This window comes from Macrobrachium rosenbergii, chromosome 21 (assembly GCF_040412425.1).
Source record: "Macrobrachium rosenbergii isolate ZJJX-2024 chromosome 21, ASM4041242v1, whole genome shotgun sequence".
Lineage (NCBI taxonomy): Eukaryota > Metazoa > Arthropoda > Malacostraca > Decapoda > Palaemonidae > Macrobrachium > Macrobrachium rosenbergii.
Window position 1 is genome coordinate 18,478,144 of NC_089761.1, and position 57,500 is coordinate 18,535,643.

At 37.0% G+C, this 57,500-nt stretch overlaps 2 protein-coding genes across 5 annotated transcripts in view; one reads left to right on the forward strand and one right to left on the reverse strand.

The window, feature by feature from the left end:
• Positions 1-9,211, forward strand: part of LOC136849743 (BTB/POZ domain-containing protein 6-B-like) — a 119,583-nt gene extending 110,372 nt beyond the window's left edge. For all 4 annotated transcript variants that reach the window (XM_067123132.1, XM_067123133.1, XM_067123134.1 and 1 more), the window contains 4 exons: positions 590-823; positions 1,296-1,391; positions 5,344-5,480; positions 7,197-9,211. In XM_067123132.1, the coding sequence (XP_066979233.1) occupies positions 590-823; positions 1,296-1,391; positions 5,344-5,480; positions 7,197-7,887 (1,158 nt within the window). In that variant the 3' untranslated portion in view covers positions 7,888-9,211. The remainder of the gene's footprint in view (positions 1-589; positions 824-1,295; positions 1,392-5,343; positions 5,481-7,196) is intronic.
• Positions 9,212-15,051: 5,840 nt separating this feature from the next.
• On the reverse strand, positions 15,052-38,732 carry LOC136849742 (uncharacterized). Its single transcript, XM_067123130.1, has 6 exons — positions 38,518-38,732; positions 22,580-22,650; positions 21,707-22,104; positions 19,786-19,951; positions 16,590-16,731; positions 15,052-16,245 (listed from the first exon to the last, which is right to left on the reverse strand). The coding sequence occupies exons 3-6, from the start codon at positions 21,939-21,941 to the stop codon at positions 15,193-15,195; spliced, it is 1,596 nt and encodes a 531-aa protein (XP_066979231.1). The 5' UTR covers positions 21,942-22,104; positions 22,580-22,650; positions 38,518-38,732; the 3' UTR covers positions 15,052-15,192.
• Positions 38,733-57,500: the final 18,768 nt, after the last annotated feature.

Here is a 57,500-nt window from a genome sequence, read left to right on the forward strand (position 1 = left end):
ATTTGAACAGGCATATAACAAAGAATATGTGACTGAGCTTTTCCAAATCCCCTAACCAGAAATTTTAGGTTGAAGGTGGTTTTGGTATGAAAGGTAATGTTATTGTAATGAATCTCAGGTAAACAAAATGCAATATCCATCGCTAATCTAACTGGACTTTCTGGATCCAAAGTATTCACCTTGGAAAATATCGGACTAGCTCGTCATTTGTGTTCTCATTTATGGCTATTTTATTTTTTTATTTTTTCATTCTTAATATGTCCTCTTTCCTCACACTTAAAAGTATTATTTTGTAGAGACTGCCTTCGAATATGAATTACATTCCTTGCTTGTTCCACAGGAGTAGATAGTAACAATAATAATGAAGGCTATGAAGAGCAATCACGTCCTTCAGGAGTAGATAATAATAATAATTATGGCTATGAAGAACGATCGTGTTCTTGAAAGATGAAGATGAAATGAGACCCTTTTCTGGAGGATATTTTAAACACTAGACCAAGATTTACACTCCAGAAAAGGCTCTTATTTTATCCTCCATAATAATAATAATAATAATAATAATAATAATAATCTCCCCCCCCTCCCACAGGCCCACCGGCTCGTCCTGGCCATGAGCTCGCCCGTCTTCGAGGCGATGCTTTTTGGCCCCCTGGCTGAAGGACCAGAGCTGTACCTTCACGAAGATCCCCCAGAGGCGTTCGAGTGGCTCCTTGAGTACGTATACAAGGGGCAAACTCAGCTCCCCGGCGTCAGGCAGGCGGTGCAGATATACCAGCTGGCTAGCAAGTACCAGATGGAACCTCTGATAAAACTGTGCTCTGACGTAATTGTCTCTCGTAATTTTTTTAATGATTATTATATAAAAACTGTAAATACGATCATGTTTTAATGTGCATTGTCGTGATATATTATTGATTATACAATATATTTTAGAAGTAATTCCAATTTATTGTTCAAGTAATTCCCCAAAAATGATTCAAATAACTATCAGTTCATTTGAAAGAGATTAATGTGTTACCTGTTTAATTGCACTTTTCATATGTTTTGATGTAATCTGTACGTTAAACTATTCATTTGATCCTAACTATTAAAAATAAAATTTTTTCCATGTCAGATGTCATATCATGTCATGTCAGATGAAACGAAATGTAATTTTTAACCGTGATTACACGAACGAAGTTTCTGCCGATACCTAGAGAAGCAGAAATAATATAAGAGTTTAATGGTCAGATAAAAACAAATGTAGTATCACTCTGCCTTGTATAACATCATCTATTATTGTGGGTTTCCTGCAGCACCTGCGAGCTTCGCTGACAGCCTCCAACCTCCCCGAAATGTACGACACAGCCGTTTTGCTCGAGGACAACCAGCTTCTTGAACGATGCACAGAGGTGCGTTCAGCTTTCGAGTTGATTGGTATCTACTAGTTTGTATCGTGTAGCCACGGTTACTTTTCTTGTTTCATTAATTTTAATACAGAAATATTAAAGTTTATTTTATCTCTCGATTCACGTAAACAAAGGTGGAGAGAATTTGTTCAGGTTATAGAATATCTTGTATAGTTTTCGCTTTAGATAAATACTGTAATTCGGATGGATATCACAGAGTAATAAAAATTACATGTTTGAACTGATATATAGCGTGCCGGACATAAAATTGGGTATTTTATGGCCGTACCCCTTCGTGAAGACATGAAAGAATAATCCATGATATGGACTACTGTATAATGTGTGGGATATATATACAGGGCGTCCATAGAATCTCTTTACAAATTTTAAAATATACTACAAAAGCAAAGGAATAGAGAAATATGTGGAAATTATTACAAAATGAGGAGTAAATATGGAAGTCTTTTGCCTCATTTAATACATCGCTATATGGGCACCATTAGTTGCACGAAGCCCATCAGGACGGCACGCGATTTATTGACATGTTCTCTGTAGCATAGCCTCATTAATGGTGGCAATGGCATCCGTGATCTTTTGCTTGAGATCAGTGATGTCCCGTACCTCTGTTCAATACACAATATCTTTAACATAACCCCACAGAAAGAAGTCCAGGGGAGTGATATCTGGTGAACGAGGTGGCCAGGGAATTGGGCCATCCCTTCTAATCCACCAGTCTGGAAATGTTTGATTTAGGAACACATGAACATCCAGTCCCCAATATGGTGGTGCACCATCTTGCTGGAAAATGATGGTTGGTTGTAGGTCATGTAGTTGTGGTGCCACATATTCAGTCAAAAGGTCTGCAGTAATTGATGTCTCGTTGAAGAAAAATGGACCAATGATTTGATTGCACATGACCCCACACCATACATTCACCTTTGGACTATCTCGATGAATTTCCCTAGTTACATGGGTATGTTCTGATCCCCGGATTCTCACATTATGTGTGTTCAGTTTCCCTGAAACATGAAAGGTTGCTTCATCGCTAAAACAAACTCGGTTGAGCAATGTCCCATCCTAATAAATTCGTTCCAGCATGTTAACTGCAAACTCTTTTTGTCTTGGTTTATCATTTGGCTCGAGTGCCTGTATGAGTTGCACTTTGTAAGCGTGCAAACGCGTGTTCTTGTGTAGGACTTTGTGCACTGTTGACTATGGTAGCTGTAAGCGTCTGGCAGCAGTACGGATGAACTTTGTACGAGAACGATTAAAGGCTCGTCTTACACAATCGATGTTTTCCTCAGATGTTCCTGGTCTTCCACTCCTCCCTTTATCCAATATTGTCCCTGTCTCCATAGATTTCTTGTGCCATGCACAAATACTTAGTTCTGTAGTTTTGCTGAGTCTGTGTGTCCGACTTTGTTTCAGTAAACCAAGACATACGGTACATTGTGCCTTTTCTTGAGGAGCAGCCATTTTTTAGGGATTCATGTAACAGTACCTTTTTCGTCAACAGGGTACCTGAAATACACAAATGCAATGTGATTGAAAACTTTGATAACTGCTGGGTACATAGAACAAATCTGATTAAGATATCTCATTAATGCCTTTTGTAATGTACTTTTTTTAATTTTGTAAAGAGACTTATGGACACCCTGTATATATATATATATATATATATATATATATATATATATATATATATATATATATATAATTATAGTTTTGTCACTGATTCGCACGTGATTTTTCAGTACTTTTAAATGGTATCGTCGAATTCACTCTACCTTGGGAATAACTTGCAACCAAGGGGATTGTATACGACCAGGCTTGGAACCAATGACTTTTGATAGCCGAATGGATAAGGCACTGCCATATCTGTATCAAACCCAACAGCCATAGGTTCGAATCCAGCCTTGGATAGATGCACTTATATATGATTCCTCTAGGTGTAAAATATTCCCAGGATAACGTGAATTCCATATCAAAAGGTATTGCTGGTTTAATATAGGAAATTATAAAGAAGTCACTTGTGATTAATGACCAAACTATGTTAACATATAACCAGCTTACCGTTCAGCTCACATTGGGGAAATGGATTGATTTCGATTATAAATACAGACCCTGAATTCATCAAGAATATGTGGAGCAGATTCGAAATGGATTAATATTTCGATTGACAGGCGAATGTAGTCACTGTTATCTTTGTACCAAATGTAGAACAGAGTCAAATTCAACTTGACTCTCTCTTGATAGTCATATGAATGAGTCGCTGCCAAGTCTGTATCAAACCCAAAAGGCACAGGTTCAAATCCTGGCCAGGGTAGATATACTTGCCATGTGTAATTCCTTTTCGGAGTAAGTTATTCGCAAAGTACAATGCTTTTTATATTTGGGGCATTTGTGAATAAGTGCATGGAGGAATAAAAAGCTTGTTGTGAGTTAACGACAACGCTAATATAACTATCTATATGTTACCAGTTAGGACTCAACTATCATGGTAGAAAGGGATTGGTTTTGATTGTATGTTCATAACCTGATTCGGCAGAAATTTGCATAGCGGAGTTGAAATCAGCCTATATCTCTACTGATTTGCCGAAAGGCATAGGTTCAGATTATGGCCAGTGTAGATGCTCTTATTATATATAATTCCCTTTAGGTGTAAGTCATTTCCTGGATAAAGGGAATTCGATGCTAAGGCGTTTTTGTGACCTTAATATTTGGATGTTGACACCGCAATTTTTTGACAGCTCGTTTGTTTCATTTTTACAACAGTTTCTGAAATGGACTTACGTTGTGTTGTGTACTGATGGTTTGACCATTTATTTTCTTCACCCAGTTTCTGTAGTCGCCGGATTGAAGAGCTGAGTTTACTATTATGTTTCCTTTCTCAGTTTTGAGGGTGGTGACCTTCCAGCAACTTAGGAGCCATTTGAATGATCTGGAACTTTTTTTTTTTTTTTTTTTTTTTTTTTTTTAGCTAGGTCTTACTTCACACTAAACATTCACTGAAGCTTCTTTTGCTAATTGTGAAGCAATGTCTTCATTTTGAAAACGGACTCGCCACTCATCTTATAATATAAATACAATTTCTGTATTCGTTTGTTGTTACTCAAGTTGACTTCCTTATGTTTTATCATCGATAAAACTTGTGTCTGTAATAAGGCTTCATCTAGTATATATATATATATATAATATATATATATATATATATATATATATATATGTGTGTGTGTGTGTGTGTGTGTGTGTGTGTGTGTGTGTGTGTAAGTAGATATACATTTAGAGAGAGAAAGGGAGACTGTGTGGATTAATAAGAGAAAAACAACTCACAAACGAGAAAACAATAACAGTGCCGATTGCGACGAACATGTGCTGATAGCTTGTGGAACAGAATCGACAATAGTGAATCGGAAACGGAAAAGAAACGTAAGAGCCTCAACTATTCCGCGGTCAGTATGTCACGTAGAGAATCCATGAGGCTGGTGACTTCGTATATTGAGTCACATGAGCAGGGAGTGCTCCTGAAGTAACTGGAAGACTTTCTGTAATACTAATCCATAAAGACAGTACAGTGATGAGGTTCTAAATTACTTTGGCCCGATGAGCTTTCTTACGGTTTCTAATATGCGTATCCCCTTTCCGTTCCTCGTCATCGTCGTGTTACTTATCTCATCCTCACCTGATAAGTGAGGATAAATTCAGTGTAAAGAAGTTATGGCCATTCATTTGCTTGGTCGTAGTTCAGTTTTCCCGTACTCTGACAGTGTAGCAGAAGAATCAAATGCTCACATGTATAGGGTTGACCCCAGTCACGTTGCAACGTTATTGTATTTTCTAACTTAAAGCGTTTTTTTTTTATTTCTTAGTACATGTATTACCTTTCATAAGTATTAATCTCTTAGTGTTTATTTGGTTACCTGGTCTTTATTAATCTACCTCTTAATTTTTTTAGGTCGTAAACCGTTCCCCGAGATCGGTGCTGACCTCTCCAAGCTTCGGTCGGCTGAGTCGGTCTGCCCTCAGCCATCTCCTGCAGAATCCTCTCCACATCTCGTCGGAAGTTATCCTCTTTGATGCACTGGTCACATGGTAAGCCTCTTGATCAAGAGTAAGACTTTCCTTCCTTTTGTAATGAGTCGTGCACCTGCGCTTATCTTGAAGATTTTCCATGTAGTCTCTTACAGGAAACTTTTGCTTGTTAATGGAACCCTCCCGCCGTCACCAGTATCCAACGCCTGACACTCACGCATGCATTTGGTGGCCAAAGGAAGCTCGCACTAGATAACCATTTCCTGAGCAGATCTTTAAAGCCAAGCACTTTGTCACCACCAACATGACAGTTGATTCTCATCCAGGTTTCCTTTAACCAACACCTTTTAGTTGTGCCCTCTCTGGCGCCGCCTTAACGGTCAAATGAAATTAAACGTTGGTCGGACTTAGAGCCTCTCTTATTTGCGTGCTTTTTGTAGTTGCCATTATGCACCAAGGCTTTTTCTCTAAGCTCTCTGCTTTAATGCCAGAATCTGCATTCACACCGAAATTACAGGCCCGGGATTTATTCCCGCAAATCTGTAAAGTTTTTACCATTGCAACAGAGATCTTAACCTGTAGATACGGTTGGATTGGCCTGCACCCTTCTGAGCATGCTATTGTTTCGTTGCTTGTGCATGTTCTTGTTCTAGCTTATTTTGAGGATTCAGCCTGACGACTAGCCATTAATAAGGCAACCACCAGTCATAATCTGAATTGCCATCCATGAAACCTTCCTTTCATTTTTAATAAGTCCCTGTTTTCTGCACGTGTAAAAGCTTGTCAGTTATTTGCTGTATATTGCCAGCAGTTAATATCAGATCCAAAATCCAGTTTACTTACTTTTCGGTTATATCTCCAGTGAGACCCAAAGTTGAGTTATTCGCGCATTGTACGACCTCGAGATCAAAGTTTTGGACAAAGTGCAAACAAAAATATGCATGTCCATGCAAATTAAATTAATCGTGAAATTTTTTCCCGCAAAGCTATTGTGATATTAACAATCTTTTGAAGGCTGCCACCTTTTGCAGAGTGGATGACACTTGTCAATCATCTGTTCAAAATCTACAGAGATAAAAATGATTGGGATTCTCTTTTTGCGGTAGCAGAAATAACAGTAAATTTTTGGTAGTTTCCTTTAAGGAAATCTTGAAATGTAAAATGAACATCTAAGTCTTGATGTTTCCTTCTAGTTACATTACCATTATCATTGCTGACATGGTTGAGATGTAATTGTTTACCAAGTTGATTTTCATGGAAATATTTTCCAGTATATTATTGTAATTCCAGGTTTTGCTTTGATGTACACTAACTTAGAATGTGTTCTCTATGCATGCTGTGATTGCATGTTGCTTCCGGATCCCAGTAATTGAAACTTGTTAAGATGATCACTGGCTGCGTTTGATAACGGTATGGATAACCCTGAATCTGTAAACAGTTGGCAATGTCCATTAGAGTGAGAAAATCACTGCTAAAATTTTATGCTAGTTCTAGATCTTTATCTTTTTAATTGTAAAATTTAGCTGAATTTTAGCGAGGTTAATTCAGCACGATACCCTCTAACTATAGCAGCAACCTTTCTTTGTTAATAGAAAATAAGATGTGCCCGTTTAAAATATCTAAAACCTGCTTTCCCATGCACTGAAGGTTGCTATTCCAAGTCTCCTGTGCTTGCATTTTGTTTGATTGGGCCACGGAAGATTATGAGTTCCTGACAATAAACTTATCGGATATTTGAAAGAACCCAAAATACCTAACTTCCTCGTCATTCCCCAGGGGAAAGTGCCAGCCCAACTCATCAAGTCTGCGGGAGGAGATCAAGGATTTCCTATCCAAAGTCAGGTTCTTGGTGATGACTACCGACGAATTCGTGGAACACGTGATGCCTACGGGCGTCCTAACGCTGGAGGAGATGAGTGACATCCTGATGAACATCAAGCTGCTGACCAACATCCCTTTGCCATCTCTCTGCAGCAGCATCAGGGAGAAACGGAAGCTCTACGTCGAGAACCTCATGAGGACTCTCACCCTGACCACCATCCACCGCTTCCCCAAGCAGAAGAGAGGAAGCTCTGGGTCCCGTCAGAGCATCCTCGTCCACAACACCCACGAACAGATCCTCCTGATGAACTTCAAGACGAATGTCAACATCCAGCTGGGAAGGATAACCTGCAAGGCTCTCAATCCGACCTCTGGCGGCTGTCTGGTCGCCGTCAAAGACGGTGACGGCGAGGTCATTGATAGTGGCACATCCGACGGCCACAAGTACGAGGTCTATTTCGACACCCCAATAACGATTGAAGCCAACATCCCCCACAGCGTCACGGTGTGCATGGAGGGTCACTGGCCCAGGGGGGAACTTGGAGAATTCAAAGCCGCCGACGACGACATTGAGGCGGAAGGGAACATCGCCTACACCGAAGGAAGATCTGGCACAGTTCTTCTTCATTATTGGTCTTTCAATTGAGTTACTCTCTTGGCAAAGCATTTCAGTGTTTTTTTCCCACATCTGTGATTTCGATACCAAAAATAGGTTAAGCTTATTTATTACTTTCTGGTATTATTTCGTTCTGTGAATAATTTGCTAGACTTGGAGAAAGGGTTCTTAAGGCTTAAGTAATGCAGCGAGCAGTACTCTTTTTCGGCCATAAGTTATACGGGCTTACAGCAGCCATCTTTGCTGTTCTTTATGAATTTTTGTTCCTGTGAGCTTCTGATTTTGTAAAACAATGACCTGTTTATATTACACGCTTAAAGTTTATCCCATTATTTATACTGTAGCACTTTTATGCAATAAGGAAAAGAATGACACTGTCGCACAATACTGACATTTACCTTGCCTTGCTCAGACACGAGAAACGGCTCAAGAAACCTGTACTCCATTGTAAGAAGGTTTCAGATTAATTTAATTTAGCCAATTTTGACAATCTAATTTGTTTTTATTAATATTACTATTATTACATATTTAGATGACGATGCAGTGGCTATGAAGCTTTGGAATTTTTTTTAAACTCCAATGAGAAGGTGAATATGACAATAAATGCTTGTTTTGCCATTTTCTGAAGCCATTCCCACTTAGTGAAAACGGCATATTGATGAAAATTATCATTATCATCACTACTCCTGAGAACTATGCACGTGTAGCATCTGTCGTTCTTATTCCTTTACACAGAGATGATGAGAATCATCATCCGCGAAGCTCAAACGATTGTCTAACATTAGAGTGATATCATATTTTATAACGAGATCAATAATTCAGTTTTAATTTCCGATATATAGAATCATGATAACCATTAATAGAAGTTGAGATTTGATGCTTCAGTAAACTCAGTAAACTCTCTCTCTCTCTCTCTCTCTCTTTCTCTCCTCTCTTCTTTTAAATATACCGAAGTTTTCAGTTGTAAACTTTAAGCTTAAAAAATATTTGTTTTAGTTCAGACTTTTAGAAATTCATTCAGCATATGAAAATAATTTTAACTGGAAACATTTATTACCTTATTATCTACCAAAATATTGATAATTACTTTGCCTCCTCTTTTGTATTACCAACATTAATTTTCTCTCTATACCAATGACGTCATTTTGAATATTTTCGAACCGAACGATCTGCAAATTGAAAATCTCCTGTTGATTATAATAACCGATGTTACATATAATCGCCCTTTTGGACTTTGTAATAAGGCTCAAATTCCAAACCAACATTCGGTCTCTAGTGGTCCAGTATTGACCTCATTACTAAATTTACCCAGCGTTATATCGTCCAAAAGTCAGGACCCCCAAAATAACCGAAATTATAAACACAGAAATTAAGTGAATCACTTAATTAAAAATGTACTGATAATAGGCAGCCACGTATTGCTACTGCGTCAGTTACTGGTAAATATTTATTGTTTGTGTTTTAACTGTATGCTTAAGATTTTCTACTGTATGATATAAAAACAAGAAAAGACTGATGGATCAATAGATACATCATCTAATCTGATGCATATATATATATATATATATATATATATATATATATATATATATATATATATATATATTATATATTATATATATATTATATATATACATATATATATGTATATCTATATATGTATGTATATATATATATATATATATATACATAAATAGATATACATTATATATATATATATATATATGTATATATATATATAAATTAATTATAATATATATATATATATATATATATATATATATATATATATATATATGCCCACATAGTGTAGGTATTGATTTTGATATGTAGATAATAAATAAACCTAATGAGAAAGTAGTGTTTTATGGAGCTGACGCCTTAAAAACACGACATATAAAAGGTGTATCATTTTGTAGGATTAAGTTTCATATATTTTACCTAATTTTATCTAACTTTGTTGTGTGTTTCTATTGATCATATTTTCTGTAATATACAAAATATTGATTATCCTTTTTTACGAATAAGGAGTGTAATTAGTTATAAGTTATCCGTTCATTTTTCAGTAATATACATTCCAGCAGACATTTTATGTATATTGTATAATATATACATATATGTATATCCAATTACATATTTCCCTTGGTGAGGGTAATGAAAAGAAATGACGTCCTTATACAGATGAATTTCTATTTTACACTTCCTTGCTTTGCTCATTTTGTATTTATATTTAATACTAAGTCCAATTTCAAAAGATTAAAATTTGCAAATCTTACTTTATGGGCACTGACAAGAAACGCATAAGATCGTTACCTCTGGACTCAAGAAAAATAATGAAAAGGAACTTGGTTAGTTACGTGGTGGAGATAATGTTGATGGTAAGGTCATAAAATGGCTTGATAACATGTTGAGGTTAATGTCCTCTCGGAAATGATCGAAGTACTTTACTCATGAAAAACTAACGGTAATATCCCGAAACTGGTCTGATAACAAAGTCAACTGCATCACCATCGTGTAATGTTCACAAGATAACCTAGAGTCATAAGGAGAGAAAAATATGGGAATACTTTGATCTTATTATTATTATTATTATTATTATTATTATTATTATTATTATTATTATTATTATTCAGAAGCTGGACTCTATTCAGGGGTTATTGACTTGAAATTCAAGCTTCCAAAGAATATGGTGTTCATTTGAACGAAGTAACAGAACGAAGAAGCGAAGGAGGAAACACAGATGAAGAGATCAGTTATTAGAAAAGAAAAATAATTTAACAAATGAATGAATAAATAGATAAAAATGCAATTGAATTATTAGAATACAGGGAGAATTGTTTTAGGGTAGTAATGCGTTGCATCTTCGCTTCAACTTTTGGGGTTCGAGTTGCGCAACATCCTCAGGGAGACTGTTGTTTGGTCCATATAGAATATGCAGTGAACTTGATGACTGATTTAATTGCAGTGCATAGTAGATTACTGCATGTTTTATGTATTAAACTCCTCAGTTATCGGAACTTATCGCAAGCGAGGAAAAGGGGCAGCTGAGTTACGCCCTGAAAGATAAAGAGTTCAGCGAGTAAACTTTTTTTTTTTTTTTTTTTTTTTTTTACAGATTAGATATACCACGTCACCTCCTTCGCACGTCGGAGGCTAAGGTTTACAGTGCCGGCAGTGCACCTCGCGTGGTGCACTTAGGCATTACATAAGGTTCTTTGCAGCGTCCCTTCGTCTCCAGCTGCAACCTCTCGCATTAGCTTTACTATACCTCCGTTCATTTTCTCTTTCTTCCATCTGACTTTCCACCCTCTCTAACAATTGCTTCATGGTGCAACTACGAGGTTTTCCTCCTGTTACACCTTTCAGACCTTACTGTCAGTTTCTGTTTCACCACTAAATGACCTCACTGGTCCCAACGCTTGGCCTTTGGCATAAATTCGAAATGCATTACAATCCAATGTCGATCTGCGTAATTAATATATAAATTGCAAATTCACGTTAAAATTTTAGCTTTTTTGAAGATTGCCCACAAATGGTGTGAAGAAATGTGACAGAAGGTAGATCTCAGTGTTTGATCTATTCAAGACTTTGGAATTCCTCTACAGTAGCTCTGTTTTCCGGATAATTTCCTGGAATTCCATACCTGTACCTGTGGTCCCTGGATTTTGAGATTTTTCTTTACATACGAATAAACGTCTGTTTAAATGCGGTTTGGCAGGTCCGGTAATATTTTTTATTACTTGATCCAGAAAATTTTATTACCTGATCCAGAAAATAAAAGGACCAGAACGGTCCTTTTATTTTCTTGAAATGTATTCATGACTTCCATTTGATTTTTATTAGCTCAAATGGCATCAACTGTGTATCCAGTGTCGATGACAGCAGTACGCCTGCCCTAGTTTACAGAAATCAGTCAGTTAGTCAACTACTTTTAGTTCGTCGAATTAAGAAATGAAAATCTAAGATTGATCTTCTGGCATTTCGGGTACAAAACTAACAAATCGAATTGTGATATTTCAGCATGTTAAACTGAGCCAAAGTTATACGCTGTTCTTATTCATGACGGTTTTATGTGCCAGAAAAATCTGATAATACCAGCATCTTGTATCGAAATTCAGAAAAACTACATTAAAGAACGTGTTATATATATATATATATATATATATATATATATATATATATATATATATATATATATATATATATATATATATATATATATAGAGATAGAGAGAGAGAGAGAGAGAGAGAGAGAGAGAGAGAGAGAGAGAGAGCGATACATACGTTCTGGAGGGCGGATATCCTGTGTGTATGTGCACTTCTGCACTCTTTCATGCAGTTGCTGTATTCTTGTATTAGTGCACACGGTACTGAAATACAGAATCTGCGAGAATGCAGACAGTCAGTAGCGTTCAAACAGCGTCCACAACGATACCGCTTGATCCCAAATGGTTGATCAGTTCCCTTTCAATAGTGCTAGTTTTAATCTTGAACCCTCCGTGGCAATTCTGCTACCAAGGCATTCGTTACGATAAGAAATTTCTTTCTGAGAAGAATCGGTGATAAGAAGTCGATGACGGAATGGAAAGATACGGTTATTTTTCCTAGAGTGAGCTCTTTCTCTCCTCAGCCATACCAACCCTTATCCCTGCCCGCCTCTCTCTCTCTCTCTCTCTCTCTCTCTCTCTCTCTCTCAGTACATCGATTTCAGTATCTATTCTTTGTCTGTTTCTATAACTTCAGTTGCTTTTACCCCTCACTGAAGTTTTCAGAGAACCACTCACCCCCTCAGCCATCTTCGAATCTGTAAACGTTTTCCTTTTTTTAACCTCCCAAGCATGGAAATAATTTTATACAACCACTATTCTGGTCACTCAGTTCCTTGATAATTCTGCTTTCATTCATGAGCTCTTCTGTTCTGTTACTTTTGGAAAGTAACGTTATCTTTGCAACAAAATATTAAATGGAAAGACGAGGCGTCAAAGCCCAATATTTCGAAAATTATGCGTTTCTGGAGTTTCTAGTGCCATTGAATGCACCACGAGAAAGCCTCTCTCGTAAAACCCCATCTATTTACTATCCATTGCAAAATAGACTTGATGTACCTCTCATCTTGTCTTCAGACATATGTGGTTTCAGCTGCCATAAGGTTCTTACCAACTCTGGAGTAGGCTATGCTCCACTCCCAAAAGATGCTATAGTCATAAGAGTGCTGTGTCACTTTTTTCAGTTGAAGCATTTTTTTTTTTTTTTTGCGTTCTACCTTATACTGAATACATTTCTGCTAGGATAAAACTCAAACCGGGTGTCTGAAATCAAAATAAGATTCAGTTTCTTAATATGACGGTAGAGAATATACAGGTCAACTTTATTCTCACATGAATTTTATTTTTGTGAATTATTGATCCATCGGTGGATTTTATAACATCGACTGAAGAATCGAAGATGAACTTCTTTATGGTCTTTTTTCATGGTGCTATTTTAAAGCGTATGGCGTTACATGTTGACGACGTTAGAAAAAAATAGGCTTCTACAGCAAAGGGCCGCTTTTCAGCCAAATTTTTGGCCGGCTTGCAAATGGCCGTATATTGCCATTTTGCCTGCCTGTTGGTTAGTTGCTTGGCAACAGAAGGAGAAGTCTGGGTAACCCTCGAAAAAAACCCAAGCTCTCTATAATCATTAAGTTTGTCGTCTGAACTTTCCCATTTAGTAATTATGTGCTAAATTGGCTCTTCTGCTGCAGCCAGAATAATAGGGTATTTTAAGCAACAACATTGACTTTTTTGCCAATGTGCACCAGTCTGGAAATTCACGTTCTCTGCAGTTCCTCTTTGCATGATCAAACCATTCATAGAGTTTCTCTTTGTAACAAACCATTAGCCAGTTAATGATCCATTCTGTACATAAACAAATAAACACACTAAGAGGCGCTTTCATTGCAAATGAGGGCTCGTTTCCTGTTTTGGGACCGAGGTTCGCGTGCGTTGAAGTTAACTACCGGTTCTCAGCATCATGAATCTGAGCCTCAGCGTGACTCCAGACCAGACATGGCGTGAATGCACACGCGACGTATTCAGTAAATGAGAAAACGTTTCTTTTTCATTTATGCCTGTTTAATCGTTTACCATTTTCCCTTTTTTATGTTGTCCTAATAGGAACGTTTGGGCTTACGTATTTACTTATCTGTGATTTTATTCATTTAACCATTTTCCTCTGTATGTGCTCAAATTGACATTTGTTTACGAATTTGTGTATTTCTTTATATATTTACGTTTCATTCCTTCACTGCCATGTTTTTCTCATATTTTCACAATAGACTGTCTAACAATTCTCCCTTTTGTGATCAAGTGTAAACACCTTGTTAATGCCCGCACAGATTACAGTTTGCTGTGTCGAAATTCTTTTCTCTTTCCCACGGTACTAAGGACAAAATAGACTACAGCATGAACGCCCAGCAATTAAGAACGTGAACACTTTGTCAGTCGGTGGTAATACCAAAGTACTGCGGAGACCCTGCTACAGCATGGAAGGTTATTACAGTTGTGTTACATGTTAGGCTTTACGGACTGCTCCAGGAGCAAGAGCCCGTGCTGGCACAAGGCCAACTTAACCAGCATCATCAACACTGCTGCTATATAAGACTAATGCGTGGGGGTATTGTAAACATTTACCGGACCCCCTGCTCCCCTCCACAAGCGGTGATTAGCAACCATGATTAGATGTGATAAGATAAAAGAGAGGGCAGTGAATTTTTATTGTGCTGTGATACTTCTTGTGTAAATGATGTATGGAGAGGAGTTTTGTAGGCGTGAAAGGAATTTTTTTATTGTCGTTTTTGTTCTGTTAAGATATTTTTCAGAAATGGTGGTAAGTTTTCCGCAAATTAATTTGACAACCTTGCACACAAAGATGCGATTTTTGTCTATGTTGAAAACTTTATATACAGTAGGGGAGAAATGCGTGTGTTGTGTGTGAATCAATTTGACAGTTATACCTGAAATGTGACAGAAGCTGAAATATATACAAACTCCCAAAGTAAGACGTATTCACTTAAGTACTCAGAGATATCACAGTCAAGCAATGCAGATGAAACACTACACAATACCAAAACACGTGTGATGCATTTTATGTTCAACCCTTAGAAAGGAGACACGAATGACTAGGAACATGATTGGTGAATAATAAAACTAACGACAAATTTAAAAAATTGTAGGAATAATTTCCTATACAAGTGGCTGCAACATATAAATAAAGCTTTAATGTCTGACATATGGTATCTTGATAGGATGTGACTGCCAGGAAGGCACCTGGCGTTGGCGTCGCCAACAGGTTTCCTCAGAGGAAAGGCGGATAACAACTGTTAGTATCATTCACCCACCGATCGCGGGTATCGCGCAAGTCTCTCAGCCCTGCTACTTTGTGCAAGGTGTTGCATAGGTTACAAGTCCATGGAAGTTCGTCCTTGACTTCCCAGAAGCGCCGCCACTGCAGGTAGCGCAGATAGGAAACGGGGTTATTACTCAGGTAAACCAAGTATTCTGCCAGTGCCGAAACGTTCTGAAAAGACTGGGAGTTGATGTAAGAACCTGGTGGTAAAATCTTGTCGTAGTCCCTTCCTCCATACACGATCGGCACCATCCCGTACTGCATCGGCCTCCACAGCTTCTCGGTGCTGTAGTCATCGCACAGAGAATTTTCCAGAGAAAGATAAAAGAGGTGAGAACCCGTAAGCCAGCGATAGCAGTATCTATCAAAATGGTTCCTGCCGCACTTCAGCTTGCCGCACCTTCCGATGGTCGTCACGTTCACATGTTTTTGCAGGGCTGCGACGAAATTCTCTCTTCTGGAGGCTGTTGGGCAGTGGCTTGCCATCCATGAGGCAATTCTGGGACGCAGTGCCCACCTCACTTCCTGCTCTGTAAAGTGGAACTTATTTGTGGTTTGCTCGTCCCCTTGTGCAGCGTGGCTGGTGCTCCCTGCCTTACTCCGAGAGGCATCGCCTGATGTCTGAGGTGTCTGCTGGAGTTCTCGCATTAGATTCTCACTGATGTTTAAAGATCCATTAACTAATTCGTATTTCAATAATATTTCCTGAAAGACCTTTTCCTTTTGACTCAAAATTATTTTGTTCTGCATAGATCTTTCCTTATTTATCATATCATCATAGATTTTTAGATGTTCAATATACTTCTGGTAGGTCCTGTTTGATATATCAATGTTGATTCCTTCGATTATGGGACATTCGACAGAATCGTCCAAAGGCCTCAGGGCGGTATTATCTGTTGATATGTTACTCAGATGATGATAGGACAGCGTCAGATTGAAGTGACTCCCTTTTTTTTCTGCTGCTGACCATGCTCCCAGGGTTTGTTGACCTAAAGGCGGTGCCTGGAAAGTCAGAGATGTAATAAATGAATAAACGGTTTTGTAATTTGACTAAAAGGTAAACATGATGACAGGCTTTCCAGCACTTTCAAGCTTTAGATAAGCACTTTGTTACATTAAGAATTTCTCTAGCTTCTAATATTCTAAATCATTAGGATTGTAGAGAGGGAAATGCACGCTTTTATGATCAGTTTCCATTTTAGAAATCATGCATTTTTGATGCATAATAATGCAGAGAAAAATAAGCATGAAAGACTCGTGCAATAAACTCGGCTCACCATACAGAAGAAATGTAGCGTATATTTTCAAGTAAATGCATAGGTAAATGAGTAAATGAATGGAGGTACCTCTAACTCTAGCCTGACCCAGAGTTGGTGTGGTTTTCGAGGAGGAAGATCTCCAGGGTTGAAATCAAAACTAAAAAACATCACAGCGTCAGCTTCATTGATTCGTTTCCTGGATTCCTGGTAAGTCCATACAAATTCGCACCTGTGTCAGTTAAGTGTAGGTAGTTAATGATAGTGATTTTTCTTGAATGTCTCTCGGACATGCTAATAGAAATGAAGAAGAGGCTGAATGTCCATTAGAATGTAAAATAAAATTTCACTCGTTTATATTCACTAGAATGTCAATGTAAATTTACACTTGGTAAGAGTAAAATCCTTACAGTGATCTCATAACTGAGAAAAGTTTTTGAGATTTTAAAGGACCCATTCCCTTTTGTCGAAGAGTAGCAGTGCAGATGTGTAATGAATTCAAGTCATTTACATACCGTTACTGGTTGCCATTTTATTACTCTCATATTTAGGACGGTTAGAGAATTTGAAAGCTATGTTGGTGGGCATGACCATGAGAAGTGTTTTGATATCTGGTAAATTACCAATGAAGTGCTTCACTTCTTACTAAAAATATTCTGTGCCCTTCCACTTCGAGTCTATATCTGCTATCTTTCCTAGTAGCGCCAGGTTATAGCAACCAGCCAGTGTCCCTTCTTCATGAAGCAATGATCCTTTCATGATTTAGGAAAATTGCCACATCGACCAGTCTCTCCTATTGGCCACAACTTCCTTTTGCGCATGAAATAACCTGCAAATGATCTAGTTTGCAATATATAGTGGACCCGCTCTATTCATGATTCCGGATTTGCGGCTTCACCTATTCGCGATTCCGATTTGCGGTTTCACCTATTCGCGGATTCCTCTATGGACATATATATACACATTATTGTTAGGAAATTGCCTATTCGCGAACGGCTTTTCATAGAGAAATATTCACACAAATTACTGTATTTTCATACTTATTTTGTGACTCAATGCCTTTGTGATAAACTATTAAAATATTCAGTATAAGGATTTTTAGAAGGTTTTTGAAAGTTTTGAACCATCAAAATAAGTTATAAGCATTTTTAGTGGGTTTTAAGTATTTGTAGATTTCAGCTATTCAATGGGGATATGGTATGCTTTCCTGGAATACTGGGGGTCGACGGTATTGTATTTATTTACACTCTGTTTTGACAGATTCTCTAGTTATTCTGCTTCTGAATATCTTTTTTTTATTTTGCATTTCTTGTATTCATATGAAAGAATAAAAATCAGAGTGGATAGGTTATCTTTGCTGAAACAGCAGAGAAAAAGAAAGGAAATGGTGAATAAAGGCAATTCAGAAGCACTCGCGCCACTTTTGAGAATTTGGAAACCAAAACTGGAAAAAGAACCCAGCAAATATTTATTCTATTTAACGGTTTCTGAGGAAGAAACAAAAAGTTGTAAATAATAATTATGTTATTGTTCTCATAAGTTGCGAGAAGTGAATGTAGAGAACAAGGCAAAAAATGAAGGGCTTGAGTGAAAAGAACAATGGAATAGAGGAAGCAAATGCAAAAGAAAGAGATAGCGAAAGGGGTTTGAAAGACGAAAGACACTTGGAGATGATTATGCGCGGGAGAAGATAAATGCAGTGAAGATGGAAATGAAAAGAGAGGGGGAGGAATGGGGATTAGTGTAGAAGACGTAAGTGAAGATTGAGGGAGAGATGAAGTCCAAGATGAAGAATTGAAAGCAGATTGTTGAGGATTATAACAAAGTCAAGCTTCGTAAACGAAACAAAAAAATTGTTGACTTGCAGCAATAAAATATAAAGAGGAAAGGTGATTCAGTAAACGGGCAAAAATAACAAAAGTTTTGAATTAAAACTCAATAAAGGTTCATAACTGCCTAATAGAAAATATTGCAGTAATAAGGGAGGATGTATACTACACTAATCAGATAAAAAGATATTACTAAGAAATTACTGTCGTAGATACAAGTAAAAGCAAATTAAAATAAACATAACCACATACCAACAATCTGACACCTGCACTACAGTTTATGTAATTAAGATCATGTATTTATAGCCTCATTAAATCTGTTGATTACTTCCTAGTCATTAGTTAAAACGCTTTTGCTGGTTTTCACAGTAATGGGCTGTAATGCATAATTGCAGGACAGTAAAATTATTTCTGGCTTTTAAAAAGGAATCGGTAATTATCAGTTTCAAAGGAGCTCCGTTTGTTTCAGATGATGGTATATGTATTCTTGGACGTGCTTTATACATTATGGGTTATTTATAAATCCAAATTCAGTGATAATACTTAATGTAACGTGAATTAGGTGATAATTTAAAAAAGTTCTTTTCACAGCATTGTGAGGACTTCAAGTGTTAACCTTTATTAACGGTCACAAAATTCCAGTCTAAAATTCCTGAATTTTAGTGAATTTCAGTTGTTCGAAAGACGTGTTAGTGAATGATCTACAGTAACATAAATAATATAATTTAAAGTAAGATAATGCTACTTGTTGACTATTATCTTTATTATTATGGAACTAATACAAAAATCTTTAAAATGAGTGTAGCATCTTGTTTTGCTGGGCCAGAGTGACAGAAAGGACTCTTCAAAGGATTCTTGTGTGTGCAGGCATAGGATGTATATTCGTATGTATCCTGCTCGTATGGAAGTTGACTGCAGGTGTTATATCAACTATGCTTTATCTAAAACAAAGAGCTCTCAGGATTTCTATTCTATCCCAGCGAGCTTGTGAAAGGATAACAGAATACTTTGATTTTTGATCTGGTCAGTATTCAAATGCCTAAATATCTAAGTGTTCGGATTATCACGAAATCATGGACACTACATTTGAATTAGTTCAGCGAAGTAGAATCCTTTCAGAGAATACTGCCAACAGTAGACCAATACGAGTTTTATTGTACTGTTTACTTTTTTTGGGGTCGACCGATTTGGTGTCCAGCCCTACAGTGCTTTCCGTCTTTTTCTTGTGGTATGTTCGCTTTGACCTTTTCCTCCCAAGATGGTGACCTTCTCTAACTGTATTTTGCTCATCTGAAAACAACTTGTTCTGGCCAGCCCAATGACTGTAGAGATTCGAGTTGTTGTTCCGTTTAGCTAAACTGCTTTTATAAAATCCCAGTAATCCAGACAGAATGAAAATAACGAGAAAAACATTATTATAAGAAAGATTTAAAAAGGGGGGGTATGAACTTCTATACCTCCAGAAAGCGCATCGATTTTCGCGAAGTTTTGAATAGTTTGCCATGAAATTCCAATATCCCCAACTCCCCCAGAAGGCCGTCCAAATGACGACCACCTTTGGGGCTACGGATGAATTTTGGTACTGTTGGACACATGGCTCCTCCTTCTCATCCTCTTTCTTTTCTGTCAGGAAAGTGAAGTTAATTTTCATTTTGCCTCAGTAAACGCTGTCTTTATTTATATATCAATGTCACTGGCAATCACAACACAGCGACATTCTGCCTCTTTTATTACTGCAAGGAAAAATAGAGAATTTAAATTTCTTTACCACTCAGTCATTGTTAGGTAACACTTGCGACCAATCATCCATTAGAGAATCTACGACAAGGGTTTCCTTTAACATTAAAACCAATTTTACATAAAGTATATTATCAGATGAACTTTAAACATTATAATTCGATTGACTCCTTCAGTGATTGTTGGTGCATTAGCTGATTGAGGAACCACATGAGCATGTTTTTACTTCAGTTAAGTTTCCTCATCACCCTTTAATTACATGGTACAATTAAAGTGTGTGACTGCATCAGGAAATTAACAGACTGACTAGTACTTGCATTGATTAACTACTTTGTTGATTACTGGCGCATCTTCTGAATGAGATCTTGTGTGTCTATTTCGACCTTAATTTTGAGATGCAACGGCACTCCTTAAGAGAATCTCTGTAAGTGAATTTTAATGCGTTGATGTCTGATACCTTAACTACCAGCAGTTGGTATCATTTTCAGAAAACATCATCTTGGAGACTTCAGATTTCAAAATAGAAGATAATTTCTCCTTCATGTTAATTTATTATTATGTCTGGCAAAGCACAGAAATGGGAAATAGGTCCTTGAATCCCTAATGGTAATTATAGAAAATGATGTTATGACTTGTTACTGTTTTATACCCAAAACTATTTTCTTTGCGAAAATTTGGGTTTACTGAAATTTTGAATAAGAACGTCTCTGAGAGATATATTTTGACTGTACGCAAAAAAAAATATGAAATATTTATCTATGTTACAAAAACAAAAGAAATGATTTAGTGAAATACATTTATTTTCGTTCTCGTGCTTCACACATTTAAAAAAATTAGTAAGAATTTGATTTGAAAAAAGATTTTTATCTTTATTTCAGGATTGACCCCATATGTGAAAAATTTTCATAACGCCATCTTACCTGACCTCGAAAAACTTGCAATCAGTAAATGGTCAAACCTTCCCAGGGTAAGGGATTAAACTCATGAGATTAGATGATGTCAAACTAGTATTTGGAATTAAACCATAGCAGTATTTGGAATTCTGCCATAGCAGTTTTTGGGATTACGCCATAAGCGTTTCTGGAATTATGCCTCGTTAGTATTTGGAACTGGCGTATTTGAAAATATGGTTTAGTAAGATTTTACCTAATATAAGGCCTTCAAAAGAGTAGGCTCGTTTATTTGGAAAATAAAGTGTTTGTATTAGAGAAAATTACAATAGAAAAATTTAGTTTTTAAAGACTCTCTTAAGAGTTTCCCAATGAATTCCCTGAATGAATATAGGCAGTTATTTGAAATTCGGTCATTTAATTGTATTCTTCAAAGGTGAATCAAAGGCCAGTTATAGTCTTTTTGCGGTTGTGCATTTCCATTTATGGGTCATAAAAAGTGAAAGTTGTGACGTCAGATATGAACTCAGACGCCATGTAAATTTAAGAATTTGTTTGTAAATCATAAAAAATTTTTGGATTTAAAAACCGGAGAAACCATTCTGCAATTGTTAAGAAAATTAGCTAACTTTCATCTTTGAAGATGCCTCTATAATTGTCTAAAATATTGCTCAAACTTACAAAGGATTTCGTTTTAATCGAACTCTAAAAACATTCTAGCCATAGCAGAAACGTATCCAATTGGCCTTACCTGAATCATCTCTTAATCTTCCCTTCTGACTGGTCGTCCCAGCGACGACGGGAGATTGATTGGCATCTGCGCGACGAGGAGGTGGCATGCGATTTTTCGGTATTCCCAGCTGGTCTCCAGCTGGCTTCCAGGAGTAGATTTTATAGGGTGAGTATATGAGGTACAGCGGCAGCAAGGTCAGGATGAAATACCCTAAAAATTTCACTAGACTAGTTGTGGGTTTGAGATTCGCCATTAGTCCCCCTTTGAAGGAAGAACAGTTGTTGATGTTGCTGAAGTGTGGAACTCAGTTGAATTTATAAGGCTTGCGTTCTTGTAACCCGCAACCCACAATAGGAGTTTGGTACGAGCCGCATATGAGTCACAGTTAGACCCAATTGGCCAGTTAAGTACTGTATCTGAAAAGGAGAGACAAAACCACCATAATCTCTACGTGTATTTATTTACCTTCACATCTGTTCATGACAAGGTGGAACTTGATGTCCCGTGATAATATAAGTTTTCCTCGATAAAACAGATGTTAAAGGGGTACATCTGCTGCTCATTTTTTTAAAACTGGTGTCTGAAATAATTTACTCGATTGCTGTGGTTACAATGTCAAGTGTAATTACGTAGTTTATGTAATTCGACGAAACTTGCACCTGATAAAGATTCCAGTGTGCTGATTTTCAGTTTCTTATATCTTACCTCATCTTTGAAGTAGCACAAACCTCTACATTTTTTATGAAAATGGGCATTGTCAAACTACCTAAACATCCTGAGTGTCTGTCAATTTTCCCAGATGTGCATTGTTTCTCTCTTTCAAAACTGATGAAAAGTTTTATGAATCGACCTCAAAGTTGGAACATCAAATCAGAGAGGGCCGTTTCTCACCTTCCTCGAGTGGTCACTGGTCTTAAGAATCCAGAAGGGCGACTGTCTATACTTTTAAGGCTCGGGAAACCCTGCAAGAGAAAGGTGGATTTTAAACGGTGTTTGGGAAACGTGTGCTGCTTGTGGGTATGCAGTTATTTATTAAGCAATTAACACAGTATGACTAAATAGTTCGACTTATTTTGAAACACATAATTAATATATATATATATATATATATATATATATATATATATATATATATATATATATATATATATATATATATATATATATATATCAGGCATCAAAGGAGGAGAACGTCAAAATGCAAACAAATAAAAAAAAGCCAGAAAACGCGTTTAAAGTTTTTTTTTTTTTTTTCCAACCGTAGAAACTTTAATTTTTAACTTAGAGACAACTTTTTTATACCAAATTGAAGCTTGAAGTCCCATCTTTACGACTAGTTTTATGCTGTGTATCGGATTTTATTTTTATTAAATATTCTCCGTAAAACTCAATCTATATAATTGTAACCACTTATAAATTACTTATTATTATTATTATTATGAAAACAAAAATTATCTATACATTAAAATAATCCTTCAAATATGCACCTAATAATTAATAAGTGTATTAAAAATTAACTGTTGAATAACGGATTGTAAATTGCAATTAGATGGATACTTGGTGAAGTTTTTTAATGAATATACACTTTAAAGTTTTATATTAATAACAATAGGTAAATTATTATTGTTAACAATGATGTAGAATGAGTCTAAATAATTAGATAATTATAGAAATTGAAATAACCAACAAATTTTAATGTTCATTATTCACTAATAGTTATCAAAAATTATGAAGTATTACTTTATTTTTTATGGCAGTCGTAAAGAGGGTACTTCTAGCTTCAGTTTAGGTGAAAAAATTCTCTGAATAGAAAAATATAGAGTCTACAGTTAAAAAAAACAAAAAAACAAACACGTTTTCTGGAGTTTGTAAATTTCCAGTTTTTTATTGTTGATTGCTTCAATTTATTCAAATTACTCTTTATAATGTTTAATGTGATTGTTAACCCTTTAACCGTTTAGTACGTATATATCGTATACGTACGTAGCGCGCCAGCGCTGCGTGAGCCGTTTAGTACGTATATATACGGTGAGCAGATGTTTTGACCGTTGCGTTTAGTACGTATATACACGATTGATTTTTCCCGCCTTCCTTTCAAGGTTAATCCTCTATAATATATTTTCTCTAGGTCCGAGGAAGTGTTGTTGATCATATCCAAACAAAAACACTTCCTCCCGAACACCCTCTTATCATAAATTTCCTGATTTTCTGTACCTAATGCGGGAATTCGCCATTCACTTGGCGACATCGCTATGTAGCGAGACATGACGCTAGGCTGGTTCGTTCTCTAACGCGGAATTTTGGTCTTTCGACGCAGAGGGTAGAAAGGCTATAATCCCATTTAATCCCGCTTAGTGTCTGGCGTGAGTCACCTTTGTTTTTCTTTTCCAGCTCTAGCGCAAATGAAAAACGATGAGTAATTGTGTTTTATTGAAAAAATGTACTCACTTGACTGTTTTATTACTACGATATGTTCGGTGATGGTGACTGAACTCCAGATGCGCTTCATTCTGAATAACGACCGAAAACTGTTTTGTTTATTTATTCTAAATTGCTAAAGTTGGCAATAATTGTAATTTATTTAATCAATTTAACTTTAGCATTTAATAAAAATTACTTCAGAACCTGTGTATAATATCCTATGTCGCTATAGACATACATACGCATATACGAGTATATATATATATATATATATATATATATATATATACACAACGTTCGAATAACTAATTGTCGTTACTTATGAATAAATTCTGGAACGCCACAGATCACAGGGTTAGATATAGAACGAACAAACTTTCATACATGAAACAACACACAAGTACCATAATCTGAATGAAAGTTATGTACAAGATTCTTGCACAAGAGACGATGCTGAAAATTCATCAGACAGTGAGAATGGTGAAAACGAACAGAGGGCTAACAAGGTAAAGACAGTAAATTGAGGTCTGTATATGATGATTGTGCACGGGTTGCCAGTAATTTCCGGGCCTAAGATTTCGTATTTTACAACAGTCTGAAAATAGATGAAAAAAAATTTATCGGTATCACCATTTTCTTATTCAAAAATTATCCTTTAGTCGTAGAGAGAGAGAGATAACTGTACGTAGCCTCGGCATTTACCCACCTCCGCCATGATAGTTCATTGGTACGTTTGGAACACGCAGATCTTATTATGAAATTTTTTTTATCACGCCGTGATTTATACCTCTTGCCAGCTGAGTGGTAGAACGTCGAGGTAGAGTGAATTTGATATTAAGCGACATTTGTAGCTTCATGATTTTATATAAATCACGGTGTGATAAAAATTTTTCATAATAAGAGCTGCGTGTTCCAAATGTACCAGTGAACTATCATGGCAGGAGTGGGTTAATGCCGAGACTAAATACGATTTCCCTGCTCGCGACGGGGTTGTAGAACGTCGACTGGAGTTGCTGGATAAGTATCTGTGTCGAGGGATCACGACCTGGCAGTACCAATCCATTTATCACCTACAAATTCCCCTTTGGTGATAATTCCCCCACCGGGGATATTCCCGAGGTAGCGTGAATTTGAAATTAAGCGACATTTGTAGCTTCATGATTATATATATAGCCTATATATGTATATATTATATATATATATATATATATATATATATATATATATATATATATATATATATATACTATATATATATATATATATATATATATATATATATATATATATATGTATATATATTTTACTTTTAAGGCATAGTTTTTCTCTAAGACAATTTTCATTGAAAGCAATTGCTTTCGTGGCATCAATGAGTTTTTTGCAGGAATCTTCATATCGTCGGAGTTTTTTCTGATTCTGAGGCGACAATCTTCGGTGAAGAACACATATTTCTTTGTTCTATTTATTGTTTTCTGTCACGACAACTGTTTCTCCACTCTGTGGCATTTTCAAGTGACTACTGGTTTGCAATTTGGATTTACAATCATTTTGTCTCGACATGCGGATAGAAAAGTAGACCTGAGCTATGACTGGTCCAGGGTTGATACCTGCAAAATATGTTTGTATTTTTATTTTTATTTTTATCTTATATTTTTATTTTTGTAAATATGAGTATACAGTATAACCATACTTTGTAAATAAAAAATTTCTTTTTATACATAGCTATTACGTATTGTTTTGTACCTGCAGTAGAATATCCATTTCGTAATTTCTATGTTATGCCTAAACCTTTCGACCCTAAAAGTGGTTCATCCCTTTAATCCCTGGACCAATCACAGCTCAGGTCTACTTTTCCATCCGCATGTAGAGACAAAATGATTGTAAATCCAAACTGTAAACCACCCACCAAAATCACCTTCATGCATCATAACAAAGTTTTCATACAACCTAACCATCTCACAGACTCATCAGCATAAAGCTACGGGCTGCTCTAGGAGCAAGAGCCCGTGCTGGCACAAGGCCAGCTAAATCTGAAACAACAACAAACTCTAAACCAGTAGTCACTTGAAGATGCCACAGAGTGGCGAAACAGCTGCCGTGACAGAAAACAATAAATGGTACAAAGAAGTTTGTGTGTTCTTCATCAAAGATTGACGCCTGTGAATCAGAAAAAGCTCCGACGATATGAAGATTCCGGCAAAAAACTCATTGATGCCACAAAGTAATAGCTTTTTGAATTTAGATATATATATATATATATATATATATATATATATATATATATATATATATATATATATAATATAATGTGTGTGTGTGTATATGGGTATATTATATTTATATATTTAGATTTATAGTGTTCATAGAAACACTGTACACACAATATGGGCGGCATTAGCTAAGTTTCCAAACTTCTTCCTGACTTATAATCCGACTACAGTTAATCTGCATTCATCAATTCGGGGTTCTTTAATCTCTTCATAAAATCCTAATTATCCCTCCCCCGGGCTGTCCAGAAGAAAGAGACCGTTCCTGGATAAGGCCGAGTTAACTTACAAATCTGCCATCATTTGAGGAGTCAATAACAGTGTTATTTTTTTTCGCATTGTATCATTTATTTTCATCAGTGAGTGTGGGCTAGATTACTGGGCATTAGTATAATTTATTTAGGTGATTAGAAACTAGATCATCCTCACCCTACCATTTGGTCAAAGCAGTTTAATGTATGATTTCAATTCTTCAGGTTTCGGTTTATTTTAAGTCTTCACGGTTGGATACGTAGAACAAGCGTCAAGCTGTTTTCCGTTTCAGACCTAGCATGGAAAGGTTTAATGAATCAAATCTGAGAAAAGTGGCAACCTCTAAAACGTACTATATTCATGTTCGTGGTCAGTTTGGTTTGACTAGATATTTGTAATTGGCGAATATAGAAATTTATAAGGTAGCGACGAAGGTGGTATTGACTGAAACGATCGGCTGTTGTTTACAGCTATAGTTACCTCCCACCCGCGGCGAATTTGATGGGCTTGATATTAGGGTCTTGAATTAAAACGAGTCCTTTTGAAAGATTCCAGTTTCTTCTTTCATTGATGATAGTCAGTTCGGAATTCCCTTGTTACACACCGTTATATTTTGTAAATAGATGCAGTAGCAACGATGAAGTAGTCGTTATGGGATATCATATTCAAAACCTTACCTTTTTAAGCGAGTGCACACACACACATTGTGCAAGTTAAATTATTTTTTTTATGTTTTAGCTTGAAGTTTTCCAAAAGGTGAGGATCTAGCAAACGTTATATTGCGCTAAGAAACACACACGCTGTGTAGAGACGGTAACGTGGACATTGATGAAATGCCACACGTAGATGTAAACACGCACACAGGCGTACAAGTAAAGCTTCCGTGATATGGTGAGGTGAGATGAAAAATCATTAATTCCAATAAATTAAAATGATCAAGTACTCTTTAGTAGTGTTCTTGAAATGGATTTATTTTGAAGAGCCGTCTTTAAAAAACGCCACATGTACTAAAGATGCAAACACAGGGTGTTGTACACAAACACAGTTTCCATGGTAGTCTTTACTCAGCGAACGAATTTCAATTCCGGTAGATTGTACAAGGCTAGGCTTTCAAACAAGATTACCAAACTTATGCCTTATATAACAGTTCATAACCATCTGTTATAACCAACAACTGCATACCAAAGAACTGACATATAACAGTTCATAACCATCTCTTATAACTAACAGCTGCTTACCTAAGAACTGACATAAACACCATCGCGTATGACGTAAACAAACTAATCTGGAAACATCAGTTTTGCTTTGTACATTTATGCACAAAATAAAAATAATATTTCCAGTAATATATGCAAATGGCTGATAATTGGTTTTTCACAATCTTACAATGATTGTATAACATGACAATAATACAGTGTACTCGTATATGGATTCAGTAAGTAAAATATCAGTTTCATGACCATTACCTTTATCCTAGATACAGCTTTATTATTATTATTGTTCTTCGCTGGGTGAGCGGGTTCCGTTCTCAGCTACCACTCTGTTGGTCGCGAGTTCGAATCCCGACCGTGATGAAGAACAAAGAGGTGAATTTGTTTTGATGATAGAAATTCATTTCTTATTATAATGTGGTTCGGATTCACAGTAGGCTGTAGGTCCCGTTCTAGAAGTAACCAATTGGTTCTTAGCCAACGCAAAAATAAATCTAATTCTTCTGGGCCAGCTCTAGGAGAGCTGTTAATCAGCTCAGTGTTCTGGTTAAACTAAGATATACTTAACTTATTATTATTATTAATTATAAGATGAACCCTATTCATATGGAAACAGAAGGCAGGGCCAAGTGTTGACTTGGGAAGAAGTAATAGGAGATAAAGGGAGATGCAGAAAGAAGAGATCTCACTTATTAAATAAGAACAAATAAATTAGTAAATAGATAAAAATATATTAAAAATGCAAGAAGGGTAGTGTTAGGGCAGCAGTGCATTGCATCTTCGCTTGAACTTTTACAGTTTCAATTGCACAGCCTCCGGCAGACTGTTCCACAGTCCAAGGGTATGAGGAATAAAGGACCTCTGGAACTGAGAAGTTCTACAGTGAGGCAATTTACTGCATATTGGTGCTGCTGTTCAGCAAATCTGGTTGCTCTCGGCAGGGAAAGGGATCAGGGATCGATTGTGAATGTGGAAGATCTCTGTTAAAATACAACTTATGAAAAAGTGACAAACAAGAGGCTATCCATCGATGGTCCAAGTCATAACTGCCAGTATTAGGAAACAGAAACCTATCACCACGAACCACTCTATCTAAAAAAGATAAATCTCTGGCAGAAGCAGACATCCACACCGGCGAATAGTATCCTAGTAAAGGAAGGACGAATGACCTTAAACAGGATGCACTGATTTTATCATTGTTATAAACATATGGGGCCCTTCATAAAATACCTAACTTTCGTGTGGCATTTGTTGATACTTTCATTAGATGCCTCTCAAAAGTAAGATGTGAGGTCAAAAGTTACACCTAGAATAGTTAAAGCTTCAGACTCATTCAGCAGAGTCTCATCCACCTGGAGGGGAGGACGAGCTGTAAAATCTGTGCAAGATCTGCTAATCAACAGTGTTTTCGTTTTACTAGAGCTCAGCCTCATGCCCTACTGACTACACCATTCGCTGATCCACTCCATGTCACGACTGAGACTAAGGGCAGCTTCATTTCTCATAAGTAGAGACTTTACTACTGACACAAATGTTGAATCATGGGCATACCACAATCTTGTTTTTCAGTCCAATAACCATATCACTTGTACACACTAAAAATAAAAATGGACCAAGAACACTACCCTGTGGAACTCCAGATACAATAGGTATTGGTTCGCTAAAGATCCATCATCAGCAACTCGTTGCTGCCTACCTGTAAGGAAATCTTGAAGTAAACCTAAAAACATATCCACCCACACCAAGATTCTGAAGTTTATAAATAAGTGCCTTGTGATTTACTAAATCGAAACCAGCACTAAAATCTGTTCTAATTAACATACACTCAAAAACCTTATTAAAGTTCTCTTGCAAATGCCACGTCAAATGTAAAAGAGCATCGCAGGTACCTAACTGCATCCTATATGCATACTGACTATCAACAAACAATCCTTTAGATTCCACATACTTATATAGTGGCTTAAATATAAGTTTTTCTGCAACTTTGGAGAGCACAGGGGAACAGAAATTGGCCTGTAGTTACTGCTGTCTGTTAGATATGCCATTCTTTGGAACAGGCACTATATTGCTAAGCTTGCGCTCATTTGCAAAGATACTACGTCGACATAAAAATCTATAGAATCTACTAATTTTGGGAGACAACTCAGAAACCTCTTTAAAAAAACAAATGGAAGAAGCCATCAGGATCTTCTCTGCCTCAGCTATCAAGATTATCAAGAATATTCGTAACGTCCCTAGAGCGAAATGCAAAATTTTGTAAGAATAGGTTCAGGAGGACAAGCATCAGGAGAGAGGTATCCTCAGCTGATTGCTTAGCTTCAAAAGCTCAATGAAGTTGTTCGGCTTTTTCCCTAGGGCCAATAAACAATCTACCATCATCTGTTAGTAGTGGGGGAATTGAAGATGAGCCTGACCCAATGATAGATGATGCCAATTTGGTCCACCACAGATGAGGCTGAGTAATTCCTTCAAGTTTCCTCTTCAATGAATTATTATAATTTCTCTCAGCTATATGATTAAGTCTATTCGCAGCACAACGACATTCAACAAAAATGGTGTAATTTCCATGTGAGCTATTTCGTGCCAGTATGTTGAATTTGGTCTGTTTGCCATAGTAAGCTCCTCTACATGCATCATCAAACCATAACTGTTCATTTGCCCTGAATTTAATGATCTTTCTAGGGATATACCTTAATAAAATAGCCATCAGCATTTCATTTAACTTCTTGGGATTTGGATCTGATATAAGATCTGAAATATAAAATGCCCAACATGCTTCAGTAATGCAATCCCTGTTGTCTCTAGATTTCAGCCAGACCATTTTCCCAGAAGTTTAATTAGGAATATACTGATTGACAGTTATGTCCATCTCAGTGGCTCAGTGATCAGAAGTGCCTATATACTTACAGATCTTGGACTTCACAATAGCTGGCACATCTGTGAATATGAGGTCTAATCTATTACCAGAAATATGCGTGGATTCCTCAATTAGCTGGAAAAAATTGGATACACAGGACTCAAGAATAGCCTATTTGACTCATGCAAATGGATACTGTGAGTGTAACACCTAGCCTAGGTCAGTAGTTCACACATACATATTGTATCTCGTGTATGGTAATACAGTGAGGTAACAACCTATAAGAAAGTTGCTGTATAGCAATACATTAATGATCATAAAACCTGGGCAGGCTGTGGGTAAACACAGGTAGGTTATTTACGCAGCATATTTTGTTACAAATATGGGGAAAAATGTAGGCCGTTACCTTTTGCATAAAGTTTTCAGTTTAAAGCGTGATGGTTGTTGTTAATAAGCATATTGAGTGTTTACAATTATGTGTTATTGACAAGGTTAGGTGAGGAAAGGTATGGAGTTGCCCCTGAACACCTTTCGATCTTTTTACTCGCACTTTTCTGGATTTCTCCATTATTTGACGGGCTCTGAGCTCTATTACGTAGATAATTGAAGGATTACTGTATGTGTGTATATATATTTATTTATAACAATATTACTTGTGGCTGCTGTATATTGATATGTCAATTGCTCTGTTTTACATTTGGAGGCTACCATTTATTTTAGGACGATTAATTAAGACTATATATAACAATTCTAGTCTTGGCCTCAGCTAATAAAAGTGTACAACATAATAATCTTAGGCCTATTCTTAGCCGGAACTGGTACTTAAGGTCAAAGACGAACTAGTCTTCATCTTAAGGTTAAGGTTGTGGAATGGAAAGTCAAGGTCCCGCTGTTTCTTTAATGCTTCTTAGCGTTTTAGAGTAGCTGGATGCATTGTGAAATCAAGTATCTTACTCCTAGTTGAGTTTCCAACTTCACTGTTACACAGCACAGTTAGTTTAGCGTTACATTCACAAGTGGCATCAAACTCAAGATTCTTGGTTAATTTTCTGTTACATCATGGTAAAAATACAAAAGAACTCTATTAAGCGTTATGTTAACATGTACGTTATGAACTATGACAAGTGCATCCTTTTACAAGGGAGAAATATGGCATTTCAAATGGAAGACAAGGGCAGCTACATTCCTTTCTACTCTCGCTTTTTCATACGTGTCTCGAACAGTGGATTTGTGTTGACGTTGCAGCACAATTAAATCTACGCGCTTACAACGCGCGATCGATAGTAGACAACCACAACTTCGAATGGCTAACTCCACGTCTTGATAAAATGAAAACCAATTCGTTATTCTAGTTCACCAACTACGAAGGGTATTGCCATTAATTTCATTAATATGAATAAAGGTTTCCCATCATTATATCACTTTACCCCCACGGAAATTGGTTTCATATGTAAGTATGTGTATATATATATATATATATATATATATATATATATATATATATATATATATATATATATAAAATGCATGGGCGTGTACAGATACGCCTTGCCACATGCATACAAGAGCATTTGCTTTCACGTATAAACGATCAGTTCAAAAGAGCTGCCTCCCATAATTACCCTAACTAGAGCCAGCGCTACTTTCTAAAAGATAGATGAGGCGCTCCGGCAACAAAGTGCTTTAGACCCACCATCGACTCTGACTTTTTAATAAATAAGTCCACACAAGGCGGCCTTATTTACGGCCCGAGGGAGTTCCCCTTCCTCTGCGCCGTAGAGATAAAAGTCTCGTCAAGTTTCGTCGCTTTGCATATGACTGTGCAAGCTGATCTAAGCAAAGTTTACCTTGGTTAGAAGTCGTCGCTTAGCAACTCCATCGGAGCGAAAACTAACGAAGAAATGATGATAACAACGCGGCAGCTTGGCTCTACCAGCGGTGATATCATGATCAAAGACCACAGGTGTCATCTGTTGTCCGCACATGGGAACAAACGGAACGGAAGCAGCAGTTTAAAACAAGACACTGACAGTAGCTGCCTTATTTCTTTTTCTTTATATTATTATTATTATTATTATTATTATTATTATTACACTCACATCATGGTGGATTTCTTCACCATTTTAGTGGCTCGTGATTAGGAGGTTTTTATGAATTATTTTTATTATTATTTTTTGTTGTTTTTGTTTATCACAGTCATCCTATTCGACTAGGTGGTTTTTATAGCATGGGGTTCCGGGTTGCATCCTGCCTCCTTAGGAGTCCATTACTTTTCTCACTATGTGAGCTGTTTGTAGTAGTACACTTTTCTGCATGAGTCCTGGAGCTACTTCGGCATCTAGTTTTTCCAGATTTCTGTATTATTATTATTATTATTATTATTATTATTATTATTATTATTATTATTATTATTATTTATGCTGTTACAATAAAAAGAATGTCACTCCAAATCACCATGGAAGTCAACAGTTGAAATAGCTTTGAATAACTAAATCAATCCACAAACACAAATGGTCAAAAAGAACAAGTAAACGAATTAATGAAGAAATGAACATACAAAGGCTAAAGGGAAAGGAAACAAAAAATCAATGTGAAAATAAATAAATTGAACAAAACAGGCGTACAATAGTTAGCAAGCTCCCGCAATGCACACACAATCAACCTCTTGTTAAAGAAGGACGGAATGTATACAGGCTATTACGTGCAATTATGCAGCCACCCATCACTGCTTTCTGGTGGAACAACGAACGAAAATCTCAAGGGAACAAGAAAATGAACGGCTGCGTGTATGTCATTTCTATGTACAGTACAAGGTAAAGTTCATCATTATTTTATTTCAAGCCGATTACCACGTCATGAGATCAACAGTGACGATCAAGGTCTATAGAAATACCAGGTCTACCCACGCGCAGGTAAATTGAGGGTGAGCGGGTTAATGGGGGTTTAATCCTTTGAGGGGTAAATTCTGTATTGTCAGACGGATCCAGGATTCTGTAGCTAGCCCTATAGAACGTTCATTATCTTTTGCTAAATATTTAATAATATTGCTAGTTTTTCACAGAATGTGGATTTAATTACTAATATTGATAACTTAAGAATTTCGACATATTTTCATATAAAAAAAAATATGTAATGCTTGAAAAAATAGTATAGAAAAACACACATGTTGCAAATAAATTTATTTCACTATTGTATACAATCAATTTCTGGCGATAAATCACAGATCTTTGATGTATCCTGTGAACAACGTATATGCACCTTTTCACAAAGATACATTGCTTAAAAATAACAATGTATTTAGATACATTGCTTAGAAATTGTTATGGAATTAAAGAGTAAATACTTGTTTAAAAGAAAAATACACATCATTCAACACACACATTAGCTTGAACATGAAACATTCGTTTACAGCCTCTTTACTTTATTCCCTACATTTTTAGATGAAATGATTTCCCGGTTAAAAATTCTTATTCTGAAGAACGTTCGACAACGAACGAAATATGTTACTAAATCACAAGGTAAATTAGTAAAATTTGATATTCCTACAGCTAAGTTTTTGACAGTTCCTTTTCCAGCTCTTAGTCCTTTTTCATCATAATAGCATTTAAATATTCTGTCCATTGTTTTCAGTTGTTCATAAAATTCTTTAGAAGGCTTCATTAATTTTTTACCAGGTCTGCTTATTATACTGGTCCGTGGGTTATCTTCTAATGGCACATATGACCCACGATATGGATATTTTGGAAATTTACAGGCAATAAATCCACCAAAGTATTCTAAACCACCTTTCTCTATTGCTTCCTCAAGTTATTCATCGTCAGTCTCTTTTGTTTCTCCTGCACCGAAATTCTCTGGTAAACTAAACATTATGGCCGAAAGGCTCAATTCACGTTGTAGTGGCTCATCGTCGTTACTATAGGAACACGTTTGCATATCAAACAAAGAATGAAATGTGCCAGCTGTTATGTTATCTCTTTTGAAGTTGTCGCCTACTTTGATCCCGTGAGAGAACTGTCTTTCCCTAAAAGATGACACCTAATTCTTTGCTTCCCTGCAACTGTCGATGGGTGCTGATAGCAAGCTCTCATCTGTCGTAGGCAGGCAAAGAAATGTTCAAGTCTGTCTTGGTTTAGTTAAACTTAAAGTCCTCCTGGGCCTCTGTAGGCTCATAGGGCAGGCGCTGATCTCCTGTTTCTTAGGCCGACGGCCAGTGAGGGACAGGCCCCAATGCCTATGACACGTGGCTTACTGTTTAACTCCCCAGCCCGAGGGCTGGTACCTATTCTCCTACTGAACCTCTCGGGTTTTTCGGACCGCTAGGTTGACGGGCTGGCGGGATTTTTGCAGTGGCGCAATCTGAGCCATCAGTGAGCGTCATTTAGTCTATATATTAATACATATGATATATCGTAGGCAATAAAATTTAATATTTTGTAATGAACAGTTTCAGTTTACCAGTTTACAGTAGGTACAAGGAAGAGCTTCGCACTGAACACCAGCTTTGTTTACAAACAAATGACAGACCCTGACATAAAGTGTGGCTTTAAATCCGGCCTAGGCCTCTCTGACGTCATAATCCGACCAAATGTTTACCCGCGCAGGTGAGGATACGTTTTGGGTCGCGGGTGGTCTGGCCTGGTATCATGCCAGTGATTAATATCGTAATATAACAAGTAAAAAATGCGCCGAAGTTCCTTCGTAGTAATCGAGTTTTCTGCACAGCCGCTACAGCATATAATCAACCGGTTTAATGCTGTATGAGCCGAGGCCCTTGAAACTTTAACCACGGGCCAGTGATGGCTTGTCCCACATCGTTGCCAGAAGCTCGGTCATGGCTAACTTTAACCTTAAATGAAATAAAAACTGCAATTTGGTATGTTTGAGGAATGGGGTGGATGATCAACATGCCAATTTACAGCCCTCTAGCCTCAGTAGTTTTTAAGGTCTGATGGCGGACAGAATAAAGTGCGGACGGACACGCAAGCCGGCACAATAGTTGTTTTTTTTTTTTTTTTTAGAAAACTAAAAATTGCCATTAAAGCTTCGGTTTTTTTTTTTTTTTTTTTTTTTTTTACAGAAAACTAAAAATTGCCATTAAAGCTTCGGTGCGCTCTGCGGTTGGAATTTTTCATGTTATAAAAAGAATGGACCTTAGTGTTAAGAATGTACGTAAAATTCTCTCTCTCTCTCTCTCTCTCTCTCTCTCTCTCTCTCCACAGACGAATTCCAACATAATCTGTTTCCGTATCAGGCAGAAAGAGCAAGACACCAGTCAGTGAAACATATATTATTTAACTATAAAAGAAGGATAACTCCATTTGCTGAAAATATTTCACAAGCTCAGTCGCTTCACACACACACACACATACGCAAGACAAACAGCATATTTAATTGCGTTCGCGAGTGGGTTAGTATCTGGAATGCAAACGTGTACAGGGTAGTGAAATTTATGATAAACCAATACAGTAACTCACGGGGAAAGTGAACCCGTCACAAAAGCAGGAACTAACGTTGGAGTGATTTAGAGGATCGCCAAAAATTAAATATGCCGTCGCTACTGCTGATCTCTCGTAAACAAAACTGCTGCTACAGTTCACAGATGACGTGTCATCTCCTGACTTTGCCCTTTCTGATAAGTACAGCCGAGAATTTCTGGGCAGTGAACATTCATAAAGAATCTATTTTCCCTCTGAATGTGTTTGTATCTGCCTTCGTTCATTTTACTTACTTTGACGAATATAAGTGTGATCAACATACTTCACATTTTATGGCATGCTGGATATTCATGTCATTATATATATATATATATATATATATATATATATATATATATATATATATATATATATATATATATATATACATATATATATACATATATATATATACACATATAGAGTATATATATGTAGTCACCTTTTACCAGATGCATTGTAATAAGTACGCTGCCCTCTTAACATCTCAATTTCTCAACACTTTTTTTTTTATACGTTTGTCACTACGAAGCCTGAGATCCAAATGAAAGTAGTGACTGGCGTATCCAAAAAGAGTGAAGCATTCGAAAAGTTAAGTGGGTATTTTGGTCATTACCAACACACACACGCTCACACAAACACAGACTCACGCACAAACACACACACCTATATATGTATATATACACACAGTATATATATATATATATATGTGTTTGTGTGTAAGTGTGTGACACAACGAAATTACAGGATCTATCGCAAGTAGGGGCGATAGATTTTCTATACACACACGCACACACACACACACACACACACACACACACACACACATTACACACATATATATATATATATATATATATATATATATATATATATATATATATATATATATATGTGAAATCTGTCGCTTGAACTTCCTATATATCAAGTTGCCATTGAGCTGGAGGAAGGAATAAAACAAGAAGTCTTATCGATTTCGTTTTCACATGTCCTCAGGTGTGTGCGTGTATGTGTGTCATCGTTTATGCAATTTTGTGGGATCAGAACAGTTGTGAGTGTAGTGCTAAGCAGTTGGCGTTTGCATGTTTTACATTTTACTGCATAATTCGCGCATAATGAAAGGAAAATTTTAAGCCTGAAGAGTTCGGATGTATTTGAGAGGAGAGCCAGAAGTGCAGGTAGTAAGAGTAAGGATATGAAAACAAACTGAAGTAAGTGGAGTGAGAGTAATAAATGATAACATGGATAAAAGAAGGGAGGAAAGAAGGTAGCAAATGATGATAGTAAGAAGAACCACAGCATATGTGCAGCAGGGTTGAAGGCAGGGTCTCTACTGAAGGTTTGGAAGAGAAAAGGTTCGTACGGAAGCAGTTAGGGATATTGGAGGGACTCGTAACCCCATTCCCCTCAGTATTAGTGGTAGGTGGATGCTGGTTGAGAATGAAACATCACCTCAACTTGTGTAGTAAGTGGATGTTGGATGAGAATGAAACGTCACCTCAACTTAAGTAATAAGTGGATGTTGGATGAGAATGAAATATCACCTCAATAAAAGTGATAAGTGGAGGCTGGATGAGAATGAAAGGTCAAAATATTGTGATGTGGTTTAGTCGCGTGAAGCGAATAGGGAACCAAAACATAGTAATGTGAAAAAAGAAAAGAGGGAGACCTCAGAAGAAGTGTGAGAGGCTTGATATCCTTGAAAAGAGAGCATCAGGTTCCAGAGGTGAGTGGTCCACTGTATGTGGGGCAGTTCAATGCCCTACCCATGAGTCCCCTTCTCTTCATCATCCCAACATTTATTTATTTACAAAGGGGACTCATGGGTAGGGCGTTGAACTGCCCCACATGCACTGGACCACTCACCTCTGGAACCTGATGCACTCTCTTCAAGGATATCAAGCCTCTCACACTTCTTCTGAGGTCTCCCTCTTTTCTTTTTTTTTTCTCATTACTATGTTTTGGTTCCTTATTCGCTTCACGTGACCAAACCACATCACAATATTTTGACCTTTCATTCCCATCCAGCCTCCACTTACCACTTTTATTGAGGTGATGTTTCATTCTCATCCAACATCCACTTATCACTTAAGTTGAGGTGATGTTTCATTCTCATGCAACATCCACCTACCACCAATACTGAGGAGAATTGGCTTACGAGTCCCTCCAATATCCCTAACTGCTTCCTTACGAATCTTTTCTCTTCCAAACCTTCAGTAGAGACCCTGCCTTCAACCCTGCTGCACATATGCTGTGGATCTCCTTACCATCATCATTTGCATGTAAAGCATATTTGTTCAAACGTGACAAAAATTAATTTTGGCAAAGAACATATTCGCTAACCTACCGGAACATTTGGAATTGATAGAGAAATACAAAGTACCCAGGCTTGACCGTAATCGAGTGATCAGTGAAGGAGATGCCTACACTTCCCTGCTTCCTGCAATACTAACTCTATTCCACCGGCGAAGTGCACGGCACGTCATCAGTATGACGGGGGGAGTAGTGGGGGGGCCGTCCAAATATCCCTCGCCTCACTCGACCCCCACCCCCATTCGTCAGAACTTCCTGAAACGTGTACTGTACTGAAAATGTATCTCTTTATGATTAGGGCGTATCACCTGTGTCCGTAAGTTGTGTGTAGATAATATTATAATATACATATATGTGTGAGTGTAAGTAATACATATTTGTTCAAACGTGACAAAAGTTAGATTTGGCAAAGAACATGATCGCTAACCTACCGGAACATTCGAAGAGGGTGCAGAAACATTAAGCACCCTGGCTTGTCCTTAATGAAGTGATCAGTAAAAGATATGCATACTTTTTCCTGCTTTCTCCAAGACTAAATCGCCCCCACCAATGTTTTTCCATGAAAACCGTCAGTGTGAGGCGAGGGGGGGAATGGTTGTTCCAATAATCCCCATCCCTATTCTCCGCAAATTTCCTGACAAGCGTACCAATAAAATGTGTGTGTGATTTTCATAAACAGGTCGCAACATCTGCGTCCGTATGCTGCCTCGAACGGCTTCACTTTTTTTAGTGTTATTATTAGAACATTTTTTTCACATATGTCTGTACCCGCTGCGAAGTTTTTATTCACGAATGCCACGAATTTTTTTTTTTCGGCTTTCAGATATTTGTCACAATTGATCAAGTCTGCCTCTTGCATTTCGACGAGTGTAGCCTTAGACTTATTTTCCTTTCACTTTCTTCTGCCTTCATTAAAAATTCTTTTTTCCTCATTTTCTTCTCTCCTCTGTCTGACTTTATGCCTTAGTTTTGTTTACAGTGTGTGATGACGAATTTGCCGTTACACGTTCGGTTATTTCCTTTTATTTTTCACTTCCACGCTTGTCCCATTCAAAGGATCCCTTTCAACTCTCTTAGTTAATTATAAGAGTAACTGTGTAAAGCAATATATGCTGTCTAAACTCGTCAAGGATTCGAACTCAGTCTGGTTTCTCAATACGAGGTCACTAGACCAGGTATCATGACCTTTCCTTATTTTTCATCTACCCCCAGAATTGCAGTGATGTTGATAAAGATGATTCAAAGGAAGAAAAAATGCATATGAAAGGAGCATAAAAATTGCAATAATTTGTGATGAAATCTTACACTGAAGACCCGTTCTTCCTTCTCATGCTCTGGGTAAGATCTCGCCCACCAAGACTTCTGGACCATATTGATCCTTTCAATCAGTTCATGATCGTTCGTGAACCTCTCTTTCTCTGGTCGTGGTTGTGACATTTGTCTTGTGGGTACCTGGCTCGTAAAGCGAATCGTCTTACACTCTCTCTCTCTCTCTCTCTCTCTCTCTCTCTCTCTCTCTTTGGCGGGGGTTACACGAGGTAATCCACCAACTCCCCGGGATAAAACCCATGTACGGATAAATCTTTCTCTTTCTGAATTATGTTCATTATTCAACCTGTCTCTCTCCCTTTGAGTTATGTAGCCATCATTTTCTCCTTGATTTTAATTCACTATAAACAAAAGTGCCGTTGACCAAAAAAAAATATTAGTATAATTTTCTATCTTTCAGTTACATTTATATAAAAAATTTTTATCAGAGATGCCTGCGTGTAAATAAATATTCAGTATCATGTGTTATAATGAGCAGTATGATTATATTTCAGTTAGAAATAATTCAACACTGATTAAACAAAGTGATAATTAGTCATTCAGTGAATATATATTTGTATGTATATGCATGTATGCATGTATATATACATTATATATATATATATATATATATATATATATATATATATATATATATATATATATATATATATACATATATATAAATTTCTGACTCATCAGATCAAACCCTGGTCTTTCAACTGTGTTGATTATCTCTCTCTCTCTCTCTCTCTCTCTCTCTCTCTCTCTCTCTCTCTCTCTCTCTCTCTCTCTATATATATATATATATATATATATATATATATATATATATATATATATATATATATATATATATATATATATGCATGAATGTATGCATTATGAGGTTTAGAAAGACAAGCTGAAGAGAGAGAGAGAGAGAGAGAACTCATTTGAAGAAAAGACCGTAATTAAAGTTGTGTTCTTGTGAAGGCGTTCCTGCTCCCTAAGAGCAGGTGGATGGACACCTATCTACCACTTTCGTATGCTTCCATCTGTGGTGTTTACTGAGCTGCATTTCTTCAAAAGACATCTGGGAAAATTTGAGATACACACACACACACACCCACAAAGCTTCAAATGTCGTTTGATATCCAGTTCACTCTACCCCGGAAATAATACTGAAAGAGGACTATAATTGATAAGAGGTTCATCATCTGGCGGACTCGACCCCCCGAACAGCAAGAACCAGCGACGTTCAGATACGAACTAGACTACAAGACTGTCAAGAGAGATATGAGTACGGCAGAGTCAGTGGTCATGGTGGAGGTGGGATGATGCCGACGCTAAGTGCAAATACCTGCGCTCGGCGGGGCATATGCACGGCAGAGTCGTATATCAACTATTATATATATATATATATATATATATATATATATATATATATATATATATATATATATATATATATATATCAGCATATATATCAGCATAAAGGCGGACCAGTGAAACGTACTAAATTCAGCATAATTCTTTATTTCCAACGTTTCATAATAATTCGTTACTATATCATCAGGGAATATGTTACAGAATTAATAAAATTACTCTAAAAATTGTTCTTAAAATCATTAAAATCCATAAAATACAATACAAATGAAAAATTTAAAAAAATAGATAAAAAAAACAACCAGACCAAAGGCTGCTAACAGCCTTATGCAAAGAAAGCAGAAGACAGAATGTGCAAATGAAAAGTGAAGAGGTCTGGGTGTTTAACTGGGTGACTACTAATCAATAGTGTAAAGTGCGTTTGTTTTACTGGAGTTCCCCCTTATATTATAATGCGTTGGGTGATAGCAAACATACACACCACTCTTCTTCTTCCCCCGCCTCCTCCAGCGATGATTAGCAACCAAGATGAAATGTGATGAGAAAACAGGCAGTAAATTTTTATTGTGTCGTGATACTCCTCGTGTCAAGGATCTATAGAAATCAGTTTTTGTAGGTTTGAAATGATTTTGCATTGTTGTCGATTTTGTTCTGATAAGATATTTATTAGTAAGAGTGGTAAGTTGTCTGCAAATTTATTTGATAACCCTTGCGCATAAATAAATTAATTTTTTAGTCTACTTGGACAACTTGCTTTAGAGTAGGAGAGAAATGCGTGTGTTGTGTGTGAATCAAATTGGTAAGTTATACCTAAAATGTGACAGACACTGAAATATATACAAAATCCCAAAGTAAGACTTATTCACTTAAGTACTCAGAGATATCACAGGCAAGCTATGCAGATGAAACACTTCACAATACCAAAACACGTGTGATGCATTTTATGCTCAACCCTTAGAAGGAGACATGAATTACTAGGAACATAATTAGTGAATATAACTAACAACAAATTTCCTATACAAGTGGCTGCAACATATAAGTAAAGTTTGAATGTCTGACTTATTGTAGCTTGATAAGATGTGACTGCCAGGGAAGCACCCATTCGTCGCCAGCAGGTTTCCTCAGAAGAAAGGCACGTAGCAATTGTTAGTATCATTAACCCAACGCTCGTGGGTACTGCGCAAGTCTCTAACCCCGGCTACTTTGTGCAAGGCGTTACATGGGTTACAAGTAAATACAAGCTCATCCTTGATCTCCAAGAAGCGCCGCCACTGCAGGTAGCGCAGATAGGAAACGGGGTTGTTACGCAGGTTAACCAAGTATTCTGGCAGTGCCGAAACGTTCTGAAAAGACTGGGAGTTGATGTAAAGAACCTGGTGGTAAAATCTTGTCGTGTTCCCTTCCTCCGTACACGACCGTCACCATCCCGTACTGCATCGCCCTCCACACCTTCTCAGTGCTGTAGTCTACGCATAAAGAATTTTCCCAAGAGAGATAAAACAGGTGAGTAAGCCAGCGGTAACAGTATCTGTCATGATGGTTCCTGCTACGTTCACATGCTTTTCCAGGTCGGCGATGATATTCTCTCTTTTGGAGGCTGTTGGGCAGTGGCTCGCCATCCATGAGGCAATTTTGGGACGCAGTGCCCACCTTACTTCCTGCTCTGTAAAGTGGAATTTATTTGTGTTTCGCTCGTCCCCTTGTGCAGCGTGGCTGGTGCTCCCTGCCTTACTCCGAGAGGCATCACTTGATGTCTGAGGTGCCTGCTGGAGTTCTCGCATTAGAGTCTCACTGATGCTTAAAGATCCATTAATTAATTCGTATTTCAATAATATTTCCTGAACGACCTTTTCTCTCAGAATCAAAATTATTTTGTTGTGCATAGATCCTTCCTTATTCATCATATCATCATAGATTTTTAGATGTTCAATATACTTCTGGTAGGTCCTACTTGATTTGTCAATGTTGATTCCTTCGATTATGGGACATTCGACAGAATCGTCCAAAGGCCTCAGGGCGGTATTATCTGTTGATATGTTACTCAAATGATGATAAGACATCGTCAAGTTGAAATAATTTCCATTTTTTTTCTGCTGCTGACCATGCTCCCAGGGTTTGTTTGACCTAAAGGCGATGCCTGGAAAGTCAGAGATGAAATAAATGAATAACCATTGAATAAACGTTTTGTAATTTGACTAAAAGGTAAGCATTATGACAGGCTTTCCAGTACTTTCAGACTTTAGATAAGCACTTTGTTACATTAAGAATTTCTCTAGTTTCTGATACTCTAAATCAATAGGAATGTGGAGAGGGAAATGCACGCTTTTATGATCAGTTTTCATTTTAGAAATCATGGATTTTTTATGCAAAATAATACAGAGAAAAATAAGCTTGAAAGACTCGTGCAATAAGCTCGGCTCAACTTGCAGAAAAAAGGTAGCCTATATTTTCAAGTAAATGCATAGGTAAATGAACGGAGGTACCTCTAATTCTAGCCTGACCCAGAGTTGGTGTGGTTTTCGAGGAGGAAGATCTCCAGGGTTGAAATCAAAACTAAAAAACAGCACAGCGTCAGCGTCATTGATTCGTTTCCTGGATCCTTCGTAAGTCCATACAAACTCGCACCTGTGTCAGTTAAGTGTAGGTTGTTAATGACAGATTTTTTTTAATGTCTCTCGGACATGCTAATAGAAATAAAGAAGAGGCTGAATTATACTGGAATGTAACAGAAATCAGAGGAGTTTATATTCACTAGAATATCAACGTAAATTTACACTGGTAAGAATATAATCCTTACAGTGATCTCATAACTGAGAAAAGTTTTTGAGATTTTAAAAGACCCATTCCCTTTTGTCGAAGAGAAAATATATCTGGAAGGAGTAGCAGCGCAGATGTGTAATGAGTTCAAGTGTCATTTGCATAGCCGTTGCTGGTGGCCATATTACTGCTGTTATATTTCGGACTGTTAGAATTTGTACCATGGACTTTGACATGATAGAATTGGAGATCTCACTGCCTGAAGGCACATATAGGCACATTATGAGGCCTATTTCGAAAGCTATGTTGGTGGGCATGACCATGAGAAGGGTTTTGATGTCTGGTAAATTACCAGTGAAGTGCTTCACTTCTTAATAAAATTTTCTTTGCCCTTCCACTTAGAGTCTATATCTGCCTTCTATCCTAGTAGCTCCAGGTTGTAGCAACGAGTCTGTCACCGTTCTTCATGAAGCAATGATCCTTTCATGATTTAGGAAAATTGCCATGTCGACCAATCTCTCCTATTGGCCTTAACTTCCTTTTGCGCATGAAATAACCTGCAAAATTATCTATTTTGCAATACAGTGGACCTCTGCCTATTCGCGATTCCGGATTTGCGGCTTCACCTATTCGCGGATTGCTCTAAGGACATATATACACATTATTTGTGGAAAATTCGCCTATTCGCGGTATTTTTCATAGAGAAATATTCACAAATTACTGTATTTTCATATCATTTTCGTGACTCAATGCTCTTTTTGTGATAAAACTATTAAAATATTCAGTATAAGGATTTTTAGAAGGTTTTTTGGTGTTTTGAACTATCAAAATTGTTATAAGCATTTTTAGTGGGGTTTTAAGTATTTGCAGATTTCAGCTATTCACGGGGGATAGTGGTATGCTTTCCCCCTGAATACTGGGGGTCGACTGTATTGTATTTGGTTTACACTCCTGTCTTGAAAGATTCTCTCATAGTATCTGCTTCTGAATATCTTTTATTTATTTTGCATTTCTTGTATCATATGAAAGAATAAAAATCAGAGTGGACAGGTTATCTTTGCTGAAACAGCAGAGGAAAAGAAAGGAAATGGTGAATAAAAGTAATCCAGAAGCAGTCGAGCCATTTTTTAGAATTCGGAAATAAAAATTGGGAAAAGAACCCAGCAAATATTTTTATTCTCTTTAACGGTTTCTGAGGAAGAAGCAAAAAGTTGTAAATGATAATTATGTTATTGTTCACATAAGTTGCGAGAAGTGAATGTAGAGAACAAGGCAAAAAATGAAGGGCTTGAGTGAAAAGAACAATGGAGTAGAGGAAGCAAATGTAAAAAAAAAAACAAGAGATAGTGAGAGAAAGTTGTTTGAAAGACAAGAGTTACTGGGAGATGATTATGCGCGGGAGAAGCGGAGATTGAGGGAGAGAGGAAGTCCAAGTTGAGGAATTGAAAGCAGATTGATGAGGCTTATAACATAACGTCAAGCTACGTTAAAAAAAATGTTGATTTACAGCAATAAAATATAAAGAAGAAAGGTGATTCAGTAAACAGGCAAAATAACAAAAGTTTTGAATTGAAATACAATATTAATGATAAATGTTCATAACTGCCTAACAGAAAATATTGCAGTAACAAGGGAGGATGTGTGCTAAACTAATCAAATAAAAAGATATTACTAAGAAATTACTATCGTAGATACAAGTAAGAGCAAATTAAAATAAACATACACACACACAAACAAACAATTGGACGAGTGCACTACAGTTTACGTTATTAGGATAATGTATTTACAGCCTCATTAAATCTGCTGATTACCTCCTAGTCATTAGTCAGAAAGCGAATGTCATAGTTAAAAAGATTTTGCCGGCTTTTACAGTAATGGTCTGTAATAGGTATTGCAGGGCAGTAAACTTATTTCTGGCTTTTAAAAAGGGATCAGTGAATTATCAGTTTCAAAGGAGCTCCGTTTGTCTCACGTACTGACATATGTATTCTTGGACGTGCTTATACACTGTGGGTTATTCATAAACCCAAACTCAGTGATAATACTGAATGTAACGGTGAATTAGGTGATAATTTTTAAAAAATTCTTTTTCACAGCGGGACTCTTGTGGGAGGAACAAGTGTGCATTAGATCACTATCATACCTAATGAAAGTGTCACAACATTTTTCTGCTGTCGCAAGTATAAAAGTGTTCAGAATTTCATTGAATTTCAGTTAATTGTAAGACGTGTTAGTGAATGGTCAACAGTAACATAAATAATATAATCTTAAGTAAAATAATACTTAGTGACTATTATCTTTATTATTATGAAACTAATACAAAAATCTTTAAAATGAGTGTAGCATCTTGTTTTGATCGGCCAAAGTGACAGAAAGGACTCTTCAAAGGAGTAGGCATAAGGATGTATATCCTTATGTATCCTGCTCGTTTGGAAGTTGACTGCAGGTGTTATTATCAACTATGCCTTATCCAAAACAAAAAGCTCTCAGATTTCTGCTGTGTCCCAGTGAGCTTGTGAAAGGGTAACAGAATACTTTGATTTTTGATCTGGTCAGTATTCAAATGCCTAAATATCTAAGTGTTCGGATTATCAGGAAATCATGGACACTACATTTGAATAAGTTCAGCGAAGTAGAATCCTTTCAGACAATACTGCCAACAGTAGACCAATACGAGTTTTATGTTATGTTACTGTTTTTTTATTTTTTATTTTTTTTTTTTTTTGGGGCCGGGTTATGGTCCAGCGCAACAATGCTTTCCGTCACCAATACGAGAAGACACACTACTTCCCCAGCTTCCCGTGGTCCCAGCAGACTCTGACCGCACATATATATATATATATATATATATATATATATATATATATATATATATATATATATATATATATAATGTGTGTGTGTGTGTGTAACTGTAATGACCACAATGCCTCTTAACTTTCTCGAATTCTTCGCGTTTTTTGGATACGCTTGCCAAAAAGCGCGAAGAATTAGAGAAAGTTAAGAGGGCATTGTTATATATATATATATATATATATATATATATATATATACATATATATATATATATATATATATATATATATATATATATATATATATATATATATATATATATATATATACCAGAGTGTTTGAAATTAGAGCCTCCACAGAACAAATTTATGAAGTTTTCTGCTATAGCCTATAACCAAGTACATTATTTTAAGTTTCTATGAAGCTATTTTTCATTTTACATTTCTTGTATTTTCAGACTGAGTAACAGAGTTAGATACAGCCATGGCTAACGACTTGGAGGAAATCAAATGGATTGACCGAATCGGGGCTATATTCTTCAGAGAGGCCAGGGATGCTGGTGCATCCTTTATTTCACGTTCCTGGATAGCTAAATACATTAAAAGAGATGAATCCTTGTTAAAAGAAACTGGAACAAAAATCTCTATGACTGTCATCGCAAAAAGAATGAGAATCTTGGAAGGCCTGAAGTCCTTTCTCAGGAGTCAAAAGACATCATAGCTGAGGCAGTGGGTAGACCAAGAAAGTCTTTACATAAATTGGCGCTTGAACTAGAAACAAAAAGGGGAAAGAAGAGAAGTTATAGTGCTGTATATCGTGAGTTGAAAAATCTGGTATCAAGCCATTTCATGTTATCAGCAACCCCATTCATCACTCAGCAACAGAGAGAAGACCATGCATGGTTTTGTGGTTCATTTCTTAAAGATTAGGATGAAGCTGACTTTCTCCATGTTGCCGCATCAGATGAATTCTTCATTTACACAGTCAGGAAGCCAAATCATAAAAATGACATCATTTGGGCTGCAAAAGTTGGATGATATCAGCGATGACATATTGCTATCGCCAAGTTGTGACATTTCCTGAATGTTTGGGAATTTTCTCTGTTTCACAGCCAAACAGTTAATGTGGATCATCAAAGAAAAAGGACAGTCATGGAATGGCGAATACTTCAGAGAAACTGTGCTTACTGGTGGAGTATTTCCTTTCCTCAAAGATCCACCATGTTTCAGGCTCTTCAGACACAGGAGCTGCTTCGAAACAGTGGTATCAGTTTCTTCTCGTCAAGTGAATTTCCAGGTAGCTCCCCTGACCTTAATGTGTGTGTAAAAACATTGGTAGTATCTTAAAGGATCATGCTGCAGCGCTCACAGTGAACTATGATGGTATACCAAGCCTCGACAACCTGCAAGAGAGGGTGACCCGAAGTGCTCAGGGAAATGGAGTTTGAGTCTCAGCTTTTTGCGATTTGCTGAAATCATACCCTCAGAATGCAGGCTGTGGTACAGGCAGATGGAGGCCACACACAGTATTAAATACTCAGAGAGAAACTTAGTTAAATACCTGATCTGATTTACTTTTATTTTTGTCCATATCAATTTTAGTTTATGCTGTAGAGGGGGGGCCTCTAATTTCAGAAACCCTGTATATATATATATATATATATATATATATATATATATATATATATATATATATATATATATATATATATATATATATGAAACCAATTTCCGTTCGGGTAAAGTGATATAATGATGGGAATCCTTTATTGAAATTAATGGTAATGACAAAGCCTTAAGATCCAAGTGCAAGAAATATGAAGAAATTCTGATGTCCGGCAGCAGAAAGCGAACCTGGGTCCCCTAATCAGAACAAGGTACCATTGTCGACCTGACCACACCTCATATGTGTAGCAGGGTTGAAGGCAGTGTCTATGCTGAAGGTTTGGAAGAGAAAAAGTTCGTACGGAAGCAGTTAGGGATATTGGAGGCACTCTTAAGCCCATTCTCCTCAGCATTAGTGGTAGGTGGACGCTGGATGAGAATGAAAGATCACCCCAACTTAAGTAATAAGTGGATGTTAGATGAAAATGGAAGATCACCTCAATAAAAGTGATAAGTGAAGGCTGGATGAGAATGAAAGGTCAAAATGCTTTGATTTGGTTTGGTCACGTGAAGAGAATGGGGAACCAAAACGTAGTAATGAGAAAAAGATGAGAGGGAGACCTCGGGAGAAGTGTGAGGTTTGAAATCCTTGAGTCCCTTTGTAAATAAGTAAATGTTGAAAAAGGGTCCATAAAATCACTATTTACATGATAAAACCATCTATTTTGAATTAAACTTCCGTAATCCTGATCACTGTTGATTAGGAATACAGAAGTTTTCTATTAGAAATGTGTGGTTTTGTTGCGTGAATCATTTTTTATGGGCCCTTTCAACTTACATATATATATATATATATATATATATATATATATATATATATATGTGTGTGTGTGTGTTTGAGTATGTCCGTGTGTATGTATGTACATATATTTACACACATACATACATACGTACGTGTATGCATGTACAGCATATTTGTTCAAACGTGACCAAAGATAGATTTGGCAAAGAACATATTCGCTAACCTACCGGAACATTTGGAATTGATAGGCTTGACCGTAATAGAGTGATCGGTGAAAGAGATGCATGCACTTCCCTGCTTCATGCAATACTAACTTGCTTCCACCGACGATGAACACTGAACACGTCAGGGTGACGGGGGATGGGGTGGGGCGCGTTCCAGTGATCCCCCACCCCTATTCGCCGGAGATATCTTGAAACGTGTACCAATACTGTCTGATTTTTATATTTTGGTCGTACCTCCTGTGTCCGTATGCTGGCTCGAACGGCTTCACTTTTTACTTATAATTTTTCATTCGTGAATGCCACGAATTTTCTCGTTTTCAAATACTTGTCACAATTGATCAAGTCTGCTTCTTGTATTTCGACGAGTATAGCCTATGACTAATTTTCTTTTGGCTTTCCTCTACCTTCATTAAAAAGTAATTTTTCCTCATTTTCTTTTCTCCTCTGTCTGACTTCTTGGTGCCTTAGTTTTGTTCACAGTGTGTGATGACGAATTTGCCCTATTACACGTTCGCTTACACTCTGTGTAGCTATCTTTTGCCGCTTGCCTTCTTTGAATGATCCCTGTAAACTCTATTTTTCCTTAGCCTCAATTTTAAGAATATTTGAGTGAAGCAAAATATAGTCTATACTATCCCAGTCAGGTCTCTATATACGAGGTCACTATGTAGACCAGTCATCATGACCTTTATTTTTCCTCTACTGACAGGATTACAGTGATGCTGATAACGATGTCAAAGGAAGAAAAAAGGCATATGGAAGTGGCACAAAAACTCCATTAATTTGTGATGAAATCGCTGTGAAAAAGAGGAAAGAGGAGAAAACCAAACAATAGAGAATGAGTGCAGATAAATCAGCAAAAATTAAACACGTACATAATTTCGATAATGGAGAATGTAATTGCATTTTAATGCAAACTGAGATGTAATAATTAAGTTTCCAGTAAGGCAGGAAGGCTCTAAAAACGAATATCTAAATTCGAGACATTCGCTATTTATTTGTACCTCAAGGAATATTTATCATATTGAGTTAAATAGCTCGAGGGAAGAAAACTATACTTTGTTATGTTTACTACAGAGCTACATTTAGAATTAGTCTGATGCAGTAGTGTTTGCTGTAGGGTTAAATAGTTCAAAAGAACGGCGTTATATGTCATTGCTTTTAAAGATTTATTATTCTGTATGTTGAGAGCTTTCGAGAGTAAGGTGGACGTGGCTTTCAATCCTTCATCCTTTTGTCGTATTACAGAATAACAGTTGCAGAAACTCCGAAGGATCCAGCGGCGTTTTCGTCGACTCCTTTCTTGACCCTGAAGTAACCTTATTTGCCCCAGTTCTTCAGGATCCAGTACTTTTCCCCTGAGGCATCATCGACGCCATATCCCACGCCAAGGAACATCAAGAGCTATTCTCATTGCTATTATTAACAATGTGCGTCCATTCATAAGTAAGAAGTAAAAAGAAATGGCCTTTAAACTGCTGAGTAAACTTCCGCCAAACTGAGCGCGCATGCAAAAAAAAATAAATAAATAAATAAATAATAGAGCAGAAGTAAACTACAACGGGATTTATTAGCAAAGAAATGAAAGATAAATATAAATGCATAAGCGTGAAATCAGTCATAGAAGCAACACTAAGATGAGAGAGAGCGATAGGTATTAGCAATACCCCGAATGGATCATATTTGCTATGGAGTCCAGTGTTATGGTAGATCCCGCCGCCGTAATACAAGAGATCCCAGGACATCAAGATGGCCACCCCGATGGGTCCGTTCTCCACCAATTCTTGCATCATACTGGCCTCGTTCGATGGGCCGAAACACCCTCCTGTGAATTCGAGGGCACGTCACGTCTGTGTCGCACGGCTCGTCCTGCGCTGGGACCGTCTTGAAATTATATAAATGGGGTAGTGATTATAGTTGAGAAACACTTATTGCTTTAAACGCCTTCACTCTGAAGTTGAGTATCGTTGTCTGTGTGTGTGTGACTAATAAGAATTAGAGTTATGCCAGGTTTCAAAACAACAAAGATGATAATTAGTGTACGCATCTAGTAACAGACGAATAACTAAACAGAAAAAAAAGGTTAATACTAATAATGAAAATGGAAAAAACATCAATGAAAACCTAAAACCAGTTAAATATGAGAATCACGAAAGTGAAGAATAAATACGTCAAAGAATAGAGACAACAGAGAGCAAGAAATCTTAGAAAAGAGGATAAGAGTTCTCCATAACTTGAAGCTTACACAAGAGGTCATAGCAAAACTAGAAAAAAAATCTGAAACAGATTTTATTTTCCTTACTCATACTATGGGTAAGGCCTCGCCCACCGAGACCTCTGGGAGCTATTGATCCTTTCGATCAGTTTATGATCGTTCCAGAACCTCTTTGTCTCGGAAAGTCGAGGCGCTGGTCAGCAGAGCTGTGACGTTTGCCTTGGGCAGTGGTTCTCAACCTTTTTACTACCACGCCTCCCTTGCATCTCCAGCCAAATAGATCAAATTCCCACCCAACTTTTATTGAAAAAAGGAAATATATTGTTGCCTTTAGTCGTTTTATTGAGCATGAATTCTGTACAAACAATATAGGATAGGTACATAACATATTCACTGAGGTTATTTTCTTAAGTTAATGAGATGTGGCCTGCCTGAGCTACCAGATCTTGAATGCGTGGTCGAATGCCAGATAGTGCACATCTAAGTCCCCTTCAACGTTCTTCAGCCGGTTTCTGTGGTGTACTTGGTTTTGACAGCCAGTATGGAAAATGCCGCTTCACAAAGATACGTGGATCAAACATAGAATCCGAAAAGAGCCTGACGTGAGATCAGAGGGTAAACAGGAAGATACTTGATCCAGAACGTCTCAAGATCCAATTCTTTGAAATCTTCCTCAGCTGTGGAATTGAACTTTAACTCAAGAAACTCCTCTTGGACTTCCTTTGAAATATCAGCTACATCACAATGAAATGGGTTTCTTATGAATTTCCAAGCTTCACTCTTCTCATCTATATTTGGAAAGTACCTGATGAATTCTGCTTTCAAGTCAGGCAGATGAGTGATTATTTGTTTCTTAACTTCAGGTTCAAGGTGTTTGTTATTGAGAGCAGAATCCAAGTTACTAAAGCAGGCTGTATTTCCGTTCTGAACTCGACTTTTCCAGAGGTCGAGTTTGGCCAGAAGGCAACTCGATATCGTGGTGCATGATGATGTTGGTGTTTTTCCCCTGTAGTTTAAGGATGACTGCATTCAGCGCTTCAAACGTATTCACAAGGTAAGCTAGAGATAGCAGAAAGCCGTCAGACATGAATTTATCATGGAGATCTGTCTTTTGCTGCAAATCAAGAAATATTGCCACTTCTTCACGTAGTTTATAAAGTCGGCCAAGCATGTACCCCTTCGATAGCCACCGTACGTTTCTATGGAAAAGCAAGGCTTCATGTTCAGATTCCATATCCTTACACAACATTGTAAAGAGACGACTGTTTAAGGTTCCAGCTTTGATAAAGTTGACTACCTTAATGGCCACGTTCAGGACATCTCTCATTTCAGCAGGTAGAGTCCTGGATGCTAAGGCTTCTCGATGAAGTATGCAGTGTGTCCCTACAGCAGATGGATTTTTTCTTTCACCCTTGTTATGAACCCAGACTGCAGACCAAGTATGGCTGGAGCCCCATCAGTACACACCCCTACCAGCGACTCCCACGAAAGATGATTTTCTTGAAAGAATTTTGATACATCCTGAAAAATATCTGCTGCTGTTGTACAACCTTCCATGGGGTGGCAGAAGAGCAGTTCTTCTTTAACTCTGTTACCTGACACGAAACAAGCATACATCAGTAGCTGACAACACTGAGCGATGTCAGTCGTTTCATCCTCTGATTAGCAAATACAGGAGAAGCTCTACTTGGTCGAGATTTTGCTCTTTGATGTCTTGAGACATTTCATCGATCCTTCTCTTTGACTGTATCGTTTGACAGAGAAATTTAGGAGAGCTTGTTTGCACTATCTTTCCCCAGAACGAGTTCTGCTGCACAGAGTAAGCCTGGTTTTTATGGAGAGACTCTCAATGTTATGGCTCTTCTTGCTTTTGCAATCAACAAGACAATTTCATAGGAAGCCAACAACAACCTTTGAAGTCTGTTGCTGAAAATGCTCCACTGCCGACCAGCTTAGCTTGCTTCAAGGAATGCCTTTTAGTTTCAAAAGAAAGCCCTGGGTTTGTCAGCTAGAGCAGGATGTGTTGTCTTCAAGTGGCGTTTCAAGCGTAGGGGCCGCATTCATCATTGCTCAGGGTCTTGACATATCACACTGGGGACCTCTGTATCCCCCTTATGGAGGGACACGAATCCAAATCGAATATATTCGTCAAGATACTTCCGCTTCTTTGCACTCATTGTGATTTTATAAATGTGCAGTGAAGAACGCAAATCTGTGAACAAAATATAAGGCCCGTGTAAGTTAAGATAAACATCACCACATGATCATAAACACCACAACTTGCACAACGTGATGATAATTGCAACCACGTGATCAGTAACAAACACACGATCATAACATAATCATTATCAAATATCATATGATCATAAACACCACACGAATACTAACAAACATCCCAACACGGTCATAAGCACTACTAGGCTGCGACCATGGGTCATAAACATCAGAATGATGATAATTAGAAACACATGGTCACAAACACGGTCATTATTATTATCAAACACCCATGAATGCTGAATAATAACAACAATAACACAAGATTAATAAAAAGCATTTAGTAATAAGAACAATAACAATCATTCATTACTTAAAGAGAACACTCACTAATACTACAGAAAAAGCATTCATTATCACTCAACAAGAAGATATTCATTAATAATACAATAAAAATACAATTATTTACTTATAGCAGGTCTTTATAAATCCACCACTATGTGGCGAAATACACGATCACTCATTAACAATAACAATCCAATAACTAACATACAATACAAAATTAAAGCAAAGAGAAAAGACAATTAGTAACAAGAAGTAGATTTTGAATAGCGCATGACGCGCCTTCTAATACAAAATAGAGGAAACAGAAATACCGTTCGGCTTGTCGTCGTTACAATAATTAAATAAATATTAACAAACTCCACATGTTGATCATAAAAAAACATGATTATTAAGAAACAAGTGAACGCGATTATGAATACTACTTTACCATAACCAAATAAAGCACCACCAGTTTCTGGTAAAATACCAACGGAAATCAAAACTTGTGAGTAACGAACTGAGCAACACATGCGTGTTCACAATTCACAACTAAATTTCATTAAATAAAACAACTATGCTAAACATACCTCAACGGGCTCGACAGAAGAACTGTGAAAGAGAAGTAATTATCACAGACAAGTGTGGGAGGCGACTTACTGACTGGACTTGCGATGGGCCGGCCGCTGGTAACGCATAAGGACATTTAAATTCAGTAATTACAGAAAATGGTTAGCCTGGTAGATTTGCAGAGTATAGAAAACTAAAGTTAAAACTGTAAAGGCGATAGTTTTGTATTTTCTTTTTTTATAATATAATTATAATATTGGCCCACGATCTTGGATAAATGGAATACAGAGTGGGGACCGTTATGGATTAACGGAATTTTTTTTTTATAATAAAGATAAATGTCCACTTTTTTCTCGGACCCGCGCCCCCCCGAGAAATTGCTCACGCCCCCCAGGTTGAGAACCACTGGCCTTGGGGGTACCTGGTTCGCAAAGCGAATAATTTTTTACTCCTCTCTCTCTCTCTCTCTCTCTCTCTCTCTCTCTCTCTCTGCGTGTGTGTGTGTTCAGCTTGATTTCTCATTATATGTCAGGTCTCAAAGCCTCATAATGCATACATACATACATATATATATATATATATATATATATATATATATATATATATATATATATAGCCTATATATATTATTACGATCTCGTCTTTCCGAGACCAGCAGGTTCTAAACAAAAACAAGCAATTGGGTTGTAATGACTGATGAAAGGTGGCTACCAAAGGAGGGAGGAGCAGAACAAAACCAAAAAAAGTTACCTTAAAATTAGTTTATTTACAATAAGTTATATAAACAATATATATACAGTGGGTCAGTTTCAAACTATAAAATTCACATTTATACAAAAATGAGTCACCAGCAAAAATTAACTGGTCTGTACAACATTACAAATCATGAGTCAGTGAATAAATAACAGTTTAGTAATTAAATACAAAAAACATAATAAATATTAGCAGCACAATAAACAACACAAATGACCAGCACAATAATTACAGGTTCATAAATTCAGAGCATAAAACACAAAATAGAGCCAGTACAAGAAATGATCGAATCATCAATAAAATTAAATTATCAAATCCATAAACATAACAAGTCAGGCAGTTAATATTTAATTGAGTCAGTAAAATATTAATTACACAAACGGCATAATAACAAATAAAAGAAAACAAGCAGCATAAACAAAATACCAATAATGAAAAGGCTGTAAAGTAATGGTCATAACAAATACATCAACAGGCAGCATAAAGGAACAGTACAGAGTTCTCCTCCAATACGGGACGTCCATGACAGAGCTGACACGACAACCGTCTTGTCCTTCAAGAAACGTACTGATGTCCTCCTCCAATACCTGACGACCATGACAGAGTCGAAACGTCAACCATCTCGCCCTCAAATACTCTTCGCTGCTCTGCTGCCGAGACTCTGACTCTCTACCGCTCTGAAAGTGACTTTCAGGTACGAATACCTGCTGCTGCTGACTCGCTGCTGCCCTGGACCTGACTGACGAAGTCTGACACCATCCAACAGATGTCAACTCTCCAGCAAGAAAAAAAAACACAAAGGAGGCAACAAGGGAACAATTGGCTGACGATTGTTTCTCACACACACACACACACACACACACACACATATATATATATATATATATATATATATATATATATATATATATATATATATATATATATATATATATATATAAATGGATGTATGTGTGTGTGTTCCCAACACAACTCTGAAATGCATTTGAGCAATTTCAACCAAACTTAGTATACATATGACTTACTATCTAGAAAAGAGTACTGTGGGGGTATGATATCACTGGCACCAAATTGGTGCCAGTGATATCATACCAAAGTAGGTTGGGGGTGGGAAGGGCTTCCCTGAAACAGGGCTGGTTCTGCCCATAGACTTAGTAACTAAATAAACTCTGCGGGTTTATTGTACCTTATTTCGGTATACATATGACTTATTTTCTAGAAAAGAATACTGTCAGGGTTAAGACATCACTGGCACCAAAGGGGATGGGGTGAGAAGATATTAGTGTCTAATCTATAGTTCTGAGGTTGCTGAGATAAATAGTAACACTTGCAGTGCCCTTTAAAGTCCAAGTTCAGCCCCCGATAGGAATTGGGGTGTGAGAAGGGATGAAAAATAAACTGTCAAAAATGACAGACATTAGTATCTAATCCTTAGTTTTCAAGGTTACTGTGATGAATAGTGACACTCCTGATGCCCTTTAAGCCAAAGTTCAGCCCCGATAGGAATTGGGGGTGAGAAGGGGTGAAATATAGTGTCAAAAATGCTGGTCAATATAATTGAAGCAACTATCTTAACAGGAAAGGGAGAGGGAGAGTTGAGAGAGTGAGAGGGGAGAAGTGAGTAGAGGGGTTGCTAGGGTGAAGAAAGAGGGGAAGAGCGAGGGAGATTTGGAGAGAGAGAGTTTATTGGTTGCATTCAGAGTTTTCCTGGCAGTGCTGGGTTGGGCAGCTCGTATATATATATATATATATATATATATATATATATATATATATATATATATATATATATATATATATATATATATATATATATATATATATATATATATATATATGTTATATATATATATATATATATAAAATATATATATATATATATTTCTGTGAATGTTGGTTGATCAATTACTCTTAGCTTGGCGTTGCTGATTCTGACTGGGGATCAACACTCACAGAAGAAGAAAATTGTATGTTAAGAAAGATCTCAATTTTAGAAGGGATTCAGTAGAGAAATTCTAGATCTTAATTAATTACTTGTAATTACATTTAATCAGAAGAGTAAATTACACAGAGCCATTCACACTG

What these genes read in the sequence shown, in the direction of transcription:
- LOC136849742 (XM_067123130.1), bottom strand. Translation starts at nt 21,941, where the DNA reads ATGGCGAATCTCAAACCCACAACTAGTCTAGTGAAATTTTTAGGGTAT. An exon ending in AAGATTAAGAGATGATTCAG is followed by an intron (nt 19,952 to 21,706) that starts GTAAGGCCAATT and finishes CTTTCCTGACAG; the next exon opens with AAAAGAAAGAGGATGAGAAG. An exon ending in AATCGATGCGCTTTCTGGAG is followed by an intron (nt 16,732 to 19,785) that starts GTATAGAAGTTC and finishes TAACTGACACAG; the next exon opens with GTGCGAATTTGTATGGACTT.